The sequence below is a fragment of the Amblyomma maculatum genome, chromosome 1 (genome assembly GCF_055883805.1).
Source record: "Amblyomma maculatum isolate TAMU_Amacu chromosome 1, ASM5588380v1, whole genome shotgun sequence".
In the NCBI taxonomy this organism is placed as follows: domain Eukaryota; kingdom Metazoa; phylum Arthropoda; class Arachnida; order Ixodida; family Ixodidae; genus Amblyomma; species Amblyomma maculatum.
In genome coordinates, this window is record NC_139344.1 from 241,428,767 (window position 1) to 241,500,643 (window position 71,877).

Genomic DNA, 71,877 nt, shown 5'->3' on the forward strand with positions numbered 1-71,877 from the left:
GTTAAACAACCGCAGGCGGTCACCATCTCCAGACTCTCCACTACGGCGTCTCTCATAGCCTGAGTCGATTTGGGAGTTTAAACCTTATGATTCAAAACAAAACAGTACCGATGACATTGACGATGGAGTTAATGAAAACAGTTCAGCAAATTGTTTTTCACCATTTCCGCTCTTAAGCACATGTCTGCATTTTTCATTGCTCTTTTAGGCAAGTGAATAAAGGTATTTACGTTTATATAAGTGTTTTCGAGCCTCTGAGGGTGAAACTTTGTTGAGATCTTGAACGCCAACTCGCCTGAGAACCTTGCGTCTCCACAGGCAAATACTGAAGCGGCTGTCATCTATGAGCCGTCATAATCTCTAATAATTTATTGCTTTTGCCACAGCCTTAACTGCTTACGCTCAGATTATTAATACACAACTGACGTCAACAGCAGGGATGACAAAGGTCAGATGGTTAATCAGCTGGTGCGACTCCCAACTGAAAGCCGGCCAGAACCCGTTGATTCCACTTGCCCACCAACTGGGACCCACTGACATCCAACTAGGAAGCATCGGAAAGCACTTAATGCGATGAGTAGCAGCTGGGACCAGCTGAAACCAACTGAAACCAGTTAGAACAAGCGAAATTATTTTGTATTTGCTTTCCTCTGGATGGGCGAGTACAAAGTTTTGTACCTTGACTGGCGAAATATTAGGCTGGCTTTGGTATTAACCGTATGATGCGAGCGACGAACAGCTTTTGAAGCATTTGACAGTTCACTACATAAGCTCTAAATTTAATCATGCGAAATCAAGAAGATGGTTTGACTATTTATTTGAAAATCAGCCATTTGTTTTTCATTTCTCGGAGGGCCCTTGACAGCGGAGAGCCCAGTTCATTTGAACCCTTTGAGCCCTGGATAATTCGGCCCTGAAGGCGGTACAAGGAGAGCTGGGGTGGTCCAATTTCGAGGCCCGGTAGGCGGCGAGCAAGTTCGAATATTTGTCCGCCACATGCCGACGTACCGCATCTACAAGCTCGAGAAAAAGTTCGGGTTTTTCAAGGACCCCATAGCGGCAGAAACGGCTGGAAAGTGGGCTGTCGAAGTGCGGCAGCGGGTTTCGAAAGCCGAACGCCTACAGTGGGGCGCAAGCATGGAGGGCAAGGCCACCCTGACTCTCTACCGAAGTCACAAGCAGAACATTGCCCAGGACCATCGATACGACAACAGCGTCGGCAGTGCTCTGCTCTTTGAAGCTGTTGTTGTTGTGGCTGTAAGAAGTAGGAAAAGAAAATGCACGGGCCTGCTACTGGCTCTGTAGCTGAGCCACCTCCGCTGCCTCGTGCGGAGAGAAGAGAAAATAGAGAAGAAAAAGAAGAGGGAGAGAAAGACGCGCGCCGCAACAGCCGTCGTCCACCACCGAAGCGGTGACGGGTGCAATGACGGCCTACAACAGGTAAAAGTTCGGGGACAGGCAAGCCCCCGCCGCAAGCGGCGGTGACCTACCTGTCCCAGCCCCATCAGGGCCAGGAGCAGCCACCCTTCACCATCTCCTCCTCCGCTCTTTGAAGCAAGAGTTAAAACGCTTGCCCACCGTAGCCGGTACAACGAGACTGTCGGCTGTACGGTGCCGAATTCGAGACGATGGAACACATAGTGCTGCGGTGCGCATACCTCAAAACATTGCTTCCAGAGGGCGCTACACTCACGCAGAGTACGGCAAAAAAGTTTTGGCGGCATGTGAGGTATCTGGACAGGCCTGCCCCACCTGTGCCAGTGCTGACTGACCCTGCAACGCATCAGCCAGTGACTTCACCAGCTGAGTACCTTGCTCATCACTTTGCCGCTGTATTTGGGCATTTAGAGGCAACTGATCCCCACTCCTTCATAACCGATTCAGCGACTACCAATGAACCTGAGACACAGAGAACCCCAAGCCAGATGGGCCCACGCTGGGCTGTCAGTAAATTGGCAATAGACGGCGCCCTAAAGGGTATCAGTCTGCGAACGGCCACTGGTCCGGACGGCCTACCAGCCCGTCTGGTTAAGAGTCTAGGGGACGAAGCAAAAGAGCAGCTAGCTGTACTTCTTACGGACATTATTCAGGGAGCACCGATCCCTGTTGAATGGTGACAGGGCAAGGTTGTGCTCATCCTTAAACGTGGAGGCAATCCAGGCAACATATGCGATTACCGCCCATTAACAGTGACCAGGGTGGTGTATCGTCTCTGCCCGTGTGCTGAAGAACTGGCTGTGCGTGGGCGGAAGGCAAAGGGATTTTCACGGAACTGCAGAACGGCTTCCGCCCTGGTCACCGCTTGGACGACAACGTCTTTGTCCTTGCACAATGCGTGGAGATTGCGCGACGCGAGGGGCGACTGCTTCTGTGTTGTTTCCTAGATGTCGAAAAAGCTTATGACAGTGTCCCCCATGCATCGCTGTTTAGCTGTCTCGCCAAGTTGGATATGCCGAGGGAGCTGTTGTCGACAGTAGAACGCCTATACATGCAGAACACAGTCACCGTTCACTTCGGAGAAACCGTCTCTCCCTGCCTGACTGTTACCAAGGGCCTGCGGCAGGGGTGCCCTCTGTCACCTCTGCTGTACATCATCTATGCATCCTGTGTGGAGCGAGCCCTCATCGAGTCAAGCCTTGGTTTCCGGCTCCAGCATACCACATGTGGGTTCGAACAAGACCGCCGACTGCCGGGCCTGGCCTTCGCTGATGATCTGGTCCTCATGGCAGAGTCTGTGATGGAACTGCAGGACTTGCTGGACACCTGCCATAGGACTATTTCTAGCCTTGGGCTAAGGTTCCACACGAAGAAGACAGCCGTTGTCCAGTTTGCTGAAGAGAGCGCTGATGCAGTGTTGATGCCTTGGCGGGGAGATTCTGTAGGTCCTTACAGAATGCAGGTACCTGGGCATCACTTTCTGCTCAACAGGCAACATGTACCATCGCCATGAAGAGACAGTGCGTCAAGCAGCTATTCGCGTCCAAGGGATCTTACGTAGGCGATGCCTGTGGAGCTGGAACCGCTATATAATAGTGCGGGACCTTTGGAAGCAGGTGCATGTTCCCGGGCTGACATTCTGCAATGCGGTTGTCTCCCTGTCAGCGACAACGCGCGCTTGGCTGGAGCGCCGCCAGCGGGAGGTCGAGCGCATCGCACTTGGCTGCCATGGAAGGGTTGCCAATGAGGCCCTGCATGGGGACCTAGGATGGTCTAGCTTCGAAGCCCGCGAAGCCTCCAGCAAGCTACGGTATCGCGGCCAACTTCTGTTTATGGCGCGCGAGCGATGGGCACGTCGTGTATTTGACTACCTCATGGCGATCTGCCTCAGGACGATCTGGACGGCCCGAGTCTACCAACTAGAAATGAGGTTCGGGTTTTTCAAGAACCCCATCGCTGCAGACACGGCAGGCAAATGGGCTGCCGAGGTGCGCGAACGGGTAGCCGAGGCTGAACGCGTTCTGTGGTGCGCAAGCATGGAAGAAAAGGCCACCCTGACTGTATACCGGAGCTACAAGCACAGCATCGGGCAGGACCATCTATATGACAACAGCGTCGGCAGCGCCCTGTTCTTTGAGTCCAGAGCGGGAACTCTCAGAACGCTGGCATACCGAAGCCGGTGCGAGGGAACGAGCTCGTGCGCACTGTGTCGGCTGTGCGGTGGTGAAGCCGAAACAGTTGAACATATTATAGTGCGGTGCGCGACTATCCGGCTAATGCTTCCAGAGGACACCACACTCGCACAGGCGCTCGACTTTCAAACGCCTGACGATCCTCCCGGTGGAGGCGCGAGTGCCGCTGAAAGAACAGCCGCTGTGAAGAGAGCCAAAAGGCGACTCGCCGATTGGTGGGCTGCAGTAGGCAAGCCTTGAAAATTTTCAAGTGTTAAATGTGTGTTGTTGTGTAACTCTTTCTTGTGTTGGTTGTTACTCTTTGTTGTTTTTATTTTTTTACGGCTGGGGCACCAACACGGTGCCCACCCGATACAAAGGGTATGGTCAATAAATCATCATCATCATCATCATCGCTCGATTTTGACATGGACCAGCCTGACTCGCCTAACTGTCCTCCGGGTGGTGGCGAGAGTGGCGCTTACAGAACTCCCTTCGTGCAGGCGTCCAAAAGGAGGCTCTCGGAATAGTGGATGGCAGTGCGCAAACCGTAGAATTTTTTTTAACTTTTTTTTTTAATTTTGTGTGCTAAGTGTGGTGTTGCTTTTACTGTACTTTGTATTGTTTACTTTTTTTTACGACTGCGGCGCCAACACTGTGCTCGCCCGATACGAAGGGTAGAGTCAATAAATCCTATTCAATAAAAGACGTTCAATCAATCAATAAATCAGTCAATCATCATCCTGCGGAAAATTTCGAGGTGAGCACATTGATTCTCACTTTTCGCAGTGCAAACATACTTTCGCTGCAAGTGAGAAATTGTTCGATTTTCCACATATGCCGGTGACTTCAATTTCTGTGTGCTTTGCGCAAAGTTCTCTGTTGTTGGAGCATCCACGGTAGAACATTGCAGCGAAGTCCTAAATGCAGAAGCATTACTACCCGCATTTGTTGGATTGCACCGGGGCGGCTGCAAAGCTGCCAGTGGGTTTCGAACCAAGGCCTAGCCCTTTGTTGCATGATGAAAGATTACGTTTGGAAAGTGCGATTTCTGGGCGTTTTCTGTCTTTGTGCATCCAGAAAACACAAAGAAAAAGTTTTGCCCCTTTCAAAGCAAGTAACAGGGATATTTAGGAGGATTCCATTCAAAGGCAGAGGCCTCTTGAGACTGATGCAGGCGTACATAATAAGTCGAATATGCTATGCCACACCGTTCCTCAACATCAGGACCAATGAAAAAGATAAGATAGACGCACTCATCAGGCGTTGCATCACGCGGGCGCTGGGTCTACCCATCTCCTCTTCTACGGAACGCCTGATAGAAATGGGAGTGCATAATAGCTGGACGGAACTTGCTGAAGCGGTGAGAATCGCCCAACATGAGAGATTAAGGTCGAGCACGGGTCGAACCATCTTAGAATGGGTGAGTCGAAAAATAGATAGGGGCACAGCCGACAAGGTTGCCCTACCGCCACAATGTCGCGAGAACATCATTGTCCGTCCTCTCCCACGCAACATGCACCCAGAATACCACAAGGAGAGACTGGAGAAGAGAGCAGAAACACTGGTTAAAAGTGCAAAAGAATTCAGAGTAAAAGAAGTTGCCTACGTAGACGCTGCAAGCGGACGATCAGGGGCAGCAGTCGCCGCGGTAGTCGATGGTAGCGGCGCACCAGTCGTCTCCGCCACCATCCGAAGCAGAAACATAGACACGGCTGAAGAGGTCGCAATAGCGCTCGCTTGCGTCGGAACGAAGGCTATATTGATCTTTAGCGACAGTAAAACTGCTCTCTGGAATATCGGAAAAGGCAGGGTCTCGCAAGAAGCCGCCCGAATTCTAAAAGCTGCAGCTAAAATCGATCGCAAAATCACCCTAATTTGGGCAGCACACACGTCCGTCCCCGGCAACGAGGCGACCCATGATTTAGCCCGACTACTTCCGGGCAAACGCGGAGCCGCCCGACTGCCGGGCGATGGAGGAACGTTTGCAAACCTATAAAGATATAATCGAAAATTATAAATTAGGAAGACGTCTGATGCCGCCACCGGATCCCAGCTTAAATAATAAAGAGGTCATACCCTGGCGGCGATTACAAGCCGGAAATTTCCCGAACCCTGTCTGGTTGTTTCACACCCAGATAGATGAGAGAAAAAATGATAAATGTAAAGCCTGCGAAGCGAGGGGGACCCTCGACCATATACTTTGGGAATGCCCTAAGTCTCCGGGCGCTAGGGGCAACATTAAAAGTAGAGAAACCCTGCTGCGAAGCGACGTCCCCGCTAACCAGCAGAAAGCCGTCCGGCTGGCGGCTGAGGCAGCTGAGGCCGCGAATAACCAATGTATATTCGCCAGTCCTTAGTCGCGGAGGTTCCAGCCCCCATTCCTCAGGCCTGCGTGCCAGGAGCGGGGAGTAGGGGGCCTCCTAAATCGGTGGAAATTAGTTTTAATCAATCAATCAATGTCTAATAACCGAAACTGACGTCGTGATGACGTCACTCGGCGAAACTGACCTCGCCGGGCGTCCGATCCAGGCGTCCACGCGGCGCCTTTCCTTTGGCGCTTCCCCGAACGCCGCACCACACAGCATACAGAAGCAGACGCAGTACAGCAGGAATCAGCGGCATTTCAAATTGATTTACAGGATAGAAAAGGCGCACTATCTGTCACAATTCTCGTAAGGGAAGGCAGGAGTCAAAGAAGAGAGGAAGATGAGGGGCCGTAGTGGAGGGCTACGATCCACCGCGCTATAATGAAATTCGCCTCATCGCACCTCAGTGGTCCAAAGTGCCCTCTAAAATTTTTACGCTCTTCGGGAGGCTGCGTTTCGATGGAGGCTGTGACGGAAGGAAGGAGGGTGGGAGAGAAAGTGGAAATATATAAAAAGCAGCCGAAACGCAGAGACGTCCATGTTGTGTGCGATGTCAGTGCATGTTAAATATCCCCAGGTGGTCGAAATTACTCCGTAGCCCTCCACTACGGCTCCTCTTTATCCCTTTCCATTTTCTCTCCCACCTTCCTCCCTTCTATTACAGCGCGGTTCAGGTGTCCACATAGCAAGTGTGACAGATACTGCGCCTTTCCTTTCCTGTGAACCAATTGATTATTATTATTATTATTATTATTATTATTATTATTGCGCTCTGCATCTTGGCGTCTCCGCTTGGCAAGGCGTTGCGTGCTCAGACGTCACTCGGCTCCTCGTGCATGTGCATACTGCACCTGTTGGAGATACGCGAAACGGTGAAACTGGCCAATATAGCTCTCGCTACAAAGCGAAGTGTAGACAGTAAGGGGAGATATCGGAGGATAGTTGTGCCTGTCAGGAGATACGACCTGCATAGAAGTTACGAATGACTTGTGGAGAGACGCTAACGATCTACTTTGGTGGATGGGTCGATCAGAGTCGGCCCAGACCTAGTATTTTACCTGTTCGACTCATAAAGTTTGTACCACCACCATCACAGCTAGCGCGATGCAACCTCTTCCGCGGTGGTAATGGTTGCGGTGTTGACGACGTTGAAAGCATTGTGTCAATTTCGGTGAGGTGCCAATGCGATTGTAACCGCGTAGCGGCGCGAATTGTGGTTGGTGGGAGGCATCCGTGTATGTAACGTCGGGCCGGCCAGCGAAACCCAATTGCATAGGTGGCGGGAAAACGGCTTAGCTCTCTGTGCAGCCAAGAAGTGGTCCGTGGAAAGGGAGGAGAAGCAGGAAATCGCTGGGTAGAGCAGGTAGAGTCCTAAGCCCGAGACCCCGTTGGCTGGTGCGGTCGTTCATGCAGTAGGATAGTGGAGTAGTTGGAGAAGCAGTGTCATAACAGTGTCATGTGTTGTAGTGTAAGCTAGCGCTACCACGCGGCCACACACTGAAGCAGATGGGTGCGCGCGATGCCACTGCGGCGGCAGGCACTGGGGACATGACTGGGGACGTGCTGGGGACCATGCTGGGGAGCGTCCGAGCTGGGCCGAGCAGTCGAGCCACGCCGAGCCGAGCTCACCATTGAGCCATTAGTCCACACTGCCATGATGGACGCGATGCGCTGGTGATCGAAGAGGTTCAGTGCGTTCAGCGTCATTTCTCTGGTTTCTGTATTGTCCAGAATGGCTGTAGTTGTCGATGGAAGTGGCGATGCTAGGATGCGAGAATATTCTAAGCTGGCTGCAGACCTTGAACAGCAAGAGTTGGAGGTAGGCAGGCAAAATGTCCCACCTTATGCATCTTTCCTGTGTAAACATTGCGCTGTTCGAATGTCGCGGATTCGCACTCTTGTCGCATTTTGTGTTACGATGACAACAAACGAAGTGACGCGTGTAAGCAGCCGTGTTTATATACTACGCCGGCTGCGCTTGAGTACCACGAGCGATACCGCCTCTGAATTTGCTGCTGAACGTGTTGCTGTGTGGTATCTGTGCTATACTTACCTTTGGTTTACATTTCGCACCTTTTCAATCCTTAAGCCGTATACTGGGGTTGCCGCAATGAAATTGAATTAATAACTTTACATACTGGTACTGCCATGGTCAAATGTGCGTGAGCCTTTTGTTATTTGTATCGCATGTCTGGTTGGTTCGATGATAGATTGTCCTCATGTGTGATGAACGGTGTTTTGTGCTTGTATTTCTCGTTGCATACATGATATGCGATGTTTTAATGAGATCTAAATGTATACGGTGGGACTTGCAAGGTGCGGCTACTACCGATACATGTGATCGTTACTTAAGGTCATTTTTTGGTTTACGCGCATTTGTACCATCAGTGCCGTAATGTCGTTGCGTAAGCAAGCACTATGTGTAACTAGTTAGACGCCGTTCTCGCGCTCTTAACCGTAATGTCATCGGTAAGAGGTACGTGCTCGAAGATGGGGGGAGCAGTAAATGGCAAATTTTTCATCTCTCCTATTAAAGGAACTTGTCGTGTTGTGAATTTACTATTATTTACGACCACTCAACTATCTTCACTCCAGGCTGCTGATGGCATTGCAAGTCCACAAACATATGGCCAACTGCTAGCAATCTACCTCCTTCAAAATGACCTGTTTGTATTCCTTTTCATTATACTTTCAAATATCTTATGAGAATTACCTTAAAGTAATTTTTTTTTTTCGACTTGTTAGGCCAAACGCCAAATTTCTGTGGAAGAGGATTCCTCCGGAAATGAAACAAGTATGTCATTTAATTCTAGTGCGGGGAAGCACTAAATGTGTTTGTATGTTAATGAGGAAATTGAACATGTGTGAGCCAGGGATCCTGTTGCTGTTTCAGTGTACACCTTTGATGCACGTCTTGTCAGAAAACTCATGTGAGAATATAGCAGAACTAGTCAAATCACTCGGAATAAAAAGTTGCAAAACATTTTGTCTTAAATGTGTGAATGTCCAGAGCACAGTAATTGTACTTAATACACATTTGGGATTACATCTGTTACTGAGGAATTAGTTCTTAATTTGCCATCCTGCAGGATTACTTCTATTGAGGAATTAGTTCTTAATTTGCCATTCCTGCCCAGCTGAGGAGGGAACAAAAAGTATACTTGTGTCTTGTATGCTGTATAGCATAACAAATGGCTGTAGACAACCACTCAAGGCTCTTTAACATGGGCTGTGTGATGTCGGCGCACATTAAAAAACCCTGGGTGGTTTAAATTTATCCACAACCCTCGACAACAGCATCCCTCATAGCGCATGTGTTACTCCAAGATGTTAAACTCCATAGCTTATTCAGTGTCTTGTTTTGACAACAAGTTAAATTGGCCTGTGCTGTTAGATTACCGCATTGTAATGACTAAAAGTGGCGCTATTAAGCTACAAAACATCAAGAAATTAAATACAGGTGTTGCCATCACTGGCTTGGTCTTGCAACCAGACTGACACATTTTTGGTTGCATATCCGACAGGCTAGACTGCAGTACCATTCACTCCAAAATGGTGATCACTGAGCCCTTTATGGCATAGACTAAATCGAGTGAAGGGAAAATTCTTGATGCATTTTTCTAATCAAGAAATGCATCTTTTGCTGCAGGGCAAACATCAACATTCCTAGAAAGAGTCATAATATCGATTTTTTACTTTAAATTTAGATTGAGTTGGCCTAAATGTTTAATTGCAATACACAGCATTTATGGTTCTGACAGTCATGGAGTTAAAATAATGTGCCACAGTATTTATATGGGAGCACTCATAAGTTAAAGGTGATCCCCTGGTGCTACCTCAGTGCATTAGTTCTGAGTTGTTCTTTTCATATATTTTATTTACTTTTGAGTTTCATAGCTGGTGTGAATTAGTGTGCATGTCGTGTGCAAGGGTAGATTCAATTGCTTCCCCTTTCACCCTAAACAGGGATTTTTTACTTAGGAAAGTAGCTGACCCTCATTTTCTCTACAAAAAAAGTACAACAAATACAAGGTTCAAATCAGCCCCCCTCGCCCTTCAATTTCCCCCTCCTAGAGTTAACCCATAAACCCGGCCTTGTATGTGTGTAAAGTTTATATTCTTATGATGTAAACTTTATTCTATTTACTGAATTTGTCAAGACCTTTATTTTCCTTTTCAATAGTCGCACCCAGAGCTGGGAAACATTTGGAAAGTTGGTCAGGCGCTCTGGTATAAGGATTTTCCAGCAATTTACACTGGTTTAGCTCAAGAGTGGCCAGATGACATCAAACCTATCATGCAAGAACTTGGAGGTAAGTGTAATATATTACAGGGAATTTTCTTGAATATGCCTTTTATGAATGCATTATTTAGCACCCTTTGAATCTTTCATTATGTGAGCTTCCTTCACAATATGCTTAGCAACCAAAGTGCATTGCTCTCGTCTACTTCCTCTTCAAGACTCGCTCCTGGAGGAATGTAGTACCTTTCCGTGATTTCTGATACGACCCATCATTTGCTGCCCCGCCGTTGTGGTGCAGTGGTTGGGTCGCTCGACTACTGTGCACAAGGATGCGGGATCAAATTCTGGCCATGTGCTGTGTGATGTCAGCGAACGTTAAAGAACCCCGGGTGGTCGAAATTTGTGGAGTCCTCCACTACGGCATTCGTCGTAGCCTAAGTCATTTCGGGACGTTAAACCCTGTAAATCAACCAACAGTTACTTGCGGTCATGCTATGCACTGCTGATTTGTCATGGTATCTGTTGTACTATGTGTTGAGGTACATGTCAAGCATTTTGGCAGTGCCAAAGTACTTAATTTAGTATGCTACCCTTTTTTTTTCTCGACAGATCACTTGTACTTAATCCTACTTTTCTGCCTTTCATGTCCTGTGTACCTACTGGGCATGCTCGTGCTCCAAAGCTATATTGTTTGCCAGCAGCTGATCCCAGAGGGTAATGTTTCTAAAAATATGGCCTCATTGAGTTTTACTTGGGATGTTTTCAATGCTTTCTATTGGATGCTATCAGCAACAAAGAAAATTTCAGATGCAGCAAAACGCAAAGCTGAGCCTGGCCTGAAAACATTCTCAGAATGACTTGCTACAGGCCACAGAGCATGGCATCGAAGCTTGCTGACAGTATTTATGTATTACTGCGTATGCTCAAATTTGGCATGCAGCTTGCAAAATTAAATTTCATTACTTCGTAGTGCTATTTGCTCGTGTACAGGGTGGTCCACTCTTAAGGCAGTGATATACTCCGACGTAGTGCGCGCGTGCGGCACGGCGACGTCACGTCGGCCACAACGCGACCTGCTACACTCCGGCGGCGCTCGACGCCGGCGCGTGCGGCGGCTTCCGGCATGGTCCGACAGCACCCGGCGCCAAATGTATCCAGATGCATTTCGCGCAGGTCGCGCCGGGGTATTGAGAGAATGTTGCTCGGGGAAGGCCGCACGTTCACCCTCTCCCCTCGTTGCTTCTCGCCTTCTACGCACGCGCCTGTCCAGCTGCAGGTGTCTCTCCGCGGTAGAACCGGTTTCACTGTAGGGAGCCGGTTTCGTGCTTGGTGCGGCGTCGCCAACTTCGACCGGCGCTTGCCTGTGCGGCAAAAACGTCTGAGTATAACTCCACCTTTAGTGCGAACACGCGAGCAGGTGGTCGCTCACTTCAAAGTGCCATTACGTTATGTCTTACCCGGCCGCACATTGAAGCGAAGTTGTGCAGGCACAGATGGGCCTGGAGATAGTGCTTCATGTGCCCCCCCCCCCCCCCCCCCCTTCTTTCGCTTCACTGTGCGGTCGTCACTCTGTACAATCCTTACTGAATGCCTAAACTGGTGTTTGTCTAGTAAATGCAAGAAACTGTCTTGAAGCATACTATCTCACCCTTGAAACATTATAAATTTATTTTGCCAGAAATCTAAAAACTTCACATTTCAGATGGGCAACTTGTTGGGGCCTGCCTCATTGGCTTGGAGAGGGTGTTAACTGAGCTGACTTGGACACCCGTGTTGACCCGTGCTGATCATAATGTGTGTCAATTTTCAGCAGCTGATTATTTCCAGGCTCATTTGCTGTTTTTTCAGCCCAGGGCTGATTTGAAATCTCTTCTGAGTTCTTCTTAGGGAAATGTGTATGCTGTTTGTTTTTGTGCTTTTAATTTGTCACCATTGAATTGCACGTTGCAGTCACCTGAACAACTTTTGTCACCCATCATGATTCTTGAATTTCTTCTCAGGTATTTTAATGTGCCTTGCATTCTGCGTAAGTAGTAGTGACAGATGGTCAAAATTTCTGGAGCCCTTCACTATGTTGTTCCTCTTTGGCACGTTAAACGCTGTAACTAATCAACTAACATTATGTTGGCTGCAAACTGAGCTGTTCTGTCTTACTATTTCCACTGAATTTTGTCTTATTTTAGTTAGCTGAATTTGGTTTGCACGTGGCATCTCTTTGTACTTCAAATCACCCCCATTGTATTAAATAACCACTGAACCCTCATGGTATCTCGAATAAATAAATACATACCTTGCAGAACGCACAAGACGGAGGGCCTTAACGCTGGTGGCCAAGGCATATTCTTCTATTTCTCTTGATGATGCCTCCTCTTTTCTGGGTGTTCCCAAACCTGACCTAGCAGCTGGTAAGAACTTCAGGAATGTTTGCAGTAGGAAGCTGGGCTACATAATGCTTACTTTTCTTACTTGCTTTCCAGTTGTATGTCCATTAGGGTGGGTTGTTGATGTTGCAAGTGGTATGGTCTTACCAAAGTACACAGGTAGGAATTGCTTCTGTGTTATAGTGGACTGGGTGGAAGCTCTTTCTGTGAACACATATTTTTATGCAAAGACCTACAGAACAGTATCTTTATCATGCATGCAACAGAGTTTATTGACTATATTCATATATCTCCCGAGCAAAACGTGGCAGATGCTCTGCTAAGGAGGCCTTTGAGAAATGGCATTGTCTGATTTTCGTGGTGTCGCATATAATCCATTTAAGCTGTGATGAAACTATTTAGCTGGTCCTTTGAGGGGTGAAAGCCACATTTTTTCTGAGTTGCGTCTGATTATAGTTTGCATTGCCAATGAACTTTAATGACATGAAACTCTTGTACAGTAACCTTGGGGATAGAACCTAGATTTGGCTGTTTGTTTTCATCTCAGAAGTTCCAAGTTTGTTGTATATTTGCCTTATTTTGTCATTCATTAGATGGAAATGCTTATTGGTTTTATTAGTCACTATATGATAACCTTGAAATAATCCTTGCACTCTTACACCCACTGTTTCTTTTTCTATTGGCAGCTGCTAGGCATGAAGATTCAACTCCAAGTGAAGAACAGTTGGCAAAGCTCACAGACTTTGTAGCTTTTCTTGAGAATTGATTAGCACTTAAATTTCCTTCAAAGCCATAATCTGGGAAATCGTGAAGCACCAATGGCAACTTGAAACCAATCATGTTTGCAGAAATGCAATAAATAAGGTTATGAAAAAGTGTTGGTACCGCACAAATGAGTAAGCTGAACGTGTTTTTCTTTCTTTTTTTCATGTGATTCTGAATGCACAAAACTTTCTTTTGGTAAACATTGGATTTTATTTACATAATGACTGATGCGAATACACACAGGGTAATGGCTGTCTGTATCTGCAATATGCCTTTTCTTGATGCATTGTTACCTTGCCACTGATTTAGTTGCAGTGGAGAACTCTGTGCTGCAAAAGAGGTGCCACTGTCAATCAGCAAAACCAGCACATGATTTGTTTACCTCTATTTTAGGAGCAAGAAAGCATGGGTTTGCTGAAATATGCAAGTAGGCATCACCATGCACAGTGTGCTATGAACAAGAAAGAGCTTGCACTAATGAGTGTGAAACCTGGCATTTTGCAGTTTCATCTTTTGCCTGTGCACTATTGTACAATTAATTAATTATAGCACTAAGCAGGCTTGGACCGGGCTGGAAAATGCATTATTTCACCAAGCCTGAGCCTGGCTTTGACACCATATTCAGAGGCCTGTGTCTTGATTTTCGATTCGCTATTACAGGGCTATAAGTATGCATGGGGCATTCTGGCAGCTGGTCATATGAAACTGCCATAGTGTAGGCTGAGAAAAAAAAAGTTACGTAGATCTTGTTTGATCATATTTTAGTGTTAGTTAGCTGAATTTTCCTGCTTTTAATTTTTTTTTGGCACTTTTTGCTTTTGTTTTCGGCCTGCTGCCCAGAACGTCTCGAAAACGAAAAAAATCAAGGCAGTAAAAATTTTCTGCGAGGCCTTCACTGATTCATAATGAGAGAAAGCTTAACTGCTTAATTTGTTGACTGAGCTTTATCATCATCAGATAATTTAAATCGGAATTACATTTTTCACTGACTGAACAGCTGTTGAAGATCACCACTGACTTGGGTCGTTAGGTGGCCTCAGGTATCAGCACGTGCTGGGGGATCTACCAAAAGTCCCCTAGCATACTCTTGGTTTAGTATTGATGCTCGTGACTGAATATTTGCAACCTCGCAAGAACCACTGGAGAAGGATCTCTATTCAATTGCTCGACAGGCAGCCATATGTTCCAAGGTCGGCTTTGATTGTGTCAGCATTCCAAGAACTCACTGCGAAAAGTGCCATTGCGGGAGTGCAGATTGATTTAGGCTACACTGGGTCTTTTAGCACATACTCTGCAATAAACAAGCAGTTTTGCTAATCATGCTTACAAAAAAAAAAAGCCATTGCAACAACTTCAATGACGTTTTGATATTTAGCCATTGCGGGCTGTAAAAAAATAAGTGATAATTAAAGCTCCAGGAGTAATGTAGTTGTTTAATACGCCTGCATGCAACCTTTTTCGTTTGACTCATGTCATGAGTCGTAATTTTGGGGCTGCACACAGACAACAAAATCGCTCAAAGAGCCTAACAGGTGAACACGCCTTACCTTTTCTTCTTTTTGTGTTTACCTTACATATTTTTTCAATTTTTATTGTAACCTAAGTGTTTCTGTCAACCACTGTCTTGCAGGAGTCTTCTTGCAAACACTGAGCAATTAATCTCGAGCTGCTGCAGGAGCAGGGCCAGGTCGGGCCTGGGCTCAGTAGAGGAGATAATGTAGCAAGCTTTGCTCAGGCACAGGCTTCAAAATGAGGCCTGTGCAATGCCCTACAGCTAATTAAAGAATCTAAGCTTGGGGCCTGTAGTGGTGCTTTATTCTCTCTTTCATGAATGCTGGCGTCAAGTTGCAAAAGGGTGGATAAGCGGAGTGTCGAAGCTCTGGTTCTGTTGGTCTGATCTTGTGACTAAAATTGGTGCTTATTTACCCTCACGTAGGGGAGACCACATTGAATGTGAAATATGAAATTCTGGCAAAAGTTCGTGTAGCCACAGTTGATTTGTAAGCAATTTGGCAGCTTATAGTTAGAGAAAAATGGGTGAGTTATGGAACCTTGGAATTTGACTGTTGGCACTGAGAAAAGTGCATTAAATGCTTTTGTTTTAACAGCCCGCAGCATTCGGAGCTGTGTAATCGTGTAGTTGGCCACAGCTTCATTCTCGGGCATGACATATGCTTTTTTGAGATATCAAAGGAAAAAAAAAAACTATCAACAAAGTGTTTTTACAGGTTTTGTGTTCACTCCTGCTAATGAAACTTGTTTGTTGTATGTGGTACTAGTAGCACAAGAAGATTGTCTGGGGCACTGTGTTTTTCCCTGTCGGAAAGTCAGACTTTATTTTTTTACTTTACTTACTATAAGTAAAGTAAGTAAAAGTGTGTAAGTGTTTGGTTTTGAAGAGACAAGCCTATATTTGCAGGTGTCACATGAATGAGTGTCCAGTTTTCTTACCTGCATTGCAAGATCCTTTAGCCAAATCGACAATTGTCGAAATGAGCGAGTCTGTAGTCTTTTGGGCAAACTGCAAATTGACGCTTGTCAGTGCCGTGACATCATCACATACGTCGTGGTAGCATTCCCGCATCGTGCCACGGAATGGCCCTGGGTGTCAGATCGAGTTAATTTTAACAGGTGGAAATCAATTTTGAGGAAAATAAATAGGCACAGGAACTTTTCACATTTCTCAGTAGACACCTCAACCACGCTGTTGTGGTAGCGATGAATGGAAGGGGGAGTAAAGGAAGAAGAGGGACATCATAGTGGAGGCAGTTCTGTCCAAAATAGTTTCGGCCGTCAGATGTTCTTTGACGCGCACTTGCACCACAGGGCATGCGTAGCCAGGTGCTCAACCACAGCCACCGCAGCGAGTAGATGCTGAGCACGACCTGTGTCCACGGAAGTGGGAATGGAGGGGGAGAGAGGGCGTAGTGGAAGGCTTTATGTTAATTTTGTCCATCTGAAGTTATTTAATAGCCGCTGATAATGCACGTCACAGTGATGTTTTAATTTGTATGTCTGATATTCGTAGTATGTTTACATAACTCACTCAATTCCCCATTCTCATTAGTGAGTCGCACGTTAATCTAAATCTTGCGACTATATCAGTCTACAGCCAAAACAGCAGTTGCGATCTACATTCTTGAACTTACGTGTATCTATATCGGGTGTTCAACGAACGCTTTCAAAAATCCTAAAAACAATGGGTTAAAAATAGAAAAGAAATGATATTTGCAGCAAAAAAACTTGGTCTCGGCGTCGCAACTTTCTGTAAAGCCCTTATTATCGCATTTGTGTTGTAAATCCAAATGGAGTGTTCAAAGCCTTGAATAAGATGATGCTTTATGAGTTCTTTAAGTGAAGAAAAACTGATTTCTTAAAGCCCTGCAACGCAAGGAAATCCAACGCTTTTTTTTTTTTTTTTTTTTTTCATACGAAACTGAAACTGAGCGCAAGAGACACGCAGGAAGCTCGGTACAACGTGGGTATAATGTTACTACCCGTGAGGTGTGGGACGGCCGGCACGGCACGCACGTAGCTGTGGCGTGCCGCCGTTGCACTCTACATGGCTACAGTAAAATAACATACGTCAGCTCTGGCTTCGAAGCCACGCATTACCTTAGGGAACGCATTTGTGTGATGCGAAATTTCTCGTGTTATTCTGTGAAGCAAGTGTGACAGTGCTGTCAACTATTTCACCAGCACCAACATTCTAGTAATGTCAGGCATGGGTTGCTACGCGTTGTCTTGTCTGCTCCTCTGCTTCATTTCTTTTTATTGCGCATTGTCGTACGCAGCTGGTTCAGGCGAAAAGCATCTCAGTCGCCTTAACCCACAATTGAGCAAAACGTATCCGAAAAAATGCGTACGTCATTTCGTAATAAAATTTGACGTAGCCGTTCATTGTTCCGCGTTCAGTGTGGTGCAATGCAATTTCGATTATTTGCATCCACCTTCTTGTCTAGTTTGAGTCCAGTTAGTGATAGGGATTCAAACCGCCGATATGTGTGCCTCCAATTTTATGCTGTTCACTGTAAATGTAGGATATGCAGCAAGATGTGTGCCAATTTCGCCTAAAATCAAACCAAATAGGTGTTTATCGCTTTGCCAAAGTATTTGGCAGCCTCTCGATGCCAAAAATTGGTGGTATGAACAGACCTTCGGGTCACTGATAGGCCCCTCGAGATTGGAAGATGGACACAAGCTCTGCACAAAAAACCATAACTGATTTCGAATTGAACAGCTTCTGATCTGCATTTGGAAGAGGAACTATATTGAAGTACTCTCGTGGTGTAGCTTGTGTAGCGAGGCTGTATTTCCTTGCTGGCACATATTTCAAATGCAAAGGGCGTTAGACCGTAAAGAAAGCCCGAAAATCGCACTGCCCCGTGTATTTCGACAGCAGTACCGAAGAGAACTTGCAAAATTCCAAGAGCCTATCAGTGTGCGTAGCGCAGTTCGGACAGCTAAGCTGCAAAAACGAATTTCAATCTGAATCATTTTGAGTTCGTCGCAATGCCAGCAATTCGACGGAACTTTAGCATTTTCACGATGAGGAAACAGAAGAGCAATGAGGGCAAGGAAATTTGCTTGTTGTCATTGACTTTTGTCATTGTTGAGCGGTTGTCACGGCAATTATAAGTTGCGCATAAAATTCTCATGTGAATTGAGGTTTAGAATTGAACGGCGGTGCAACACGGAAACGGACACAGACAAGAATGGGACACCACAAGCGCACAATGTATGTGTGTGTCCGTTTCCGTGTTGCGCCGCCGTTCAATTCCATCATGCACCAACTCGCTCTCCAGGCCGTTATTCTGAATTGAGGTTTGGTTACGTAGAAGCTCTTCTGAAGCAGGTCGATGAAACAAAATTGTGCATGGGTGTTGCAACTCGGAGCTAATGCGAAAAGAGGAGACGTACCAACTGCAGAGAAATTCGACCAGAAGATGATCACAAAAATGCAAACATCTTCAAAATAATTGAGCATGCGGCGTATAAAATTTATGCTGTGAGCTGCGGCAGCTGACAAAAAAAAAAAAGAAAATATGTCGCAGTTAAAATATACAGACTTAAAGAACTCAGAAGAGGATAGGTCGGCGTCTACTAGGCTTTCCAGACTTGCAATGGTTGGCACTTCAAACGCCTGCCTGCACTGAGGAATCACGCCGAATGGCTTTTCAACTGCATGGTTGTGAGGCTGGCAAGCGCAAAAGCTTATTAAGGTTCTTAATGAGCTCGTAATATGCTATCAACCAAACATGTGAGCTCATAATTCACAAGCGCATTCATTGTAAACAAGGCTTTTGCTGTTGACGCAATACAAAATCACATACAACAAAAGATGACTAGGGAAAGTTAGGCGCGCTAACGCTAATTTTTCATCAAACACAATACAGTCGAACCTCGCTATAACGAACATGGATACAGCGAGTTATGGGACAAAACGAACTAAAAGTTTGGTTGGTCTATGGTTTATTTCTATGGGATTGAACGGGCTGCACAGGCTACCAGCTTTTTGCGTTACCTTCAAACGTTAGAGTGCTCTTATGCACAGAAAATTTGACTGATTTGTTGCATGACAGAAACTATGCCCTGAAAGAACACAACACAAAACACAAACCAGGGAGTGATGCAAGAAAAGGTCCTTGTGAGCAAGCCGATGGCGCTGTTTTACGGCATTAACAAGGGAATTTCGCCTAATACAAGCGAGTTCTCCAAGGTAATGCGTGGCTTCGAAGCCAAAGCTGTGGCTTCATGTGACTGCATAGTTATAATTTTTCTGCTGCCATGTAGAGTGCAACGGCAGCATGCAAAAGCTACGTGTGTGCCTCCCGCTCCACGCTTCCGTGCCGCGAGTAGCAGACAACGCGCCCGGCAAGGAGCAAGAGGTGGTGATGTAGGCTCCCTAATAGCGCCGCTATAGTTCTCGCGACGGCCACCGGTGAACGTGAACTGGTTCATGCGCTTACAGTGTTCTAGAAGGTAATGTGGTGCTGCACTTCGCCATTCTTTTCAGCTATGCAACATGGCGCCCTTTGCACTACGCCGTTCGTTTCAAAACGTGCAAACGTCGTGCAGGTCGAGTTCACGAAAAGTTCAGCAAAATTGGTACAGGCATGACGTTCGATGGTTCGATCGTTCGATGATGACATCAGCAGTAGCTACGGCGCCAAATTCAAACTGCCTGCTCTACTGTGACGCGTCATGATTTTTATTTCGCTCCGTCGTTCTCAAAAACAACCACCACGCTTTCGGCAATGGTTGGCCTTGCACCAAGCCGCGAGACAGAGCTGAGCGCCGTAGACATTGGGAAGGGGAGGTATACGAATGAGTCTCTGCTCAGGCGTGAAGTCTCCCTCAGAGGGTGATTCCTACCTGGCGCAGCACTGCGCGGCCCGCATGTGTCAGCGAGAGGCGCTCATATTGGGAAGTTAGAGTCGCTTCAATAAGCTCTTCGACTGGGTTGGAGATCCCGAGGATCATCAGTTTGTATACCTCCGCTTCCCAAACGTATGCATCCAGAGTATCATACAGAGCGCAGAGGCGACCGAGCCCGGCAACTCCAGAAACGTTTTGCCGGTCGTCCCGACGTTACATACACAGATGCCTCCCACCACACCCTTCGCCCCGCTACGGTTGCGGTTGCATTGGCACCGCACCGAAACTGGCATAATGCCTGCAGCGTCCTCAACACTGATACCACCGCGGAAGAGGCTGCCATCGCGTTAGCTCTGACCGACCCCTCCATCAAAGTAGTCGTTAGCTATTCTCAACAAGCAATTCGTAACTTCGATGCAGGTTGTATATCCCGACAGGCACACACTATCCTCCGATCTCTTCCCTTACCGTCTACAATTCGTCTTCTCATATGGGCCCTAGCCAATGAGGAGGCGCTCAGGGGGAACGCACAGGCGCATGCTCTAGCCCGGGAACTCAACTACTGGGCGGAGCACCCTCCTCAGCCTGCCGCTTCCTCTGACATTCCCCAAGGCACTCATTCACGCCTTGTTACGTACACAGACATCCTCCAGCATTATCGGCTCGAACGGTGTCTATACCCCCTTGCACACCGGGAACTATCCCGGCGCGAGGCCGTCCATTGGCGCAAAATACAAACAGGAACCTTTCATTTCCCAAATCTTACGGCACCTACGTGCAAACACTGCTCACAACCGGCCACTTTCATACACATGATGTGGACACGTACACAACACAACGCAGACAATTAAGCTACAGTGGATGCGAGTACCATCGAGCTCGCCCAACAGCACCAGCTCATTTTGCGCGCATTGGAGGCCGCAGAGTCCCAAGGGATCTCTGCTGACCTCCTCTAAGCAGTGCAACCAGTCTTTCGGCTGGTTCCCCTATTTTGGGAGTAAACAGAGAGCTTATCATCATCATCATCATCCATAGCCATTGCACACGTCGTCACAGAACGTCCGTACCGAGCTTCCTGCGCTCTCAGTTTAGGTTTAGGCTGCTAGTGGAAAAAACTCAGATTTTCTTGCGCTGCAGGGCTCCAGAAAATGTTTTTCTTCGCTTCGAAGACTGATATGGCATCGTCTTGTACACGTTTTCGAACTCCACATCGGGACTAACCACCCAGCTGAGTTAATTAAATGTGAATTAGCGGGGTAATTACAAGTTTGGCAGCACATGTCTGCCACTGCAGTGAGCTTGTTCCTGCAAATATCTTTTTTTTTTTTTCTGTTTTGAGCCCGCTAGTTTCAGGAATTTTCGAAAGTTCGCTGGAACGCCCTATAAATATACAAGGTTTTCCAGCTAAATATAACAAAGGTTCTAAAAAAAAAATAAACAGTGCGCCCTAGCCCCGTAAAATCAACTGTGAGCTGCTGAGAATTGGTTATCCTAGTCAGCAGTATCTTTCTCGTTTGGTAACTGTAATTAATATTAAAAAGTAAATTATCCGTTTATTTATTAGCTTGAGGAAGAAAGTATAGGCGGTGGTGTAGGTCACTTCGGGAAACGGCTAGCTGCGTTGTTTAAGTTGTGATTTCATCATCATCATCAGCTTGACTATTCCCACTGTAGGGCTATAGCAGGGCGAAGACCTCTCCCATATTCCTCCAATTAACCTGGTCCTGTGCTAGCTGCATCCACTTGACCCCTGCGTTTTACGTAGCTTTATTTATTGGCTTTCGAAGAAAGCCTGCGAAATACAAAAACAGCCATGTGATAAGGCTGCAATTTCAGCGCTCAAGTACGAAGTTCGGTTTTCTCTGCAATATGCTGCCGCGAGCGGGGTTTGGCGTTTTGCGGTGGTGACGAGGTAAGACACTGGGTACATTCGATTTTCCAGTCTCGGAATGCTTGCTGACAGATCTCGGCTTCTGCTCCGACAGGAAGCAGTGTGGTCGTCACATGACCTTTGCAAGCTCTTTCAATCGTATTTTTTTAGTCGATATTTATTGCCTCAGGGCATCAGTAGGATATGAGATGAAGGATGAATGAATGATTAAATGAATGGAAAAAGGTTGGCTGTTTTAATGAAGTCCATAAGTGAGCGATGATGAGGTCCCTGCGTCCAAGTGACGTATGAGGCAGGATTGGTTGCTGAAAGTCCAGCTATGCTCAGGTGCCGAATCCGTGTTGGTTTGAGTGCTGGGCAGTCCCACAGCAAGTGGTGGATGTCGGCCTCGACATCTTCGTTTTTACAGATCGGGCATCCTGGGCGTGGATATAAGTGTTGGAAGTGTGACGGTGTGACCACGTCCTAGTGACAGCTGGTGTAAGGCAAGACCGACTCGGATCCTCCTAAGCGCAACCTCCTCTGCACGGGCGAGACCGCGGGGAAGGGATATCGCACACGGAGGGATAAGTGCACGTGTGCGGCGCCGGAGGTGCTCCTTTCTTGACAAAAGGAGGGTAGCGTCGTCCACTTCGAGGAGCCGTGGGATTGACGCGTCTTGGTTCACGAGACGGGTTCCGAAATCAGCTTTACTTTGGGATGGCAGCAGATCCCGTGGGACCCACTCAATGCGTATTGATTGTGGGATGCGCGCCGCAAGCTGGTGGATGTCTTGGCAAATTTTAGGGCAGCGGCTGGCACGTCGGAGCAGACGTACTGCTTGAAGTGCGTCAGTGCGGATGACAACGTGTGCTGTAGGGAGCATGGTTATGGAAGCCACGGAGCAGAGTGCCTCCTGAACTGCCACGAGCTCAGCGCAGAAAGATGTAAGTGGTTCCGAAAGATGAAACGTAGTTGTCTGATTCAGGCTAGGTCTCCGTGGACAGTAGATTGCCGTTTTGGCTTCACAGCCTTGCAGACTTCCATCTACGTACACTACTATGGAATCTTGAGGCAGGTGATTATCTTGCTCTTCAAATTTCTGGCGAAGCAACGATGTTGAGTTGGCAGACGGTCTGCGGATGTCAGTTGGCTTGTTGTCTCCAAACAGTATAAATTTCCAGGGAGGGAGAACTGGCGCAGGTGGCTGAAGAATAATGTGTGACGTTGCATACGCCCTCAGTGCTTGCGTGGAATGTGACAAAGTGGCCTTGAGTCAGCGAGCATCGCGGCGCTGCTGCACCAGTTCATCGATGGTGTTGAGCTGCGCATTCTCCTGTAACTCTACGACCGGTGTGAGTCGTGGAAGGCATGTTATGGTCCTCATAGCTTCTCGATTTACGGCTTCAAGGCGATCCCATTGTGCTCTTGTAAGATGCTGGAACTGGGCCTGATAAACAATACGTGGCTGCAGAACCGCCCTCACTAACTGGCGTGCAACAGGCGAGCCAGCGCCACCCGTTTTAGGTGCAATTCGTCTTATTAAACTCATAGTTTGAAGTACTTGCTTTTTTTGCCTGAGAAAGCCAAGCAGTCGCTGATCCTGATTGGTGAATTGTTAAGCCCAGAATTTTCAGGCTCGAACTTTCTTGTATTGGGGTGCCTGATAGAGAGAGACGGATTGGATTTGAGGTAAGTTTACGGCGTCCCCAGCGGTTGGCGACTGACGTGTATGAAGTTTTACACACAAAGTTGAAGGCCAATGGAGGATGCATAATCAGAGGTTACGTCTAATGCTGACTGAAGGACGGCCTCTTGAGTGAGAAGATCATGGTGAGTGCTCCATACCGTGATATCATCTGCGTATTGCAAAAACTTGATTTCAGGGATATCATGTAAGCGCCACGCCAATGGGATGAAAGTAATATTGAACAACGTCGGAGACAATACTGATCCCTGGGGCACGCCACGTAGTGAAACGAATGAACCAACAGTGTCACCGCTGAGGCGTATTGCAAATTTTCTTCCGTCCAAAAATGATGCGACAAAAGTGCGTACTCTCGGAGGGGATGAAGCATGTCAATAGCATTCAGGATTGCAGCATGACTGATGTTGTCATATGCCTTTTCAACGTCCATTGCTAATATGGTACGTACATTGCGGCTGCGGGTAGATGATAGAACCGCTGATGCCAAGACAGCCAACCCGTCCTCTGTACCTATGTATGGACGAAATCCAATTTGAGCAGGGTGATACAAACCGTGCTGTTCAAGCCACCAAGAAAGTCGTGTGGCTAGCATTTTCTCTGCGAGCTTGCAAAGCGTTGATGTTAAGGAGATTGGTCGTAAGTTGGCGAGGTCTGTTGGAGGCTTCCCAGGTTTGGGAATAGGGATCACGACAGCGGTTTTCCAGCTCTCGGGTACGACACCATCAAGCCACACTTTGTTTATGGTGTCTAGTAGTTGAGGAAGTGCAGCAGTACTGAGGTTCTTGTAAACCTCATACTGAATTTTGTCCAGGCCGGGCGCTGTTTTCCGTTTCGCATCGTCAATTGCAGCCAGCAGCTCACACATCGAAAAGAGACTCGCAATTCCATCTGTGTCGGCAGCAGATGGTAGTTTCCATACGTCTGCAGGGATACCTGCCAAATTAAGATTTGCAGCTGAAGGAGGCAGTATATCGTATTTTGGGAAACATTTTCGAGCAGCTTCTTTGGCGAAATCGCCCGGCGACAGATTAGCCGCAAAGCATGCTGTTGCTGCGTCAGTAGAACGACGAGCGTGTTCCATTGCACGAAACGTTCGCCAGAGTAAGGCATTCGATGATTTATCAGAAAGTTGTTCACACCATGCCACTGGCGTCACGATAGATCGCGTTCATATCTCCGAACCTTTGCAGTAAGATAATTCAATCGTGTACGTGCCTGCCCCGAAGTAGGATCTCGCGTAGCAGCCAGCTCAGCTTGACGGCGGGCTGGCCACAAGTTAAGCAGGCCGAGATCTGGTGCCGGTCGACCTACGTCAATCCAGGTAGTAGTCGTAGCGCTGTTTAGTGCTCTCTGTGTATGGTCAACGAGGAGTGACGGCGAATCTGAAGACATACTGTCGAGACCTGAGCGAAAGGTGTCCCAGTTTATCACAGAACATTTGCGGCGTAAAGGGCGGAGACGGGAGGGATGGAGACCGACGAGGATAGGGTGGTGATCACTTCCCCAGCAGTCTGGCTCCATGTGCCATGAGGGAGTTCCCGCGCCCAACCACCACGTCAAGTCTGGAGCATATATGCAGCACTACGTATGTGACGCACAGGCCGTGTTGCTGTCCCAGGGTGATTAAGCAGAACAAACAGGGCATCAGTGAAGGCATCCCGCACACGCCTACCACGAGGGCTTGCAGTCGGATACCCCCATCAGGTCACCACGGCTCAGTTCTCTCGCAGTGACGCCGCACGCACATTTATCTTTTGGCGTGCATGTAGTATTGGATAACAGAGTCGCCAGTCAATCGGTGCTTTTTGCGAACGGGACGTGACATGCCTGAATGCGAAGCGTTTGGCAGAACTCAGTGCAGGGTTAGTTTGCCGTTGGTGCTAGCGAAGTTCTTCCAAGGGCCCAGCTCACTGATTTCGAAAGCAGACGAAAGTGTTTGAAAACACATTTACTATAAGCGTTAGCTGCTCCAACACACAGCGGTTCGCTTGCGAAATATTCAGACCTGCGCGCTGAAAAGACTGCGAAGCAGGAGAAGAATTTGGCAGCACAAACAAACAATCCGTGTTCGGGGCTCTGGACGCTTCCGTCTGTACAGAAATCACGACAAGAAAGTGAAGATGCAAATCTGGAGCTTGTGTCATTATCTATCGCACGATAATGTCTGTAGGAACACGAAAAGTACTCAGAATGCGCTCGGAGTCTAACTCAATATGGCTGCTGGACCATGAGCTTTATTGGTGGGTGGGGCTTCCGGGCTGCCCGAGGAAAATCGAACGCCGGACAGCTGTCAGCAAATAGTCCCGGACAGTCCGGGACTTATAATCGAATGTACCCACTGTCGAAGTAAGGTGGGTACAAGTAAGAACATAACGATCGAATTTTTTACCGCAATAGAAGTGCTCTGCCTACAACATTTACTCGGGGCTCTTTTTTTTTTTTTTTTTTGTAACCTTTCGAGCTTTACTCGACGAGTGGAACACATCTAAGAGGATGAATGTGTTTTCGTCACGTCACTTCTAAACGCGACGCTTCGTCATCGCCACCGCTTGCACGCTCTGCGAAAGCTGCCTTCAGTGAAAAGCAGCGCATGCACACCCCATTTCTACGGCGCGTAAGCAATTCCGGGCGCACTTTTTGAAACCATCGCAAAGCAAAACGCAAAACGCCGAACCCCATTCGGGACAGCGTTGTAGAGATAAGCGTATTTCGTTCATTGACTGGTCGTCTGGGAGCGCTCAGATTGCTTCCCTATCACGTGACTGTATTCGTATTTCGTGGCCTCTTTTCGAAAACTAATAAAGCCACGTAAATCGTATCTTGACGGAAACAACGTAGCTGATCGCTTTTCAAGGCGATATACAACTTTTGCATGGACACTTCCTTCCTCAACCCAATAAAGATGATTTTTTCTTCTTATTAACGTAAGTGAACGAAAAAAATAAAACTGCGCTAAACGACTCACAATATCTCTCGCAGGTTGGATTGTGCTAGGGCGCACCTTATTTTGTAAAATCTTGATCTCTCTCTCTCTCTCTCTCTCTCACACACACACACACACACACACACACACACACACACACACACACACACACACACACACACACACACACACACACACACACACACACACACACACACACACACACACACACACACACACACACACACACACACACACACACGCACGCACGCACGCACGCACGCACACACACACACACACACAAATCGCAGAATTCAGGCCCTGCAAACCCAACTGCGAAGTCATTCTGAGAACGCTTGATACACGGAAGCCATCGTCACGCATGTAGAATATAGTTCGCGGCCTTCGAACGTATCCCCTCGACTGCTCCATCCATTCAAGTTTTTCACCCCACCGAGGTGGCGCAGTCGTTAGGGCGCTCGACTACTGTGCCCAAGGACGCGGGATCAAATCTCTGCCTCGGCGGCCGCTTTTCGGCGGAGGCGGAAAACTATAGGTGCCCGTGTGCTGTGCGATGCCAGTGCGGGCTAAAGAACCCCAGGTGGTCGAAATTTCTGGAGTCCTCTACTACGGCGTCTCTCATAGCCTTAGTCGATTTGGACGTTAAACCCCGAAACCAAACCAAACCAAATCAGGTTCTTCGCAGTCCACCAAAGACGTAGTAGGATAAAGGTAGCCGAAGACCCCTGCGCAACGGTAACGGACCCATCGACCCCACCCGCAAAGCTGCATTGCAGGAATGTTCACCCCGTTCGGGATCACGGATCGGTCTTCTCTCCTTCATGGAGGAACATGACGTCCTGCTGGCTTGCTGTAGACGACTGTCATCGCCGATACCCGATAGTGCATGAGACTACTCCGCATTGCCAACCTTGCTCAAAAGGCTAGACTGTTGTACTTTTGGACTGGTATAAGCCATGGAATGAAGACATAGTTTTTATTGAATGGAACACCAGATTTCTAGCTCCACTCTTAAAACCTGGGAAAACACCAGTGCCCAATTAAGGATGCGAGATAGAATATCGGCCGCGGCGGCCGCTTTTCGAGGGAGGCGGAAAGCAAGTCGCCCGCGTTCTGTGCGATCTCAGTACACGTAAAGAACCCCGGGAGGTCGAAATTCCGGAGCCTCCCACTACGGCATCTCTCGTAGCCCGAGTAACTTTGGTACGTTAAATACTAAAATCAAACCCAACCAAAAAAGAACATGGGAAATCACCACTAGGCCCTGCATCATGCCGGCTGCGTCAGCAATGTCACAGAACGAATTTTGTTTACACGTGTGGAATGTTAGCTGGAGTGATACAAAATATATCTAAATTCACGTACGGGTTTCGACGCGGGCTCTCATCTATCGAAAATGTGGCTGATATACCATCCGTGCGAGACGAAAAAGAAATTGACTGTGGCGTTGTATCTAGTCATCAGGGGCACATAAGACAACCTATAACGTACAAGGTAATTTGGGGGCTTTAGAAACTGCTGACATTGAAGAAATGTTCAGCTGGATATAGAATTACATTGATCGGAGAAGTCGGATAGTATAGTTCTTCGTTCAGACCTGAGGACGGACGAAAGTACTCCTCGTGATCTAACTCAACTCAGTCCCAAAATGTGGAGTACTGAGTCCAGCTCATTTAAACCTTGCTCTCTTCAGTCTGGTTACTGCCACAATATGCTGAGAACTTCATTTAGGTGGACGATAGTTGTATTTGGACATCAAGTATGCAGCGTCCCCAAGTTCATGAGAGGGTTCAGAAGGCGGCCTTGATATTGGCATGCTACCTTTGCCTGCAGAGCGTGAATATTTCCACCGAGAAGTGTTCTCTTGTGGCGCCTATATGCAAAACAATGTCACCCTATGCCATTTATACAAATGGGAAAGCCTTTCGCTACGATAGAAGCCAATCGCTTCTTTGGAGTAGTCTTCGACCAGAATCACTGGATGGAGTCCCCGTCTCAACATCACAGAGTCTGACCGAAATCGTCCACGTTCTCCCAGTCATTAGGGAGGGGGGGGGGGGGATGTTAGGGGGTGCATGAGGGCGCTGGATACAACACAGTTTGGTATTTTTGGGCGACCTGGGGCACAGCTTTCCCGCACTTGTTAGCATTATGAAAAAGACATCCCGGATCTCCAGAGCGTGCGAGCTTAGGTTCTCTGTTTGCACTTAGACTTCCGAAATGGGTCTCTATAGCAGTAGTTGTCACCGCCTAGGAATATGTATATTGCTACTGACACCACGAGAGGATGTATTCGGCACCTCGCTTAGATCGTCTGTCATTTCGTACTTTTTTCCTGTAATTAGTTCACGTACTACCTTTACCAAAGTCTTTTATATGTGCTCATCGCGTCTATCTACCGGCCCAAAACGGATTCATAGGGGGGGGGGGGGGGGGGTACCTAGAAATTTTATGGGGAAACCATGCTGAACTCCTTTTTTCTATGAGCAAAACTTGGTTCAAGTGGGAACGGCTCCCGACTACCGCTTCAAAAAAAAAATAATAATAATAATAAAATAAAATAACAAACGAATCACAAATTCGCCAGTCAAATCACTTTAGAACATCTGTTTCTAACTACAGTTATGCTGCATGCAGGTCTGCACGTGCTCACGGTTCAGTTAACTGCACCAGTTCTGCAAGGTTTTGATCATACCGCAAAGCTCCATCTTGGTCAAGGTGAACTTACACATTTTGATGGACGCGGAACTAACCGCCCTTCGGGCTGCAATTTATATTCATCTGCCGAGAACACCCACAGGAATGGTCCGTATTTACCGATCCCAAAGCATCCCATCAAGGCTTGAGAGCTACAACACGTCGTAAAACACCGCGTAATCGCCCACTCTCATGTGAGCGCCCCCTCCCCTTTTCTGCGGACCTCACATTTCAGTTCACTACCAAGTTACCGCAGTCGGTTCCGTTGACCTCGTTTTCAGGTTGGATTATTAGGAATAATTAATTGGTTTTGACAGTGAATCAAATATAAAGATCGCAGCGAAACAGTATCAGCAAATTAATTTAGCTAGAACAACGCGGACTGGATTAGATGCATTTAGTGACTCATTTTCAACAGCCCCTATCTTGAATATTGGTGTGGGACCGAGGATGCCCCGGACCCCCCTCTGCAATATGAGCCGGTTCGCGTGAAGGACTCGTTTCAGCAATCCGCAAACTGTACCATGGCGCAATAACCAAAGGTAATGACGACCTTTGTCAATGGCTGCCAGGGCACTGCGACATCACAAGAAATCAATCACCGCGTGGACAAAGCTGCCTGATCCTCCCACATTGACGGACTTCGTGTGACTAATATCCTGTATCAAAGACTGACGATAGGCTTCGGAGGCTGGCGCAAGAGCTCATTATACTTACTGCGTACCCACGAGCGAGTTTTTGGCCGTCACTTAGATACATTGGACTATATACTACGTCTTTGCCTTCAGCCTAACATACTGCGACGCGAAACAACATTGCTGTGCTGTATACATGTCCCGATCCTTTTACAAAGCAATACTACTTCATCATGGGCATGGCACACAGCCTTACTTGTGGCATGTGGATTTGAGGAAACTACCTTACACATGCCGTGTGAGCGCAGTCTGAACTGTATATATCCTCAGTCTCTGACGGAGGGTAATATCCTCGGAGTGTGGCCATTGCAATCGAGGGCCTTCAATGCCTACAAAGTACCGTTTCGCTACCCGAGAACGTCAAACTTGTGTAACCAATTCTGACTATGTTCCTCACCTTTTCAAAAGTCTTTAACCCCCCCCCCCCCCACATCCCCTCACCCAGTGTGGAGACTTTCCTTATTCTCCCTTTTTCTCCTTTTTCGCCTCCGACGAAGCTCTGGCTCCTTTATCGGGATTCTGCCTCGTGACATCGCGCCCAGAAAGCCGAAGGCAGTAGCCACTGGCTACGCGAACGCACTGTAATTATAGACCTCGTTCGAGCAGCATTTATTAGTCCGAGGTAGCACATAAGAAAATAAATGTACTTGTTTCGATCATCATTATCATCAGTCCGACGACACCCACTGCAGGGGAAAGACATATTTCCAATATCCCTGCAATTAACGTGGTCTAGCGCCAAATTCCTTCGCCGAATCCCTGCAAACTTTCTAATCTCGTCCACCCAGTGCTTAAAGTCTGGCTACATCGGAGGGGGGTCTGTAGTGATTCGAGCACTGGTGGAAAGGGAAATAAAGAGGGAAAGAGAGAAAGTGGCTGGTTGCCTGTTTTCCAAATCGTTTTATGCAAAAGGGAGAAATCATTATTTTTCTCCATCTCTGGTTTTCGAAAACGTGTTAGTGGTTCTTATTAACTCACTGCGAAACTGTCGAAACGACAGAGAAGAAATTGTATTTATACAGTGCTTATGCTTTTAACCTCGAGGGGTCTCGGACCCATCTTAAATATTACTGGGGGGTCTCAGACCCCCCGAGACCCCCCTGACTTTAAGCCCTGCATCCACCCGCCCAACTTTCCGCTGCTTCCTGCTATGCTTGCCTTCTTTTGGAACCCAGTTTTTAAGTGCGTAATGTTACGTTTCGAACTTCCCGAGTAACGAGACGGTGCACGTGTCGAGATGGGCGTCCGTTTTTCTAAGAAGACTGCACGCGACCACCTCGGAGTTCGTGGACCAGAACCACCCAGGACGCAGCAACGCGGTGTCGCATATCGGCAGCGACGGCAGCAGTTGCCCCAGTTTGTGTCCGGAGGACTGTGCGCAGAGGCGCTAACGAATTCGCCGAAGAGCGGGCGCGCCTGTGTTTGGAAACAGAGAGCCGCGGCGCCTGCGTGTTAGCACCGAGGAGAGAGAGCGGGTCATCTCCCCCCCTCCGTGGAGAAGAACGGTCACCGCATTCCTTTCCCGCGGAGTGCTCCCGCGCGAGGGGTCCGCGTGGGTGGCGCGCGGTTCCGACCTTGGACAGCCAGCAAGCCTCCTTGGGACCCCCATGCCTGACTTCCCCCGGCGGAGTCGCCATCGTGCCGCTAAAGTGGAAAGAGTGCGCGGGGAGGACGTTCTAGTGGGCGGTTCCCGAATGCCAGCAGATCAGGAACTCAAATGTGATTGGACTTTGACAAAATAGAAAATTCCCCAACTAGGTACTTGGGGACAAAAAAGTTGTTAAAAACGAGAGCACGAGTGCTCTCCAGTGGGTACCTTCTCAGATTCACCATGTAAATAAACCTTCGTTAAGTTCTCTCTAACTCTCGGCCAGTCTCTGCTTGGGTGACCACCGCCCAATATTGAAGTGCATGCAGCCCGACGTCTGACTCGGCTTTTCGCTACCCGTTGGTCCGCTACCGGAGCAGTACCAACGCAACAGCTGGTTGGCAGCGTCGGGATGGACTCCGCTGGAATCATGGTTGCAAGGTTCGGTGAGTGCTTGGCTTTTCTTCACTGAGGTTTTACCAGGCTTTGTAGTAAGTAAGTTTACAAAGGTGGTGGGAATTGTTTATCGTTAGCACGGGACTTGAAAGTACGTGACGATAAGAGATTTCTAAAAGGAAGAAATTGCAGCACTCGGGATAACCATGAATTTGAAAGTGTTGAAAAAGCCACTTTTGCTGGAGTTGGCCAAAAGTCTGGGTTTGGATCTTCAGGACCAAACGAGAAAGCCAGATATCATTGAGGCTATTGAGGCACTTGAGGCAGACGACGATGAGCTCTCGGAATGCCTGGAGCTGATTGCTGAGAGAGAGAAATCAAAGAGGGAAGCAGAAGAAAAAAATGAGAAACGCATGGCTGAAGAGAGTAAGCGCTTAGAGCAGGAACTTGAGCTGAAGCGTCTCGAACTGCAGGTGCTAAAAGCTCGAAATGAAAGTGATGAGAGCGTAGCATCGGGCACAGTAGAACGCAAGTCGTTCCGCATGAAAGACCTTATGCAACCTTATAGGAAAGGAGAGGACATAGGTCTGTTCTTGGTAAACTTTGAGCGCACGTGCGAGAAGGCAGGGTTTAGCAAAGCAACTTGGCCACAGTGCTTGCTGACACTGTTACCTTGTGAGGCGGCAGATGTGATAGCCCGCTTGACTAAAGAAGATGCAGATGATTACGATAAGGTTAAATCTAGTCTGCTCAAAAAAGTATAGAATGTCAGCGGAAGCTTTCCGGCAAAAATTTCGCAAAGCTCAAAAGGAGAATGATGAGTCGTACCCGGAGTTCGCGTATAAGCTCATGGCTAACTTGGGGGAATGGCTCAAAGAAGCTAAAGCTTATGACGAAAGCCAAAGAATGTTGCAGTGCTTCGGACTCGAGCAGTTCTACTCTTGCTTGCCTGATGATGTAAGGCATTGGGTGCAAGACAGGCCGGAAGTTGCGACTGTTTCGAAGGCAGCAGAACTGGCAGAAGAGTTTGTGTCGCGCCGTGCGCTGGACAGAAAGGAAAGCCATAGGAAAGAACACCAGAATAGGAAAGCAGCTGGATGGAGAGGGCAACCTTTAAAAGAGAGACAGCAAGCACGAGGCGTAGACGTCTCAGAAAGAAGTGTGATCGTAAGAGAGGAAGCACTTGAAGCAGAAAACTGTCAGAAGAAAGCTTTTGAAAAGAGACGGCCATTGGTTTGTTACAACTGCCAAAAGGCGGGACATTTAGCTGCGGCTTGCAAAAGCCCAAAGATTGTTTGCTTGTCAGTGGACAGCAACAATGAAAGTATGCGGCTTCTAGAGCCATACTTACGAGATCTCTTCGTGAACGGAAAACCGTGCCGCGTGCTTCGAGATTCGGCGGCTACAATGGATGTAATTCATCCCTCGTATGTAGAGCCAGAAAATTTCACTGGAGGGTGCACATGGATTAGACAAGCGGTGGAAGCAAATAGCGTGTGCCTTCCAATCGCTAATGTCAGCATTGAAGGTCCATTCGGCGTACTTCGCACAGAGGCTGCCGTGTCAGCCAGTATGTCGAAGCAGTATCCCTATCTTTTCTCGAACAGATCTGATCAACTGTTGCAGCAGAAGGGACTAGTGTTCGGAGAAGGGGCTGTTCACGCATTGACTCGCTCGAAAGCACGAAAGCTGGCTGGTAAATCCGTCACACTGGAAGCGTCAGGTGACGTTGAGGCGACAGAACATGAGCGGTTAGGCATGACAGAGGCAATCCACGCGCCGACTAGCGAGGAAGTAAACATCTCAGACATGTCAGAAGGTAGCGAGGATGGTATTGAGTTTAAAGAGGCCTGTCGGGAGCTTCTCATAACGTCGCCATCTGACAGCTTGCAAAGATTGCTGGGGGTGGACCGATCGTCCCTGATAGCCGAGCAAAGAGCCGATTCCACACTGCAGAATCTTAGGCACATGAAGAGTAAAGGTATCGCGAAGAAAAACGTGATATTCTTAGAAAGGTCCGGAATACTTTATCGAAAGTATCGTGATCGCAGAGGAGTGCAGGTCGACCAATTGGTCGTACCAAAACGCCACCGCGGTGATCTTTTGCACTTGGTTCACAAGAGCTCGCAGTCAGGTCATTTAGGGCTCAAGAAAACAAAGAATCGGTTGTTGCAGGAATATTACTGGCCGGGATGTTTTCGGGAGGTGGAAAATTTTGTAAGGACCTGCGACACATGTCAACGGGTGGGCAAGCCGGGAGATAAGGCGAGAGCCCCAGTGAAGCTAGTGCCTGTGATCACGGAGCCATTTCGACGACTCGTGATCGACACTGTTGGTCCCCTCCCAAGGACTAAGACTGGTTGCAGCCACATTTTGACAGTAATCTGTCCTGCCTCCAAGTTTGCTGAGGCAGTGGCCCTGAAGGAGTTAAGCTCAATGGAAATTGTGAACGCACTCATGTCCATTTTCGCACGGGTTGGGTTTCCCGCTGAAATACAGTCAGATCAGGGGACTGTTCTTACCAGCGCACTGAATACAACTTTCCTGGAGAAGTGTGGGATTAAATTAATCCATAGTTCAGTGTACCACCAGCAGTCCAACCCGGTAGAAAAGATGCACTCGGTAATGAAACGCATACTGAGAGCCCTGTGTTTTGATCGCAAAACCGACTGGGATGCCTGTTTGCATGCAACAATGTTTGCGCTGAGAACCGTGCCTCATGAGGCCACGGGGTTCTTGCCGGCCGAAATGGTCAACGGCCGCTCCCTGCGATCGCTACTACGCTTTCTTCGGGAATCGCGTGAGGGCAGGGAAGAGAACCCTACGATGGTCGAATACGTGCTCGCGCTGCTTGAAAGGTTGCACAAGGGGCAGGAGCTCGCGGGAGGCGAAATGAGTAAAGCGCAGGTGAGGGCCAAACAGTGCAATGACCGAACAGCGAGATTACGCTGTCTTGAAGCTAGAGACGCGGTAATGGTGCTAAAACCGTCCCAGAAAAATAAATTGGAAGTTCAATGGGAGAGCCCAGCGGAAGTCATTCAGAGACTGTCCGACACGCGCTGTCTAGCTAGCCTGCCCGGAAAGCGAAAGATAGAGCCACGGTAAACCTAACGGCAATGCCGATGACTTAAGTCGATGCTTTTGGTGTTATTGATAGCATCGGTGAGTCTGGCTTGGGTATGTTTTTTTTCCTGGCATAGGTTTGCATAATTACCATTTTTCTTTTAATCTTGAACATTGTGTTTGTGTGAATGAATAATGTTCTGGTTGTATCAAGTGCTGAAGTAGTAGTAAAAGGATTAAAGTAATATTGGTATGAGAGCCTGGTGGATCTCGTGGAGAGAGTCCTGGCGCTTGCCGTCTTTGCGGCTGTGATTTTCGTGTTGTTCAAACTGATGCTGTCTTTCCTGTGAATGAGCTGGTCTGCAGAGATCAAGAAGCCCTCCACAGTCTTGACAAGAAGCAACGAGGAGCTGCAGAGTCCGTTGGAGGCAGCAGAACATCAGCAACAGTGAACCGAACCAGAACGACATCGTGTATCCCTCTGGACAATGGTTGCTGACCTTTGTGCATCGGGATCTTCAACCGCCGCCGGAGAAGCTGTTACGTTTCGAACTTCCCGAGTAACGAGACGGTGCACGTGTCGAGATGGGCGTCCGTTTTTCTAAGAAGACTGCACGCGACCACCTCGGAGTTCGTGGACCAGAACCACCCAGGACGCAGCAACGCGGTGTCGCATATCGGCAGCGACGGCAGCAGTTGCCCCAGTTTGTGTCCGGAGGACTGTGCGCAGAGGCGCTAACGAATTCGCCGAAGAGCGGGCGCGCCTGTGTTTGGAAACAGAGAGCCGCGGCGCCTGCGTGTTAGCACCGAGGAGAGAGAGCGGGTCATCTCCCCCCCTCCGTGGAGAAGAACGGTCACCGCATTCCTTTCCCGCGGAGTGCTCCCGCGCGAGGGGTCCGCGTGGGTGGCGCGCGGTTCCGACCTTGGACAGCCAGCAAGCCTCCTTGGGACCCCCATGCCTGACTTCCCCCGGCGGAGTCGCCATCGTGCCGCTAAAGTGGAAAGAGTGCGCGGGGAGGACGTTCTAGTGGGCGGTTCCCGAATGCCAGCAGATCAGGAACTCAAATGTGATTGGACTTTGACAAAATAGAAAATTCCCCAACTAGGTACTTGGGGACAAAAAAGTTGTTAAAAACGAGAGCACGAGTGCTCTCCAGTGGGTACCTTCTCAGATTCACCATGTAAATAAACCTTCGTTAAGTTCTCTCTAACTCTCGGCCAGTCTCTGCTTGGGTGACCACCGCCCAATATTGAAGTGCATGCAGCCCGACGTCTGACTCGGCTTTTCGCTACCCGTTGGTCCGCTACCGGAGCAGTACCAACGCAACAGTAAGGATTTCTGTTGGTTTGTCGGGGGCTGCAAATTTCTCTAAATCCGAAGCAGTGTTCATCATGGCGATGTGCCACCTTAGCAATCCAAGATGGCTTCCGCCCTAAGATCCGAGGTTCGGACCGGTGCTAAACGGTTCGTTGGGTTAATGCATACAAAATTGCTAGTAAAGTAGAGCTTTAAACTGTCTGATGTAGTAGCGATGACCTCTGGTCATTGCAACCGTGAAGGGGGTGTAACTTCCGGCAGCCGTAGCGATAAATCGTTAAATTGGTTTAAAGGAAAGGAAAGGCGCATGCATTTGTCATACTTCTTAGTGCACACCTGAACCGCGCCATAAGGGAAGGGAGGGTGGTGGGAGTTAAAAAAGAAAGAGGTGCCTTATTGGAGGGCTCTGGAATAATTTCGATCACCTGGGGATTTTTAACGCGCCTTACGACGTCCTCGATCACTTCCTCAACGGAGGAGGAAGTTCAGCTAATTTCATAGTGCCAAATAGTGACGTCATTTTTGTTCCTGGAAAGTCGCCTTTAAAATTTGGCGCTGTAAAATAAAAGCTGCCGTATGTTCAGAGCTAATTCGTCGAGTACGCACTCCACGAACCTCGCGACAGTTCCACGTAGGCAGTAGAGCGTTCATGTGCTAGAGAAACCGCTTAAATGCACGTCTTTATGAATTTGCTGCTTTGAATTTACGGTGTATTTCGTACGATGTTTGCTTTTGGCAGTGAAAAATTACTTGTTGAATTGCCTTGGCGCATGACCGGTGCATGCTGGTCCACGCATGCTGTCGACGTCCTGAGATGATCATAAAACAGAGAGGGTGCACACAATGAGGCAACCTCTTGATTGCTGGAGATCTGGCCATCTGGCATTCTACGAGCACAACGCGTAAAACCGCAAAACACGCACTCTATTTGCCAAAAGTAACCACTGCAGGCTGCACGTTTAGCTAAGAAGAGCCCCTGTTTTTATACCTTTCAAGACGTTTCGATGTTTATTTAGTGAAGCTGCATAGATTCTATTATACGCGGGTGAGAAGTAAACCGTCCATCCTGTTCACTTTCGGCAATGACGGTACATGTAGACCTCTGTTCGTAAAGTTTACTTTGGAATCTTTCTGCGATATATCTCGCAAAGAGGCCAGCTTAACCTTGACGAACACTGCACCTCGTGCGAACGTATTTTCAAAATTTGGGTAATATACTGACAATCTATTTCATACTGCAAGTGCATGATTACAGCTTAGTGCGAACTTTATTGTTGATTTATGCCGACAAGTATAGCAACTGGCGCAAAGTTAAAATAAAACAGCAGTGTGAATACTAGTATACATCCACCCGCATCTGTAATCTATACGAACAGGCTCGCGTTCTGGAAGGAATACGAAACTATATCGCTCCTCACCGGTGTCTGTCAGCAGGATGGCGCTGAGGCTGTCCTTGTAGACAGGATGACTGTGGTACCAGAACATCGCATGGTCGCTCCGAAGGAAGTTCAGGTGCTTGGCTAGGTTGGCGTCCAGCGGCTGTGGCCCCAACGGGATGGCCAGGCTGTGCAGGCCGAAATGCGGCCCGTCCTGGCGATGCCAGGCGCGGCTGAATGACCGCGCCAGTCTCTCGTCCATGCGCCAGCGCGACATGCTGGCCAAGAAGTTGCCGCGAAAGCCATCCGCAACGATCGCTTGCGCCACTAGAGGGCTAGCCTGTGAAAACATGCGGACTGTGCTGCAGCGCCGGCGCAATGATGTCCGCTGCACGTACTACATATTTCTTTTTCCAGGCGTATACATACGCTGCTCTGCATGGTTTGCAGTGGCGGCAGCACATGCATGGTGGTATCGAAGCGGCATCCCCCGAATTAGTGGTTTCAGCAAACGCTGTTAATATGTTCTATATATATGATATATTTCAGCACTTTTATTTTTGCACTTTTTTCTTCTAGGGTTTAACGCAGAAGGTTCAACTTCAAACGATGGTTAAACACAGTGCCGAGGAAATAACTGTTAGGCTTTCTCATGTGCACGGAGCTTGTATCTTTTAGCCAGAGGCAGCCCAGTAAATACTGCAAAACAACCGAATCATCAGCAGAATTTTTTTTTTTGTTATACGTAATCTAGTGGTCGCAGACCGGTTGGCACGACGAAGATTGATTTAAAAGTATATTTTGCTAGGTCGGTGACGACCGCTAATCGTCTCAGTTTAAGCATGGGTTGTTTTATGCGTAGCAAAATTACTTTAAAAGTACATACATTACATTGCTACATCAATTGTTCAAGTTGCAATAATGCCCATATTCTTGGGCTCGACTTCCTCTCTCTCGTAGGGCGCGCCGAGAGGGGCGCCCTGTTAATAGTGGTTGCTCGAGTCGGAGCACATGAGCGCTTCAGATTTCGCCCCTTTACTCTACAATGAGAATGGATGCGTTCCCGCTATGATTTTTGTCGCTGAAGAATAAAACTTGCAGCCACATTACGACTATCCACAGATGTATAAGCTGACGTTGATTTAATGTAGCGCATGTCGATGCGCTACATTAAATCTGGTTATCTGAAGAGGCTTTGCAAATAGCTAAGGAAAGGAGGATGGCAAAAGGTATGGGGGAAAGAGAAAGATACAAGGTTCTCAATGCGGATTTTCAGAAAATAGCAAGGAGAGATAAGAATTCCTTCCTGAACATACAGTGTCAAGCAGTTGAGGACAACAGCCAATTAAGAAACACAAGAGCTCTGTATAAGACAATCAAAGATATCAAAGGAAGCTTCTGTACTAAGCTGGGCGTGATAAAAGACAAACGAGGCAAGGACCTCACTGAAGCCTCAGAGATAAAGAAGAGGTGGCAGGAATACACAGAAGAACTGTACAAGAAGGACCCGGATGTGCAAACCCAACATAAGCCGGTTGTGATTACTGATCTCGAGCCGGGCATCCTGAAGAGTGAAGTTGAATGGGCCTTAGCCAGCCTTGCTAAGAACAAAGCTAGCGGAATTGATGGTATTCCAGCTGAGTTGCTTCAAAACCTCGACCACGACGCTGTTAACACACTGCATACATTATGTCAAAAGATTTGGACAACCCTGCAGTGGCCACAGGATTGGAGGAGGTCAGTTTACATCCCCATTCCAAAGAAAGGCAGTGCCAAAGATTGTTCCAACTACCGCACGATCGCGCTTATTTCGCATGCTAGCAAGGTAATGTTGAAAATCCTCTAAGGTAGGCTGCAGCAGTATGTGGATCGGGAGCTTCCGGACGTGCAAGCTGGGTTTCGCAAGGGCAGAGGAACTAGAGACCAAATTGCCAACCTTCGCTGGATCATGGAAAAAGCAAGAGAGTTCCAGAAACCCATTTACTTCTGCTTTATTGATTATGCGAAAGCGTTTGACTGCGTAGATCACAGCAGATTGTGGCAAGCTCTCCAAGAGATGGGAGTTCCAACTCACCTCATCTGTCTCCTCAGGAACCTTTATGAAGGGCAAGAGGCCACAGTCAGAACTGGGCATGGTCTTACTGATTGGTTTCCGATTGAGAAAGGGGTGAGGCAAGGCTGCATACTGTCGCGCTGCCTATTTAACCTATATGCAGAGTGCATCATGAGAAAGGCCGGTCTGGACGAGTCTTCAGCTGGAGTGAAGATTGCTGGAAAACGTATCAACAACCTTAGATATGCGGATGATACCACTTTAATGGCAGAAAGTGAAGTGGAACTCAAGAGACTTCTGATGCGCGTACAAGAAGAGAGTGAGAAGTTTGGGCTTAAACTGAACATTAAAAAGACGAAGATCATGGCGTCTTGCCCTATCAAGTCCTGGAGCATCAATGGACAAGAAGTGGAAGCTGTGACAGATTTTCTGTTCTTGGGCGCCAAGATTACCTCGGAAGGAGAATGCAGCCATGAAATTAGGAGACGCCTGCTTCTGGGAAAAAGAGCAATGGTTAGCCTTGACCGCCTAGTAAAGAGCAGAGACATTAGTCTGCCAACCAAGATCCGTATAACCCGTGCTATGGTCTTTCCAGTTGTGATGTATGGATGCGAGAGTTGGACTGTGAAAAAGGCTGACCGCCGAAGAATTGACGCGTTTGAATTGTGGTGCTGGCGAAGACTCTTAAGAGTTCCTTGGATTGCCAGAAGATCAAATCAGTCGATATTGTCGACCATAAACCCTGACTGCTCATTGGAAGGTCAAATTCTAAAGTTAAAGCTCAGCTACTTTGGCCATCTGATGAGAAGAGAGGAGTCGCTGGAGAAAGATTTGATGTTGGGAAAGGTTGAGGGTCGCCGGAGAAGGGGTAGGCAGCGAACGCGATGGTTAGATGGCATTCTCGAGGCATTGCATATGAAGCTATGTGATGTTAAGAAGATAGTGAGAGACCGGAAAGCGTGGCGTGACATGGTCCATAGGGTCACGAAGAGTCGGACACGACTGAACGCCTGAACTGAACTGATGTCGATGCTAGTGCTGCAGTGGGCATGGTGGACATGATAACCGCGCCCTCTACGTCCCGAGACTTTCTACCACAGGTGGATCCAGTTTCTGCTTTGGAAGCTCCGAGTAAGCGGTATGAGGAGCGGAATATTTGAAGGGACTCACTGACTTACGCGCGCCAATTTTCCTTCCTAGTAACGTTGGCCAGGACCGCGTAATCGTTTAAGAGGCAGGCATGTACGTCTGGCTTCACAACATTTATCGAACATAGTAAAAACGGATTGACTTCGAACTGACGTAGCATACTTTGTCACACTTTCCTTCAAAGTACTCGTTAAATTTTTGTGACTCGTTAATTTTTTTGCTGCTCTCCTAAACTGGAAAATATTTCGAGAAGTTTTATTTGCACTCGAGACCATCTACGTTTCGCGATGTTAAAAATACTCTACCTGTATAATGAGACTTCATACTAATACAATCTGTTCTGAGGTGCTCATGGTTATGCACCAGGAACGATATGGGTGCAATGTGGAATCATAAAACTGTTTTGAAAATTTTATTCCCATGTATTCCCATGGGCGCTAAGCCTACTTCTCACACCCCGGTCGGCCCAGCTGGGGGACAGCAGCGCCGCCGCATCTTGCTTACGTCATATATCGGTGTTTGTAACAGCTATGAGTATGCCCTGTACCCCTGCACAAACCCATCTCGAGCACACTGTCGTCCGGACTCTGTAATCAAGGACAGAAATCAGATTACGAATATGCATTTATTTAACAACCCCCCCCCCCCCCCCCCCACTTTTTTTTTTGCTTAACTCCCTTTACGCCTTGAGGCAATAAACGTTATTAAACTATTTACTTCCACCCTGTTTCGTAGATTTGTTATATCCCGTTGGGGAGCCACAATTAACTCTTAGTAATTTCTTAGGATCGATTCCTGTCAACTACCCTCGATGAATTCGCCACAATACATTGCACCATAACACAATTCGGTCAGGCATTTTTAAGAATTTTTATCATTCCGCAATTCAAAACAACTTAATTCCGCAATTATTACTCGACTGAATAAGAGGGATCATTGCACTTTATGCCAGAAATATAAAGACTTAAAAAGTCCTTTTGCCACGCAAAATCGAGCAAGCCAACTCACGTGCTGAAAATCCTCTGGAATATCTTGGGAGTACATAGTGTCATTGTAGTGCAGAATCGTGTCCAAAATAATGGCGCCTTGAAATTTGGATTTGTCTCGCAGCAGCTCGCTCGTGATCAGGAAGTCGTTCACGAAGTAGTAGCTGCCGACGCAGCCCTGTGGGTAGAAAACTGCATGTTGAGCCAGTTAAGCGCTTGAGCTTCCACGTTGTTATATAGCAACAATGCATACGATTATTGAGGTATTTCTTCTACCTATGCGTACAGGTGAGGTGGGAGGAGGACATAGCATATATGATTTTAGCGAAACTTGTTTTGCATGTTTGCATTTTGAAAATAGGAGGAAAAAGACTAAAAGGAAACTCGGATGCCAAACGGCGCGAGCCTCGTGCATTAGCAAGCAGTATTTATACGCCAATTACTGTGGTGTAATATTCTGATTTTAGATATTTTGGCGACGAAATACACTCATACATTTCTTTTTTTTTCTTTTACTTTAGATTTGTGATGGAAGCTGCAATTATTTTTTCCCGTCACCAGCAGTTCGTGAATGATCAGCCGATGGCGATGAATGCTGTGGGTGGGCACTCACTATTTCTTCCATGTCCAGAGCGACAAATATGACCGTGTAATCGAGGTCGCATCGGTGAGCCGTCAGCACCCGCGCCGTTTCGAGCAAAGCGGCGACACCAGACCCGTTGTCGTTGACACCTGCGACTCGCCAGTATTCCGTTGTCATCAGGAAAGAGGCACATTAAGCCGAAAGCTAGTCCACTATAAAAAATGATGAGAGTTTAACCCTGATCCCCATTCACGGTCAAACCAAACAATAGCTGTACGATTACATATATTTGCGAATTTCACTCGTCGAAACCTTTTCGACGATGTATGACGAAGATGTAGCTAAATTTCTCCTTTTAATGATCGCTAATTATTTAATGACAATTAATTAAGGTTCTGCAATAAATGTAGCGCAACTGGCTCGATATGAACTATCCAACAATATGACTTCGTGCTGTAGTGTAAACTTTCATTTTTAATCGCAAATAACTCAAGAGCACTGACACCTTCGCTAACAAGGTGTCACAGTTAGACCTTGGGAGAGCTTGAAGGTCACTTTTTTCACCTAGAGTAATAGAGCTGCTGCTTTAAAGCCAAAAAGATAAAAGCTCCGCTCGTGTGCGAGCTGCTGCCGTGACCAGAAGATAACAGCAATAGGTAAAACAAAAGGCGAATTTATATGGCGTAAGCTTTGTTGAACGTTATTAGTTTCAGTTTTCTTTTTGAACTACAAGTAGTCTATTGACACATTAACTTATCTTCCGTATATCTAGCCTGTGTGGTGACAGACAGGCCAAAATAAAGCTGACTTTCCGGAGGCTGTACAGCAGTAAAATAATAATAATAATAATAATAATAATAATAATAATAATAATAATAATAATAATAATAATAATAATAATAATAATAATAATAATAATAATAATAATAATAACACGTGGCATTAAGATTGCTTACAGCAATTTCAGTCGGCACCTGTAGTTAGGATAAAAGTAAAACCCTCCGTCTATTAGTGCCATGCGTCTCTGGAGAGTAAAAAAAAAAAAAAAATGAAAACAACTTGTTTTGCGTAATCAAAACTTTTTCTCCCTTAGAACATTATCACGATCTGGCATGCAGTTACACCGTAATTTGCCCGTCGCATAATCAGAACGGTAGTTTCTGCACAAACCGTTGTCTTACTGGAACTCAGAAAGTCTGCTAAATAGACGGAAAGATCAGCTAAAGTTTCATCGAGAATTTTGAAGTTGGCGCCAGTGTTAGTCGCACCTTTCGTTTTCTTAAAGGTGTCGTAGTGGGCACCCAAAACGATGAGGTGATCGTCAGGTGTCCTTCTGTGCTTCCCAGACAGGACGCCTATGATGTTTACTCCCAATGTTGGCTGGCTGTTGTCCATCTGCAATGTGCAAAGATTCTTTCAACCGTGTCGCGTAGTAATTTGAATTGTGCCTACGCACAGAACGCCTTCGCAAAAGTTATCTGGACAGCCAAAAGTTTCGATAAACATCAACCCAGCAACACATGCGATGACAACAGCCTGGAAAAGCTAAGGACTTAAGCGGTGACTTAAGGTGCGGACATAAGTAAACGGAGCACGATTTTCGGTTCAAATTAAAATCATGCCTTCTGTACCGGAGATAAGAAAACAATATTTGTCCAAGTGAAAGGGCCTAGCGTCTACTACAAATTCGCACACACCATGACAGCCAGTTTCAATTATGCAATGCGTGCAAAATTTTAGAAGCAAAAAGCGTGTTCCGTTTACTTTTGTCATGCACTGGTACGTATTGAATATCACACTTTCAGTAGAAGTTCTGTGCTCTTAAATTTCGGCCGGTATAATAAAGTTTCTTTCACTTCTCGTGCCAGTTCGCGTTATCCAAAAATGCGAATAGTAAGTCTCAAATGCACCTCATATATTTCCCTTCCTCTTAAACTGTGACCGCCGAGCCAGCCGTAACTGAGAACATGCCCAGAATTTCTGGACAAACGCGTTTTTTCAACGCGAAATGTGCACGAAGTTTTTCTCGCACATGGTAATATTTCATCGTAACAATAAATAAAGCCGCAGATGTTTCCTCGATACGGTTGTAGTTTTATGCTATTTATTGTCGAAAGTGCACATAATTGTTTTTTTTTTTTTTTTATGCCAGTCTTAGCAACCTGTTGCGAGCGCAGACTTTAAAATGCGAGATTTTGCTTCCCATCGTAATGTCAGACAATTCCCATCAATGTTCATAACACTATGGCTCATAAGAAAATTTTACAATATTCTACAGTTGCCCCACAAATAAAAGTGATGATCATGAACGCTCGACTTTGAAAACAGATTGGCTGGCCTAGGAACACAAATGTGGTCTAAATGTTTGTGAAGGATTCTACAAATAGAGCAGAAATAGTTACCAACTCCCTGTAAAGCTCTCCGCTGAAGTTTTGATACCGGGTTTCCAATCCGTAGTCGAGAAATTCGTTGAATATTCGAAACCTTGCTCTCTCCTTCAGGCTGGGTTCAAGATCGTTTCTCATGTCGCTCAAGAAGCCTTCCAAGTGATCCTTGAGGGCATCGACGCTCGATTTTAAGGCTCTGGTCTCCGAGTTTGGCTCCGTGCCTGTTGTCGGAGGCGGCTCCTCAACTGGTTCAGTTTCACTAGCCCCTCGCTGCCTATCATAGGGATAGCCGTCGAAGAAAGCTTTCTGGTCGGTGGCCTCGGGACTGCTGTGTGACTCAGCGGGATGCAGCGAGGCGAAGTACTCCTCGTCCGTGAGGACCACCGTGGTCCTGAAGGCTTGCGATGGTCTGTGTCCAGAGCGGCCTTCTGGTAGCCTCCAGAGCCGAGATCGTGACCACACCGGATCCCCAGAATGCACTATAGGGCTGGCGACAGACCTCTTGGACATCTTCAGGAGGTGTGTGAGTCCGGTGGGCACGGCGCATCCGTAGATAGTCCCTGCGAAGAAGAGATGAAAAAGGAGAAAATCTGCCTCTGCCTGCGCCTCATCTATTAAGGGTGAACAACAAATTGATTCTCGGGCTTAGGAACTGCTACGCTGGGGCCCACTGAAAATGACAGCCTTTACCGATGATGTACCCTATTGATAAACGGGACTAGGGATAAGGCTGGGGAGCGACCAACTCCCTGTAATCCAAGGTGGAAGCCGCTGGAGTTGGAGGTGACCACTCCTCGTAGCGGGAAATAAGAGTCTGTTCCCCGCCGGTGCAGTCCAGGGATGGGCTGTGCCGGCTAAGTCTCTATGTATGGACGCCGCGGGGGAATCCCCGCTGACTTATGTCATCAGGGGTAGGGGCAACCCCGTGTAACCCAGCCCGCGAGGAGGCATGGGGGCGCTGTTAGAGACTGTCTTCACTCCACCTCCGGCGTGCCAGGTCCGTCCTGGGAAACACTGAGGCCTTCGGGCGTCTCAGCAGGCTAAGAGAGTGAAGGCGAAGCGAAAGCAGAACTGGTGCAAGCACCCTTTGAGAGTCTGTCAGTAGTACCGCTGTGAGACCAGAGGGGTGGAGGATGAAGCCTCCACTCGCGCTTCCGGTACGTAGGCGGTAGGTCCCAAAAGGTTTTGGAATACGGGGCCGGCGTCCAATCCAAGACGCTTAACAAAATTTGGTAGAATCGGGCTCTCGCGTGGAGCGCAGCACGAAGGGAGTTACCGAAGTCGGGGGCGCGAAGGCGTCTGGCAGGGGTGCACGTCATGGGAGTGCACCACGGGTGTTGCGATCCCGCCTGCCCGAGCACGTGGGTGCGACCCACAACACGACCAACGCGGTGGCAGTAGTTGACAAGTCCGCCACGCGCGCTGGGAGAGCTGCAGGATTCGTTTTCAGCTCGACGATGACCAGACGTAAACTGGGACAAGAGCGGTCCCCGGCGTGGGTGTCCGCCATTTTGTGGGACTTAGCTCTTGGGAAGGGGCTCGGCCTGGGCGATCCCATGTAAGCCTGGGGGATACTTGTTGGCGAGCTAAAACTCTTCTTACCGAAGCGGTGGCCTTGTGGTAGAGCACCCGCCTCGCATTGGGTTCGATCCCTGGTGCCGCCGGTTACCCACCGGTTTTTAAATGGGTACAAGCTTTCCCCCGGCCTGGTGCTCGGCTCTTCTGGGGTGAAATGCTTGGGAAAAGGGGTCACGGCCCAAATAGTTGCGCCGATGTGGCAGTGATTCGTTCCGCCATCGGACAACAATAAGTCCGCCTTGCGCGACAACAGCCCATTATGTGGCCCTTTTTTTTTTTTCAGCACGGCCTTTGCAGGCCATGGTTGTTCGAAACTAAGCCCCCGAGGGGGCACAGCAGGGTTAGCAGAGCCTCTTCCAAACGCACACCCCTAAAAGAGCCGGGCGCCGGGCCGGGGGACGCTTGTACCCAATTTTACCGGTGGGTGTCCGGCGGCGGGTTTCGAACTGACCACCTCCCGCAGCCGAGACGGGCGCCCAAATTGATTCGTATCAACAACCTTAGATATGCGGATGATACCACTTTAATGGCAGAAAGTGAAGTGGAACTCAAGAGACTTCTGATGCGCGTACAAGAAGAGAGTGAGAAGTTTGGGCTTAAACTGAACATTAAAAAGACGAAGATCATGGCGTCTTGCCCTATCAAGTCCTGGAGCATCAATGGACAAGAAGTGGAAGCTGTGACAGATTTTCTGTTCTTGGGCGCCAAGATTACCTCGGAAGGAGACTGCAGCCATGAAATTAGGAGACGCCTGCTTCTGGGAAAGAGAGCAATGGTTAGCCTTGACCGCCTAGTAAAGAGCAGAGACATTAGTCTGCCAACCAAGATCCGTATAACCCGTGCTATGGTCTTTCCAGTTGTGATGTATGGATGCGAGAGTTGGACTGTGAAAAAGGCTGACCGCCGAAGAATTGACGCGTTTGAATTGTGGTGCTGGCGAAGACTCTTAAGAGTTCCTTGGACTGCCAGAAGATCAAATCAGTCGATATTGTCGACCATAAACCCTGACTGCTCATTGGAGGGTCAAATTCTAAAGTTAAAGCTCAGCTACTTTGGTCATCTGATGAGAAGAGAGGAGTCGCTGGAGAAAGATTTGATGTTGGGAAAGGTTGAGGGTCGCCGGAGAAGGGGTAGGCAGCGAACGCGATGGTTAGATGGCATTCTCGAGGCATTGCAGATGAAGCTATGTGATGTTAAGAAGATGGTGAGAGACCGGAAAACGTGGCGTGACATGGTCCATAGGGTCACGAAGAGTCGGACACGACTGAACGCCTGAGCTGAACTGAACAAATTGATTTTCTGGCAATGTATGATAATCCTTCCGAAGTTACACTAGCCTACTGAGGTAGAAACCACAAGTGTGTGCAAAGAATAATCCGATTTTTACAGTGACATCGAGATTTACCGTGCAGTTATCACACCGAGAGCATTACAGCTGCTGCATTCACGACGCGTGATACATGGGACATAATTAAAATCGTTGCTTTGCATCATGTTCAATGGTGTTCTGTTGAAAACACTGTAAAATAGCAAGTGCAGGCCTTTACGTGAACAGGCACTTAGCCTCGACTCAAATTTGTTTCCCACTTAGAGAAGCAGTCAAGTTACGCTTAACTTGATGCACTCGAAATGTCGTTGGCATACCAGTACGTAATTACTGCCACATCGAATTACTTGGTCTGCAATTAAATACTGTACCAGTAATTATGTATGCATTGAGTAAGAAGCACTGGCACACACGAAGAAAGGCAGCGGTCATCCTCGTGCGCATTAGTGACGGGTGTCCTTCACCACACAGCTGTTCAGGGCTCGCGCGCTTTCCTAAGTTCTTTCGAGCCCTGCAAGCTGAGTTGACATCGTGCTAAGACCCGCCGGAAATGGCGTCATTGCTCTTGAGTAGTCTTCATTCGCAACCGCGTGGCAGCCAGCTTGGTTTGCCACACACAGCTTGTGACCTCACTACCGCGTCGAAGCACAGACAGGGGAGTAATTTCAAATAACGCAAGGGCTTTCCATTCGTGTGCTCATTTCCACGTATTTTGCAGCGTCTGTGTACGGGAATGCTCTTCTTTGGCTGCATTTCGCATCCTTCTGTGCAGCCTGCTTGTTTTTGCCGATCCCAGGAGCAGAAGCACGATTCGTCTGAAAAGCGGATACTTTGCGACCACATTTCAAAATATAGTGATAGACGAGCTGGAATAATTCCTATCTGAATTGGTGTCTATAACACTTTAACCTCCAGTAATATTCTGGCCGAGCACGGTTTTGAGCATATGCGTTGCTAAGTTCCCTTTCGCGAGGCCCAAACGCCGATTATGTTTAGTGTCCGCAAGAGCAGTACAGATCTGCATCAAACAGCGGTGGAACATGCGCAGTGTGCCCTGCAAACGGCACTGCCCAACGCGGATGAGGGCGGCCTTTCCGAGTGGCCGCGGAGAGGCGCAAGACTCTCCGTGTCCGGGCGCTCACGAAAGAACAGGCCCTTCGCCCTCCGTGTCCAGCCGTGTCCGGCCGGAGCGACTGTCCACCGCCAGGGTGGCTGTTGTCACGCTGCAACAACTGCAAGGGACGCGGAACAGAGAATGATCCCCTCCCTCCTTTATTGCCGTCGTCAGGCCTTTGGAAGGAGGAGGACCTGAAAAGGCGCCTCGGCCTAGATTCGAATCGCTTCCATCGCAGCGTGAAGACGTGCTCGAGCTGGGAAGGGCGGTACGGACGCAACCTTGGCCACGAACGCTAATTGTAATTCGGCGGCCGTTATCTCGCCCCTGGCGCGCTGCAAAGCCACTCGTCCGTGCACAGAGGCAGGCTGGGCGGGTGCCCCACTGTTTAGGCGTTCGTTTTGTCCTCCCTCGAACCGGGTGCGCGTGTTGAGACGGACCCAGCCTGGCCCAACTTGACCGCTGAAAGGAGCGCATCCGAAAGCACCACAAAGGAAACGTGTCACGATACCGAGCTGGCGCGTACGTGCCTCCAACCAAGGTTACGTCAGAAAGAGATTGCTTATAAAGCTCAGTTGGAACACGCAAAAGAAAATGCGCGCGGTCTGTACTGCTGCCCCAGCGTTGCATTCTTAATGCCTCCCATGACTCTTAATATTCCACTTTTGATGCTTGCGTAGCCATCTCGCATTGAAATCATTCTTACTGAGTTGTTTTTGTTTTACACGCTCTTTACGAGCTATCTATATTTATACTGGACACATTTTAAAGTTTTGAAGAATTACGTCTCAGGGAGAGCGAATGGTTTAAGATTATCCTGGGTGATTTCGCGTGGTGCAGCTACATTACTCTACTCCAGCAAGTTATTGTAATCTGATGCTGCAGGATAACACCGCAGAAGGGTAACAGTGCACGGTTGGGTAGTAAACAATTGGGGAAAGGGCGGAAGTCCGGTCTCACAGCTGAAACCAACTTCGCATTTGCCGGCGAAGTTGGTTGGATGACTTTTCCATTATCGTTGTTTCGACGACTTTTCTGGGTGATATAGTCAGTGGGTGTAATGACTTCGTTTTTGGTTTACGTCGTAATTCCTGGCGTTAGCTTGCAACCGAGCTAGCTCCAAACGCGAACATTGCTATGCGTTATATTTCTCGAGTGTATATAGCGCGACGTCGAACATGGATTACTAAAGTAAAAACATACCTTGCTAGTTGTTCACTCCATCTGATAGCATAGTAGTGAGCGTTTCATTACGGCTTAACGGTACAAGCAGTCAGCGAAACGAAAGGAAACAGCTGTTCTGGTTCACCACTCGGAATTTACTACAGCGCAAAGAGGACTTATAATTATCTTGACAAAAACAGTTACTAAATAGGAATAACTAATTACATGAGGGAAACTTTACTCTCAGTTCATGGCGAAGCCATGTCATTTTAAAAAACCGCCCCGTGAGTACGAGGTGCGATTTTGTAGGCAGCAGGCATAAGACACAGTGCTTAATTGCCCAAAGAGCTCAATACGGACTGAAAGGCTGTAGGGCCCAAACTAACAGCTTGCTTACGAGTGAAGACAGCAATCTGGTTTCTTTTGAGGTCCCTACTGGCGCAGTACGTCTCAAACTGCCATTTTCTCTCTCGTCCTTTCTTTTTTTTTTTTTTGCATTCTTTTGGTGCTGGTTCTTAGTCGAATATCTGTTGACCTTTCTCTAAGACTGGCGAAATATGTAGACAGCAAAATATTCAAGCAGCACACGTTCGCTACTATAAATTATTGGATCCGCTTTTGCTGCACGTGCTTAGTTTTTATTCTTTGTTCAACTTTTTTTTTTTTTTTTTTTTTTACGGCAGACGTGTAAATTATTACGGCGCAGTTTTTTTTTTTTTGGTTTCCAGGGAAATATGACAGTGTTGGACAGGAAATCATAATAAAAGCGTGAAAAAAAAAAGAAAATGAGAGGGAGGCCGAGTATATTGTATACGCGCACGTCTAAAAATTGTAAGCAATGCGATGCAAGAGACAGGCATGAAAGCTGTATTAATGAAATTCACTTGCAACCAGTGTAACAAGCATATAATAAGCCGAAAGTGTTATATTGTCACTCCAGCCTCGTATTTTAAAAATGAGGCATCCGTACATGCAATGCACGTGCACTCACAGCTCGAGCGCCACCTTATCGTCATGTACGTACCTCAGTCTGAGTAGTGGGTCAAATGATACGCTGGAGTACAATTAAGAGCGGTATATCAATGACCGACGGAACAGTACTGAGACGAAATGGACGGCCATGTAGACCTTGCAGCTCCGCTTGCCGCTCGACCGCCACGAAGCCGCGATGCGCGCTCGGTCTAACGGTACCCGATATTCTGAACCTTGGGGCCGGCACAGGCTCAATTCTAGGGCCATATTTACATTGCAAAGTGGCGAAACGTGCCTATGAAACGTGGGTTGACTGCACACTGACGCAGAGCGCCGGAACTATTGACGTCATATGCACTGATCATAAATGTACTCCAGACACTCCGCGCGAAATAAAGCCATATGTTGTTTGGAGTTTGCTCGTAAAACGGGCACGGCAGTTGGGTGCAAAAGATTCTAGAGGGCACTTTGGACCACTAAAGTGGGATGAGGCGAAAGCCATTATAGCGCGGGTGGATTGTATCCCTCCACGACGGCACCTCCACCTCCTTCTGTTCTTTCACTCCCACCTTCCTCCCTTCCTTCACGGCGTGGTAAATGTGTCCGGGGAGAACTGTCACAGATACTGCGCCTCTTCTATCCTGTAAATCGATTTCAAACGCCGCTGATGCTTGTACTAATGCTTCCTATACATCTGGGTTTGCTTCTGTTTGCTGTGTGATGCGCCGTTCGAGGAAGCGGCAAATGAAAAGCGCCGCACGGACGCCTGGAACGGACGCCCGGCGGGGTCAGCTTCGTATATGCATCAACCGCGTGGTGACTTCATGACCCGTCGTGACGGTACATCGTGCGTCTCTTGTCGAACACAACCAGAATTTTATTGAACGCATCAAAGTTCGCCGGCGTTCTACAATTCGTTTACAGGGAAGGAAAGGCGCAGTATCTGTAACTCGCGGAATCCCGCTATCATCCCCACGGTAGACGAAGGGAATTATGAAGAGCGTTTCACGATCCGGGGCGTGGCGCAGTTGGTGAAGCGCTGGGCTGGGGATCCAAGAGATGGAGGTGCTATTCCCGGTGAAGGTATATTAATTTATTTTTATCTCTCGCTCTCGAAAGCGTGACACCTCTGCTGACAAACCTTCTGTCGACAACGAAGTTAGGCATTAAAGGCTTTCGCCTTGAAATTGGGCGAAAAGTCGTGCTTTGAGTGCATCTGCGGCTCGTTTCTATGCGTGCATGCTTATGCTAAGCCTCTTCGCTTCGATGGCCCAAGCATTTAAATAGCTTAAAGAAATAGTAAATCTGCGTTCTAAAAAAAAAATACCAATGCGTCCAGCATCCGCTTGGCTGCTTAAAATGTTTATCTCGGGAATGATTAATTTTCATATTCTCCCAAGTGACTTTTCGAAGAAATGGTGAGGCAGGATAGGCATATCCAGATTCATTCGCTAGCTCTCTAATTTTTTTGTTTATCTTTTTTTTTTTTTTTTTACCATGGGCTTCGTCAGTCTGAAGTATAAACGTTGGTGTTAATCAGAAGCCAGACTTTCGAAAATTTCTAAGCTGAATAAAATATTTTCAAAAAGTTCAGTCACCAGCTACCGCTGCGTATACTTCTTTCTCGGCGTGTATTTCGATTAAGCACTATATTGTTCATGAAACTTGGGGTGCTAAAGATGACACAAAGGCTGCCAAGGTGGGCTCACCAGTGTAACGAAGAGCCCAGCATTCACGCGGCCATTTAAGGCTGCTCATGCTTGCCTTAAGAGCATTTCACTGCCTCAGTGGTGTTTGCATTATAACTGGCTGAGAACATGCCCAGAAATCCTGGACAAGCGCATTTTTCAATTAGTTGTTTACAAACGCATTTTTTTGCGGTATATGTTAACCATTTATTGTAACAATCAATATATTCCCATTGTTTTTCGTTTTTTCCATCGTCAAACACGTTCCCCGTTGATTTTTTTATGGGATACGCTGTTATACTAGATAAGAGTGAAGGGCAAACATTAAGATACAGATTTTGCTGCGTATCAGAAGATAGAACCGTTCCCTTCAATATTTCAGTAATCGTATCTTACAATATTCTACAGTCGTCCCATAATTAATATTGATTTTAGAGGAAGCTGGACTTGTGCCACGAACCCTGTATGGCGCGTGAGTGTTGAATGGTTTTTTTCCGGGACCATTTGGTATTTGTGTCATGACGCATCTTTTTTTTTTTTTTTTTTTGCTCCTTCTTCGATTATTAACGATTTGGAATGCGTCTGTACAATGACCCTTCGAAACGAAGGCAGCTATATGCTACGGACGAGGGAGGAGGAAAGAGCGGGCAGTGGCGCGGGATGGAGCGGCCGCGCCCGCCAGCAGTTCATTAAACGTCATCTCATGGTCATCGAACACCTCTCTGTTCCGTGTTCTCCTGTTTTCATCGGCTTGGCGCACCATAATATATATATATCCTTTCTACTTTCTAGCAAACGGTCCTCCAATCGCACAGTCATCCCTTGATCTCGCGCTCCACCCCCATTTGCATTATGAAACAGTGCGGGTGGAGGAAGCCGGAGACACAACATACGCACCAGTCTAAATTTCCTGAAGGAGTTGGAAGCTCAAGTGGGGCTCATAACTGCGGTGTGATTCAGCGATTGTACGCATTTGAGGCTAAGATGATCTCTGGTCCCGCAGAAAGCGTAAAGTGTTTAAATGCAGGGTGACGAAATAACTGTAAAGGACAGTTTGGTGCACACATACAGTTATTTAATATTTAATGACGCTGTCTTCCTTCTTCTTCACATGGTTGTTCCTTATGGAGCGAAGGTGTCTGAGCTTTTCGAGACAGGACATTATAGCTGCTCTGAAACCCTCCAGGTACGCGTTCGGAGACAAGAAGCATGCAGAACCTTTAATGGCAGGCATGTATACAGGCTCTTTCATACTTAGAGGGAAACTGAGAGCGCGTGACCGCCGCACTTTGGGAAGCAAAGCCGCCGAAAGCCGGAGAGAATCGCGCCAAATGTGCACGTGCAATGCGCACGGTTGGGTGCTTATTCCACGCGTGCTCCTGGTTCCGCCCATTATCGCCGGCTCACCGTAGCAGCGGTTCTGAAAGCACGGCGGTCACGCGCTTCCAGCTTTCCTCCAAGTATGAAAAAGCCTGTACAACCGACAGCAGAAGTTTACGGGATACGTGTGTGCAAAACAAAACATGTTTGGCTCAGGCAAGTCATTTGCCTGCAGTACTTGGACGTATGAAGAAATGTGCATGTTCCTCCTTTGGTGTCAGTAACAGGAGAACGAATCGTGTGGCAGCGTTGCAGTAGATTTGTTTCCGAGCACACACATCCCGTGAAGCTTTGCTGCCGAATGTATGCCGTTGAGCCCAGGCCGTGGTTAAGCTGAGAGTTCGTGCTCGTCCCGCTCTGTTCACATCAAGGAGCTCGATGAAAGCGGAGAGCGTAGGGGACGTCTCCTTTGCGCCCGCCGCGTGCACGCTAACGCTGCACTTGTACTGCGACCCAGTCGACTGCTCGCTCTACTTAGTTCGAGTTGGGCATGGGAGAGTACAGATGCCCTGCAGCTCGCGTTTGCGTGATCAGGGGTTGCGACCTTGAGAGGCAGTGGCTCCAAAGGAGGCGCAGGTAACCGGGCATGACGCCCTGGCGGCGTGCTGTGCTGTGGAATGATTAGACCTATAGGTTATGAATGCAGTTTAGAGTTACCACAGATGCACAATGGGCAAATAAATGCCTGCTCTGTTTTGTATCATGATTTAGACGCACTGCATGGTTGATAACAGCGCAAAGACGGGAAGAACAGGAGAATGCATAGCACAAGTGCTGACTGTCAACACGACTGTCACTTTGCCATACCACGTTGTGCAGCAACTTCAATCACTTTTCTTTTTTTTTTTTTCTTTTGCGGGTGTACATATAAGTTTCTTAGACAGTTGGGGATTCGACGGAAACACGCGCCTGGTGAGGAAAATTCAGCATGTATATACTGCATGTATATATGCAGTATATATTTCTGTCTTGCCGCAGTAAAAAGTGCTGTGTTTGCGTTGTGTATCTTTCTGTCTGTCTAATCTTCGCGTTGTTACCAACGTTGTGAACCAACAAGCCCATCTCACTATACTTCTGGCGCTGGTGGTTAAGCCCAAGTCTGGGACCGGACAGCAGTCTGGAACATCCCGATGACAAACAGCCCCTTCTTTGCTCACCTATACGCGTCTTTTCAGCGTAATTCTGTCTCCTCAACGGTAGGGTCCCGCAACTTCTGTCTCCTCTATGGTTGCCTCTCATCGGGTTAAACGGCGATTGTTACCGAGAGGTGTCTCTGAACGCAACCTAAACGTAACATACACTCACTGAAGGCAGGAAATGATTACGGTGAAGGTAATTGAATAATGCTACCGTTGCCATGCCGTCACCTCATGGCTCTGTTGACGGCTGGTTTTGCGGCTATTAAGAATTAAAAAACACCACATTATGTAACCTAAACGGGAACACCCCCCATGGAAAGATCTTGGTAGGTTATATTAACGTTGCGATTAAAAAAGAAATAGGAAAAGTTACAGGATTCGAACAGGTGTTTTATTCGCTCGGTGCTCAGGTAAGCAGTGTCAATCCATTTCGCCATTGAGTTTTTCGGTCCTTGTTGCCTGGTCTTTACACATTGCATGGCAGGCCTTAAATACGCTCTTATTTATTTTTACAATATTTACGCTATCTGTCGCCAGGTGACGCTGCTCAGAGGACTCTACATAAGTGACATAGTGTTAGTAATGTAGAAACAAAAGTTCAGTAAATAGAATGATGGTATAGTTAACCGATCTAAAACAATAATTAAGATATAGGGGGGAAAAATGAGCATGATAGCAACAGCTACCACTCCGTTTCAAAAGAAACACTCCTATATTCCATCCATCCATCCATACCGTTGAGAGAACGGAATCATCCGTCTTTGCCGCCTGTCTGCTATTACTGCTTTCTTCGTCTTTGTCGTCTGCTCACTGCGTCATGGATATCTCTTAGCAGGTTTTATGTCACACATTTTACTGGCACTTTAGCAATATGCCAGAGCAGCGTAGTACCAAAATACTGCTAAAGCTGAAAAAGAAAAAAAAAAAACAACGTATTTCGATAATATACGGCCGTTAGTGCCAACTGCATAGTTTTATGAGCTGCTTTAAACGGCGGTCCAAACCGTGTCGTTCAAGTAAATCTCTTTATATATATATATATATATGTATATATATATATATATATATATATGTATATATATATATATGTATATATATATATATATGTATATATATATATATGTATATATATATATATATATATATATATATATATATATATATATATATATATATATATATATATATATATATATATATATATATATATATATATATATATATATATATATATATATATATATATGTGTATATATATATATATATATATATATATATATATATATATATATATATATATATATATATATATATATATATATATATATATATATATATATATATATATATATATATATATATATTGCGTCGTAGCATCGTGCGTACCGCGCTTTCCTACCACGCATAAACAAAGAACGCCTTTATATCCCTGCCGGAGAAAAGGCTCCATTACTTGGCCAAGTGCTCTGCCTTTGGACAGTGATTCGCACGCACTCTGAAGGCTTCCAGATGTACACTGTCGCACTGATGGGCTCAGCCGTCTGCAGCCAGCCAAGTGCACACGACATCGGGAAAAAAGTTCCGTGTCGATCAAATCGCCTGGGACGGAGGAGTGCACGTGCGGTGCCACAAAACTCAATTTCCGCCGCAATTTGAACATCAGGCCTTCACGAGAGTAGATATCGTTTTGGTTCTGTCTTGTTTAGTAGACTCCTCTTGCAATGCGCGTAGTTCTCGAAGAAATGCTGTGCCTAGGCGCTCTCGAAGATTAACGATTACCTCTGGCAACGCCAGTACAGAATTTGTTGACATCCATACTATGCACCGTGCTCTTCGGTCGAGAAGTAACGCAGTAACTTTGAAAGCAACAGACTCATCGGCATGTGGCGCTCAAGTTTACTGCGACCAAAAACTGCGCAAGAAAGGTGTAGCGCACCGTTGCCAAGGAGCATGCATGGAGCGTTTTGCATTCTCAAAGAGTGCGTCTTTCGCGACCTGGGCAACCAAGTTGATGTTTCTCTCATTAGGAACCCAGCTAGAAATGAAGGAAGCAGTGAGTCGGCATAATGGGCTCAATCGCTCTGTCACGGGGATCTTCAACCTAGAGGTACACCGGCGACCCACTTTGTATACAAGGCTCGTTCAAACGGGGGGCGCCAAGAGCGCGCTTGTGGTCTTGCTACTCACCGGCGAGGCGCAGGAGCAGGAGCAGGGCCCAGCATCCCATCCTGCACGGGGAGACCGAGTGCCGAGTGGTATCCCGCCACCCGTGCATGGCATGCACACAAGCGGAGAGGGGGTCGCCGGCAACCCTCTCCTGTGGTGAGACCGCCGCCCAACCACTATGCAACGCCGAGCATCAGGGGCAATGACGCAAACGAAACTTTAGCTCACGCAAGGAGAGCGCGGTCACAGGAGCGCCGCGCAAAGTGCGTGTCATAACTTAAGCTGATTTACAGTCGCCAGCAAAGGTTTACTGGATGTGTGCGGATTGACGTCAGCGGACAGCATACGAAGATACCCTGATGGTTACAGGCATCTACGGCGTTTACGTGCGTGACTGCGCGGAGATAGTTCTTGTTTCGCACATCGCGCATCCCGTACGCATAATTTTGCGGCCAAACTGGGCCAACACGATGAAATGGAATTAAAAAGAAAACAAACAAAAAACCTTCATTCCTCTGCCTGTGCGGCTTGTCGCATAACAAGGGACCGAACACCATGACAGCGTTCTCTTTATTTTTAAACCCGGTTCTCAGTACAACTGTCTGTGTTCTCCGTGCTGGGTCCTTGGCTAGATATATCATTTTAAGTCAAGCTTCTTCATTTACCATCAAAAACAGATGAGTAGACGTTACTGCAGTGAGAAATAAGCAACGATTCGTTCAAAAGTGAATGTACGTTATAAAATATTATTTCGAGTGACACATCAGTGCACCCGCGGATATCGGTGTGAAGTTATATGCCAACTTTTCTGTTTCACTCCTCTCGTATACAGTCGGCACCATTTATAGGCCATGTACAATGAAAACGAAAGGAGTCGGTGAAAGTGAGAGGGCGTCTGGTCAGCAGTGCCGCTCTCTGTGAACCAATGAAGCACGGGTTACTTTGACGTCCTCCTGCACCACGGCCAACTTGCCTTGTATTCCAATTACAACAAAGGAAAAACAGTACTCACTACATTTTTAAGTTCAGCTAGCTCATTGCTTGAGGGCCTAGCTGTGCTCCTCGCCAGCTTCTTCTCCCACCCCTCTCCCTCGCTTTTCTACTTCGGAAGTGAAAGCGCATTTAAACCCCGCCAGTGATGGTAGCTCTGCCCATTCAGACGAAGATAAGTATACCCTTGTCGAAACGGTGGCTCAGCTTGCGAACTGAGACCCTCTCTCAACCTTTGTCTATTCTCTTTTATATCATTGCTATGGCTGTATCACAAAATATTTCCTGCCTTACACGCAAGTTTTCGTACCTTTTGACCCTGAACGCGTCGGACTGAGAGGAATATGAATTTGGCTGCTGAGCAAGGAAGCCTGCTGAGCTTCATCTTCGAGACGGACGCTTAGCAGATTGCGTTATGGCCGCGTCAGTTCTGCAGTGGACCTAGCAGTACGAATAGAGCACCCAGGGTATAAAGCAGACGTCGAACACGGCATCAAGTTCAGGTGAAAGACGTTGCGATTGCTTAGCGAGAGTATGCACCGTAGTCACTTTCCCACGGGTACAGATATACCGGGCGATATCATTTTTTTTTTATTTTGTAACCAGCGATAGGTATGCCGATTTGGTCTGTGCAGGGGGATTATACGGCAAAGCGCACATTATATTCGTGATAGGGCCTAATATATACAGGATTAATTATGTAGAATTAACTAAGCTACTTGTTTTGATTAGATTTTAAAGGCCAGTATTTATCGCGATATTGGAAGTCCTCAACTTCGAAGGTAAGCCCTGTCTTCAACATTTCTTAATCGCCAATGTAGTTCTCTATATCCAATGTCTAAAAAAGTTCGCATTTGGAAGCTCGTTGAGTGCGCTTTCCCCCATTGTTAATTTATAAAATGGCGCCGCTGTACGCTGTGTTGTCGCAGAATCGTGTCAAGTTTTTCTGCACCTTTAAATACGCAAACGGTGTCTGTATTTGATGCATAAAAATGCAAGCGATGCATTTTATAAATATGTAATGCGTGAAAAACAGCCCAGCCAACTTTAATATGTATATTTTTAACTTTCAATATTTTGAATTACATCGCTGATTAATGAAATAAAAATGAACTGCTCCTTTAAGCTGAAGGGTTTCAGTTTAGCAATGTAGTATTGCCGTACGACATCCTGCATAGGTTCTTTTATTCCAAAACCATTGTAGAAGTGGAACCAGGCAAATTATATTACGGTTTACAGTAGCCTTGGTTCAATTCGTTTTGAATATGTGTATTTAGTTTGGTTCTTTTTTTTTTTTGTTTGTTTCAATAGGCACTTTGCCTTCTGCCATTGTATACCAAGTTGCCGTGTTCAATGTTTCTACTAATGGTGACGTTCTATTTCATATTTTTGGTGCTTAGCTGCAAACTTTTTCGACTGTTTCTGCGATCTTTTTTTCTTTTGCATTGATATTCTTTTAAATCGTCTGTCATGCGTTTTTAGAATTATGTATTTTCTTGCAGTTCGATTTTCTTTGTCGCAATAATGCATATACTATTGTTTTGTTCGCATGTAGCCTTGTTTTTTGTTCTTACCAGTTTCTTTTGTTTACATTTAAGCACCATTTCCCTCATTAAGGCCCCGTGAACCATGAGGACAACTCAGTTAAGTTGATGACAACCCAGAGGGCTATGGAACGAAAAACGGTAGGGGTAACATTAAGAGATAGGAAGCGTGCAGAGTGGGTCAGAGAAATAACTCAAGTTACCGACATTCTAGCCGAAATTAAGAAGAAGAAATGGGCATAGGAAGGACATGTAGTGCGAAGAGAGGATAACCGATGGTCACTTAGGGTAACAAACTGGATTCCAGGGGAAGGAAAGCGTAGCAGGGGGCGGCAGAAAGTTAGGTGGGCAGATGAGGTTACGAAGTTCGCAGGGGTCAAGTGGATGCAGCTAGCACAGAACAGGGCTAATTGGAGAAATATGGGAGAGGCTTTCGCCCTGCAGTGGGTATAGTCAGGCTGATGATGATGATGAACCATGAGGGTATAGGAAAAATAGATAAATAAGATGATGAATAAATTAATTTCTTCTAGCCGATTAATCACCTAATCATTATTATCTAATATGTGCATGTTGTCCGCCTTGCTGTACAGCTAGCCCACCTGTTCAGATCCCTCAGACGTGCGTACTCTCATAGACTTAAAAACCTATAAATGAAAAAATTCTCCTATATGACCACATGAATACGCAGTTTCTCCTGTACATTCAGGAGCCGAAGACGGGAACAAAGGGCCACCTGTGCAATGACAGCATCACCAGCTTGAAAGGCAAGGAATTCGGTCGGGTTCGGGCACAGAAGGTGGCGGGGAGGATGTTTAATAACACGGTGGGAATAAACAAATTTCGGAGGATCTGGGTCAGGGTAGCCCTCACTCCGTTACTCGGACGTGACCTCATTTCCGGCATTTATATCTTCTCCCAGAGTGTCCGATATTAAAATGCGAGAAGTCTGCACCGACATTCACCACTTGCTTTGGGAATGCCCTGCACTGAGACCGACAAGAATCAGGCACCTGAATGTAGCGAGTCTTTCAACTAGGAATCCTGCTGCATATATTTTCTGGACGCAGGGATACATCATCTCACTTCTGGGATTCAAACATTTCATTTATTTAATCATTTCATCATGCTTCATTATATTACCCTCTGATGCCCTGGGACAATAAATATAGCTCATAAAAAATAAACAACTTTATCGCCTTTAGTGGCAGTGATAGAGGCGACGACGGCGATTCTGCTGGCGTTTACACAAGCAGCCAGTGAGTGAACACGAGAAACGGCTTCAAACGTCTTTAATAAAATATGCAAATATTGCAAAGCTGTTCGTCGTTAAACACTGGCCGCTGTACAGAGAATTTCTCCTTACTGTCGTATCGGCGAAGGAAGGGTGGACAAGGCTTTAGTTGCTGAACCCATCATCGGCATAACGAATACGCAATCTCGGTTCTAATGAAGATGCATGTATAATACCGCGTGATCTCGGATATAACCAACACGTAACCTCGGTTATAACGATGACGCATGCATACCACGCGGCTTCGGATATGCTGAACACCCAACCTCGGTTATAACGAAGACGCACCGAAGATGCGTGGTCGTGCCATCAGCGGTAAAGTAAGTACCTTGAGCTAACGCTCGACATTCATGTTATACGGCGTCGAACTGATTTTTATTGCCGCTGCCCAGGAGCCCCACAAAGCGAGAGAGAGAGAGAGAGAGAGAGAGAGAAAGAAAAATCCCAGGCAAGGAACTGTCTAAGTATAACTTGTGAGCCTGTTTGTTTCACGGAAAGGGGAAGTATGCACTGGCACAATGTTTGTTTCATTTACAAAAGGTGAAATAGAGTTCATAAAAATAAAGCTAATGGCGACGGAGCACACCTGAAATAGCAACAATGATCCAACATGGCCTTTTTTTTTTTTTGAACATAAGGTTTTTATGAATCGAAATCCACCTTCACTTCATTCTTTTGCCATCTTCATTCAATTATTTTACAATTTGACAAAATTAATTGGTTTGGCGGCGATCGTATATGTTCATTGCAAATTTGCTGGTAGCTTTGCATCTTGTACTGTAGAAATATTGCGACCCAAAATAAATTAGCAAACAATTGATTGTACAGGCAAAAAATCTGCTAGTATCGGCAAAAAGTTTTGCTTTAAGTTCAGAGAGGTAATTTAGCGAGGCAGGTGTTACACTAAAGGCGCATCCGATTTGTCAACCATGATACCTGAGAAGCTTGATGCATGGCTCATAGCGCCTTGCAGACCGAGGAGGGTATGCTCCAAAAAAACCGAGTGCCCTTGTCGCTTCTTCTTGCACCCGACGTGAAGCACCGAGAATGCATTAAATAAGCACCGCATTGCGTCGTCCGATGAGTGATGATGCCACCACCGTTCGTTGCTGAGGCAAACTGTACCGTGATTGATGAGGAGACACATGTGAGACAGGCCTGCTGCAGGGAAACCTTTGCAGTGATCCCGAGGGGCAAAATGTCTGTTCGTAGTGAAAACTAACTTTGCGGATCTTTTCGGATATATAAGTGTCACAAACCCCCGCTTTTACGGTCAAGAGAGGCGCGGGATCCCCTTTACGGTTACCCGTCGTCCCTCTATATCAGGTTTGAGAACACAGTTAAAAGTTAGGCCGGTCAACCCGTTAAGTACGTGTGTCAGTGTGTGATTGAGGAATACGTTCAAGAAAGTCACTTTCTTTCCCAACAATTGGATATTTATAGCTAGTGGTACAAATTACTCTGCATAATTATAATAGAACAAAAAAAAGAGGAAAACTCCATGGCACGATAGTGATAAAAAACGACTCGGTAAATGACAAGAGGGAAAACAATGAACAAAACACTGCGATGAAAGAAGACTAGAAAGATAACAAAGCAAGTATTCCAGAGTTGCACAGAAAACACAGCGTTAAAATACTAAGTCAGATCAAGGTTCAAACAAAGGCGAAAACAATATTCAATTCACCGACCAGTCTGCGGCAAAAAGAATTCTCACGGCTTTCTTGTTGAATGAGGCGTCGAAGCCGCAGAGTTGATCGGTAGCGGCGGCCGTACAGATGAGGAGAATGATTAGTTGATCGCGGGCTCGGTGAAAAACAAGACACCTTCCCAGAGCGAGCAGCCGCGAGAGAGGCCCGGAAGACAGAATCTTTCCAGAGCGCACTGCCGCGGGCATGCTGCGGTCTACCTTTTTATATACTCTCGGCTGCTTGCGCTGCACAGGGATTCATGTCGAAGCATGCTCGGAGGAACGGGGAGATGCCGTACGTTCCGCTCTATATGTGAGGCAGGAGATCCCGTAACTTCCGCTCTATATCTGAGGCAGTTTGTGACAAAAGTGATGGGCGTCCGCTAACAAAAGATGCATTATTATGCTGACAAAATTGGATTTAAAAACAGACATTTTGTTTCGCTCCTAGAATCAAATTTACGACACCAAGAGCAAAAAGTACCGCGTGATCATTGTTCCTAAGTGAATTAAGGCGTAGTATGAAATCTGAGATCGACGGGGGGGGGGGGGGGGGGGGGGGGGAAGGAGAAAAGCTGGCTTGACGCCTCGTAGTCTACTTACAAAAACGGCCGGTGGTGCTGATTCCTGGACTTGGATTTAAGGTGGGGGCCTTTAATGGCTCATCGTTGTCAACAGGAATGTGTCGACAAAAATGTTCCGCTTTTTCCACTTTTCAGTGAGTCTGGGTTGACTTAGTTATTTAGTTAATTACCCAGTCAAGCTAATTCGCTAACCAGTACTGATGGCTAACTAGTCACTAACCGGTATTAATAACTAGTCATACACTACTTCTAATTAGTCATTAGTCATGACAAAATAGCCCGAGTAATCACAGATGACTGACTATGACACCATCACATGGTGACGTCATCAGCCGTGACGTCATTATGAAGTCACATCCGGCCATGTCTAATAACCGGGAATGATAATGACGTCAATTTGGTTATAACGTCATGACTGGTGATGACGTCACCAGGATATTCACGCATATCCGAAGCTGACCCCGCCGGGCGTTCGATTCAGGCGTCCGTGCGGCGCCTTTCATGTGTCGCTTTCTCGAACGCCGCACCCCAGATCATATAGAAATAGACGCAGTACAGCAAGCATCAGCGGCGTTTAAAATTGGTTGACAACAAAGAAAAGGCGCAGTATCTGTCACAATTTTGCGCGGACACCTTCGCAACAGATGCTTTTGCCTCATCGCACTTTAGTGGTCTAAAGTTCCCCTAGAATTGTGCGTTTGTAATTACGCTTCAGCGGACCGTAACGCGCCGTGTAGAGGTACAGCGGTGATGTCATAATAATAATTATAGCAGAAGTTAGTGGAGCAGGGGAAGAGGTGTGATAGAAAGAAGCCAAACACCCCAATCAAATTTGTAGACAGTTGTAATTCGCATTCAAGACCAACAGCCAAATAAAACACTAGTCAATCACAAACGGTCTCGCAGTCAATGCCTAATCAGCGCGGAGGGGGAAGGCTTCCGCCTTGAAGTACTTAGTGAAGTGCCCCTGAATTTTTTCTTCCCCTTTTCTTAGTCTCTAAAAGGTCCGCTTTCAATGAAGACAATCTCGACAATAGAACGTGACGGTCTGTCGATGCCAACCTCAGTTTGTCCCCTGTGTCCCCAAGGCGTAAAAATCAACGCGTGGACATACGGGCGTCCGTCAAGAAAGGAAAGCATGGAAGTACAGCCTTTGTTAAAAGTGTAGAGCCCGGGGGGTCCACTTCTGAGCCGTGTAGGGGCGCTGATGTAGCATTAGTGGAGGTCTTCCCCACTGTAGAGGGTAGGACAAAAAATCTTCTTATCATCAAAAGATTCGGAACACTGGAAATCAATTACAAGCCGCACGAAGTGACTCAGAAGCAGACCCCCTGGGTCCTACACTTTTGATAAAGACTGTACACGCAGAACGGGCCTATACTCAAAGAAAATGGCTCAAGAAATTAAGTGACTCGTCTTCTTCATTGCCATTCTGCGGTGAACTGGGATACACGCGAGTCTGTCAATAGGATCATGACAATGCACAAGACCAAGACGCAGATGACGCAAGGGGAACCGCTTTGTACAAATCAAGCCTAGATATGGAAAATACATCAACCACAATATACGACTCGCTGTGCTGGGAACTCAATCGTCTGATGGTGGCCGAAATTAAAGGGGAAAATTTAGTAAGAAAATTGGGGGAAAATCAGGCGGCTGGTGGGAGGTGAAACGGCGTGGAAAAGGGGGGCCTACGCCTGCCTTTACCGCGCACTGTGCTGCATCAGTGGTCCTGTAGAAGGCCAACAAGACGCACAGTGGAAGTATCTACTATATGCGTGGTTGCGGTGCAGCGACTCCGTAACTATGTTTTGATTGGAAAAGGCACAACCAAGTTTGTTTACTGCTTTGTTTAGGCATAAAATAAGGTTTATTTCTTTCCATTTTATTCTTTTTTTTTATTGTTCAAAGGTGTACTTGTTAATACGCACTAAACCTAAATTTACACGCAAAGCTTTTACGATCTTCCTAGAAGAAGTGAACGACTGTTGTCAGTCGACTCGAAAACCAGGGAAAGGGGGCCCGGGGGCTTCCCTGTACAGAAGTCTCTGTTAGGGTCAAAAACCAAGATAAGCTGAAGGTTAATTGAGGGAACACCGGCAATTGGGAGTAAATGACTGGTGTCAACCTGCATTTGAAGGAGAAGCGTCTGAACACACTACTTGGGGCCTTTTAAACGACGCCAACTTAAATGAAAAAACTGATTTTATGAGAAGTAAAACGTTGAATAAAAGAGAATAATTAGCACGCGTATTCTTCTATTCTGCTTATGTTCATCTTCACCTAATTACTCTTTTTCTTCACGCATGGACGAATGAGATTGCATTATGTCTCCTTCAAGGCACATCTGGGCCGAATAAATTTTTCTGCTCGGATAGTAAACATGTGGCGTAACGGAAGTAGAGGAACGCGAATATAGATGTTAAGTGCATTCCTGCTTTGGGAAAAAAAAAGAAAAACAAAATGTTAAGAGCGAATGCTATGAACGCACCGACTCAAAGAGAAAAAAGGGGGGCATACTCTGGCGTAATTTGCTAGAATTTCGGTGGTCAGTCGGCAAAAATTTTTGGCCCAAGAATTTACAGCACACGACTGCCGGTGCTTTTCCTCGCACGTGTAAACGCGAAGTGCAACCTAGCTGGATTTGGACTTTGATCATATGGCTTCTCCTTTGTAACGGGTGTTGCTTACGCAAAAAAAGTATAGGGGTTCGACGCTGCTGAACTGAACCGAGCGAAAGCTTTGTCTCTGGGCGACCGAGCGTTGCATCGAACACAACGCATCAAAGTTCCCCGGCGTTCTATACAGAACTCATTTTCATGCCTGTTATGAACGTGCCTGAGTAGCATAGGGGTAACGTGAATTCAAATGTCATGGCAGGCTGATACTAATGCCACCCTTCTACATGGAAGGAGAGGCCGGAGTTAGCGAAACCGGTTGCTAGGCGACGGGACGCTCGTTCAGACATCGGCGAAATGCTCAAGGATAGCGCTACAAAATTATGGTTGACACTTATCTCTGCATTTAAGGATACGACCCGGTAGCGTAGGATACCAGCCCGCATATGAAGTCCTGCTTTAACTAAGCCGTATGAACTTGCCTGCGTGGCATAGGTGTAATGTGAATTCAATTATCATGTCAGGCTGATTTTTTGCTATGGAGCAGCGCATACTGAACGACGGACATGAGAGGACATACAAGGCTCTGACCAAAAATATGCAGTGGTGCCATACGTCCCTTCAATGACTGATCGTTTGAAGGAAGCAGGGATGGTATACGGTGTACAAGTTGTGTCTTCAGTTCCAAAGAAGCTTGGCCAAATCTGCGCATGGGTATATGGAAGGGCGCCACAAAAGTGTGTTAAAGGGACAGAACACTGGCCAAAATATGTCATGAGATTATGGTGGGGATGAAGAGATTTTGCCTCATATACTACAGATCGAGCACTACAATATCAAAGAAAAGAGGCTTTACAATTTTAATTTGCCATTGAAAATCGCATAAAAACAACCGAGGCGCTATCTAGCGGAGAGACCCTAGTACTTTCAGTGTAGCCCCCCATGTGATTACATGTCAGAAAAATATTATAATTTATTATATCTTGCGCTCTCTCCAGTGCGTCCTTAAATAAAAACCACCCCTGCTTTTTATTCATGAGGATGACCCGAGACTTTCGCACCGCGAGAGGTATGCTTTCAGGTTTTGCGACTAGATGACACCACAGTGTTTGCAATTTCGTGAATGAAGCAATGACGGAGCCCACAAAACTTTCGTCGACGAGGCGTGCGTTATTGTGCCGTAACAGCATTGAGTGTGAAACTGAAAAGGACGTTACTCTACGCAAGAAATGTCTGATTACTGCCTGGCGAGTGAAAGTTATATTTTGTTTCTGGTACGTCTTTTTTGTCAACCACCAGTCGTCATCGCGGTCGCTGCTCATGGTTTCCAGCATCGGACTGCATAAAAACGGGCGCACACATTGATCGAAAAATTCTCGGTAAAAATTTTCTACAGCGTTTCTAACAAAACCGTTATGGAATCGAACATTTTAGACATCAATCTTTCCTCTGCAGTGAAAAAAAATCGAGACCTAAATTCCAGTGTTCTGTCCCGTTGTTTAGAGCATTCCGCTGAAGTACGGAAGAACATAAATATAGGCCAAACGGGCAGTTGCCTAATAAGAGATTACGGGAGCACATTCGTTCCCTCTCAAGTCGGCCCTTCGGTAACCACACCAATCATTGCAATCAATGCCGATAATGTTAGCCTTTTCTTGATAGGACAGTGATGTTATTCAAGCACACATATTAACAAAAAAAAAAAAAAACCCCTAGAGCTGGCAGAGGCGTATTAGATACAAAAAAAAAAAACGGAGGACTCATGCGTAGCAGCGCCACATTGAATTTACATGCAAAAGAATTCATGTTTATTGACCGCTTACGTTGATTGTTGGGTGATCAGAGACAGATGTAGGTTAACCCCGTGACTTTTAGCACAGCGGCACTTTAAAAAAGAGATGCTTTTTGTCAATATAGGTCAGTTGATAGGGGCAGCGCCTTGTGTGTTGCAATGAATACATACCAACCAGCCCAATTAGCCGTCCTAGCACAGGTCAATTCTAATTCACCCTCCCACATGAAAGAAGAGGCCCAAGTTGGCGCTCTTTCAGACACCGCCGCTCTTTTTTCAGGCACCGGCGAAAGGCTCAAGGGTAGCGTAGTGCAGCTTTCGGTACAAAAAGACTTGCTGGTAATGATGACGATTCAATGGTACAAGGGAATCTTGGCTAACGAGCAAAAATGTTCTTATGCTTTATTTCATAATGGAGTACCAACATTACATAAGCGTAAACCCACCATCCATCTTTGATCTCACAGCCTTAGTGCGAGCAAACTATCACATTATTAGGGGTTGTTTTTGATTCATATCTTACCTTTATTCCCCATGTAAATCACTTGCAAACAAAAACTTCGGCCTCTACCACTAAGCTCCTTAACTGGTTTAATTTAAACCTTCGCGTTTTGCCTTCTCATTTGCGTCAAATTTATCACCAAGTCATTTTCCCCTCGATTACATATGCTGCCCCAGCATGGTGGTATCACTGTCCTCTTTCTCGGCTAAGAGATCGCGTTCTATCACAACGAATATCACTCCTCGCTCTTACAGGCGCCTACGCAACCACGCGAACAGCTGCACTTAGCGTTCTTGCAAATGTTCTTCCATTGCCTATTCATCTAGACCAGTTATGTGCCGAGTTCAAGCTTTTTACACTCCGGCAACCTATAGTATATGGCAACGTTACATACAACCCTTCTGAAATACAGCCATTGTTCAGTCCCTGGACAGATCATCCCTCAATGAAGTTTAAATTTCATTTTATTAAACTAACCTACCAGGAGGCCATGTTCTGTTGTTCTCAACGCGCACTGCATATCTATACAGATGGGTCATTCGCACATCACTCCGCGTGCGCCGCTTTTGTAGTGCTTAACAGAACCCAAAATATCTTATGTGTTCATCGCTTTTCTTTGCAGCCACCCTGCAGTGCATATGAGGCTGAACTTGTAGCCTTTAATTCTGCTGTTGATTATGCACTTAATAACCCTCCCACTACGCCTATTCATTTCTATACAGATTCGCTGTCTCTGCTTTCTGCCATCTCTTCAGTAAATTCGTTTAACCCCACAATTAATACCACTAAAAAGAACCTGTCGCGCTTATCGTCTCTTGCTCCATTCATGTTATTCCATATCAGGGGCCACTCTGGCATTTATGGCAATGAGTTGGCCGACCTAGCAGCTGGTAGCGCAGTACGGCCGTTTACACCTACCCTTTCAAGACGTTATATCCGTTCGCGCCTACATCGTTCTTCCCTTGTTTTGTGGAGCACATATTGGCGTGAAAATAATGGTGGCACAGAATTATTTATTTGAATACCTGATGCACTCAATATACTACCACGAATTTGTCCCTCCCGTAACCCGATTACAACTCTAATTTCGGGGCATATGGTAGATTTCCTTTTTATTTAAAAAAAGTACGTCTATTCTCTTTGCTTTGTTCCTGTGGTAAAGTGTGTGAAGATGTCCGTCACTACTTCCAAGACTGTTCCCTTACTGTTCCTTTTGTCTCTCGCCTAAAGTGTTTTTGCTCTTCAAATATTACAACGTCTTAATACCTGACGCTTCTTAGGAATCCTGTTGCTTGTGCAATTTTAATTCAAATGGCTCAACACATAAGCAGCACTATACCTGACTATTGTCGCTGACATTCTTCTTTTATTTGAACTATTTTCTTGATATTTCGCATTCTTTGAATTATATGCCGCAGGTTTTAATTCTCTACATATCTCCTCTGAAAGGTTACTTATGTTTTTTTTTCTCCTTATTTCTGTTCTAATCCTTTCTCTATTTTTTTCGAAACATGCGTTCCGATTATGTACGTAATCATTTAGAGTTGATTTCCTTTTATTTTTTCTTTAATATTATCAGCGAGTCCATTATTTTTCTTCTCAGGTATTCTCTCTCTCTCTCTTTCTCTCTCTGTTTTTTTTCTGGCTGCAGTTGAGTTTCCCCTTCAGGTGGCCAGGTGAGGAAACACTTGAAGATATCGATGTTCTTGTTAATTTGAAGATTCAGACTTGCAACAATCACATTACTTGATGGCACGACAGAAAGATTAACTATTTATTTACACATAAATGAAACAAGAAGACACAAGCAAGGAGAAAACTCTTTACATGACTGACCCGTTGGTCGGACGAAATCAGCCCTGGTTTAATCCAGAGCGCTTACTTTTAAGCCATGTGTCTCCGCCCTTGGCGGGGACAGCAACCAATAAGCAATAAGGCAACCTTTCTCACCAATCAAAGACTGGGGAAAGGATATTGACTACGCAACCACTTGGGAAAGGAGAGGTCCCAAGCAATCATATGAACGGCACTGACGTCACCACATTCCGAACCTCTGCTTTCCCTTGTTTTCTTTCGCACACGTGCATGCGGGACCAACGTACATATGCCGCGTGAACAACAGCTGAAGTTCTTTATAATATAAAAAAAAGGTTTCAGTGAGGGCTCAAACCCTACATGAAAATTCCCAATTGAGCAAGCGCTTCTTATGAGCACCTGTGGCTCAATGACCCATTGCGCCTCATCGCGCCCAGGTCAGCCACCGCACTCCTGCTACCCCACAAAGGCTGTATGCACATGCGCAGAAGGAAAGATGCGCACGTAGCAATACGATAATACATACAAAAGAAAACACCCACCGATCCCCGATATGACATTCAACACTGTACACTGCACTAAGGGAAGGAGCACTCTGTGCAGGCAACAATAGAGCTGCCACCGCTGCTCCGTCATGCGTCCGTGGTTCCACCAATTTGGTAACCCTTCGACCGGGGACAGGTGCACATCTCAACATATCTACCTAGGGTCGTACGCTCTGTGCGAGAAACCGAATGGCCCAAAAGTTCACCGAACTTTACAGCTGCCTTATTGCTTGGGTGCATTTCTCACCTGTTTCCTGTTGTGGCGTGCACGCTGCTGCTGCCAACAGTCCAAGCACCAGCGGATTTCTGTTAGATCCGGTACTTGAGTTTGGGGATGAGGGACTCCTCGGAGTGCCCCCAACCACGCTCTGTGCTGAGGAGGAAGAATGCTCTTAATTTCAGCTTGTCTGATTCGGACACGCCCACTTGCCTGCATGGGGGCGCCTATGGCTGTAGTGCGCAGGTCACTTATGCCTACTGGATCACGCTTCAACGTGTCCTCCCACATGGATGGAGAGGCCCGAGTTAGCGAAACCGGTTGCTAGGCAACGGGACACTCTTTCAGACATCGGCGAAATGCTCAAGGGTAGTGCTACAGAATTAGGTTGACAATTAATCACCGCCTTTAAGGGTATGACCCGATCGCATAGATACCAGCCCAAATATGAAGTCACGCTTTAACTAAGCCGTATGAACTTGTCTGTGTGGCATAGGGGTAACGTGAATTCAAATATCACGGCAGGCTGATTTTTTGGAACGGAGCAGCGCACATTGACGACGGACATGAAAGGACACACAAGGCTCTGACCAAAAATATGCGGTGGGGCCATATGTCCATAAAATGACTGATCGGTCCAAGGTATCAGGAATGGTATACGGTGTACAAGTGTGATGGCTATAATTGCCTGTGCCGGAACTTGGTATTCGATCGGGTTGCACGGTGATCCGGGAGCCACCGACCTCTCCACAATTTTGCCTGCTGGTGTCGCCTTTGTCCGAAAACCGGATGCGAAGAAGGGTCGCTGAACGACACGCTGGAAATCGCGGACGACATGCTAATGACGGCTACTCGGACGCTGTTGCGAGGATGGCGAGGGTTCTGAGAACGCGGGATGGACCCGAGGTGACAAGGAAAGCTGCACAAGGACGGCGGGGCAGACAGGAACGAGGGACGCGCTAGAAAAGGTAGATCGAGCCTCGTCTCCCGAGGGACGACTCTCTGAAAATACGAAGATGGCTTTCCTGTCGGCGCATATGTTCACGGTGTAAACCGTCATCAGCTCGCCGTGTAAACCGTCATCACCAGCGCTGCCTGCAGCTATGGTCATCTCTCACCTCAAGCACCGGATCACCGCAGCGGTGTCTAGACGCAGCCTCAAGACAGTCCCTATTTCATGTGTGATGCCTTCTCTCCACCC

General features: G+C 46.9%; 2 protein-coding genes across 2 annotated transcripts; one reads left to right on the forward strand and one right to left on the reverse strand.

Annotated features, from left to right (window-relative positions):
• Nucleotides 1–7,560: 7,560 nt before the first annotated feature.
• Nucleotides 7,561–13,501, forward strand: LOC146206055 (COP9 signalosome complex subunit 8-like). Its single transcript, XM_084590713.1, has 7 exons — nucleotides 7,561–7,796; nucleotides 8,573–8,643; nucleotides 8,723–8,771; nucleotides 10,161–10,290; nucleotides 12,518–12,625; nucleotides 12,698–12,760; nucleotides 13,288–13,501. The coding sequence occupies exons 1-7, from the start codon at nucleotides 7,710–7,712 to the stop codon at nucleotides 13,365–13,367; spliced, it is 588 nt and encodes a 195-aa protein (XP_084446839.1). The 5' UTR covers nucleotides 7,561–7,709; the 3' UTR covers nucleotides 13,368–13,501.
• A 75-nt stretch (nucleotides 13,502–13,576) lies between these two features.
• Nucleotides 13,577–57,146, reverse strand: LOC146206056 (uncharacterized). The gene is made up of 8 exons (XM_084608430.1): nucleotides 57,107–57,146; nucleotides 44,573–45,117; nucleotides 43,439–43,565; nucleotides 42,201–42,319; nucleotides 41,610–41,765; nucleotides 37,442–37,739; nucleotides 15,818–15,967; nucleotides 13,577–13,695 (listed from the first exon to the last, which is right to left on the reverse strand). The coding sequence occupies exons 1-8, from the start codon at nucleotides 57,144–57,146 to the stop codon at nucleotides 13,580–13,582; spliced, it is 1,551 nt and encodes a 516-aa protein (XP_084464556.1). The 3' UTR covers nucleotides 13,577–13,579.
• Between the last annotated feature and the right edge of the window lie 14,731 nt (nucleotides 57,147–71,877).

Bases quoted from the DNA above. Each gene is read 5' to 3' on its own strand.
- LOC146206055 (XM_084590713.1), top strand. From the start codon at position 7,710: ATGGCTGTAGTTGTCGATGGAAGTGGCGATGCTAGGATGCGAGAATAT. The intron at 8,644-8,722 runs GTTTGTATTCCT...TCGACTTGTTAG, and splicing joins TACCTCCTTCAAAATGACCT to GCCAAACGCCAAATTTCTGT. The intron at 12,761-13,287 runs GTAGGAATTGCT...TTCTATTGGCAG, and splicing joins GGTCTTACCAAAGTACACAG to CTGCTAGGCATGAAGATTCA.
- LOC146206056 (XM_084608430.1), bottom strand. From the start codon at position 57,146: ATGGGATGCTGGGCCCTGCTCCTGCTCCTGCGCCTCGCCG. The intron at 43,566-44,572 runs GTAACTATTTCT...TGCACATTGCAG, and splicing joins GAGAGCTTTACAGGGAGTTG to ATGGACAACAGCCAGCCAAC. The intron at 41,766-42,200 runs GTGAGTGCCCAC...TTCTACCCACAG, and splicing joins CTCTGGACATGGAAGAAATA to GGCTGCGTCGGCAGCTACTA.